Here is a 69609-nt window from a genome sequence, read left to right as displayed (position 1 = left end):
CAGGTTGCTCCAAGCTCCATCCAGCCTGGCCTTGGGCACTCCCAGGGATCCAGAGGCAGCCACAGCTGCTCTGGGCACCCTGGGCCAGGGCCTGCCCACCCTGCCAGCCAGCAATTCCTGCCCAAGATCCCAAAATCTGTGCCTGCCCTGTGGCAGTGGCAGCCATTGCCTGTGTGCTGTCCCTGCAGGCCTTGTCCCCAGTCCCTGTGCAGCTCTCCTGGAGCCCCTGGAGGCCCTGGCAGGGGCTCTGAGGTGTCCCTGGAGCCTTCTCTTGTGCAGGGGAACAGCCCCAGCTGGGCCAGGCTGGCTCCATAGAAGAGCATCTTATTGCTCAGCATCATGTTGGTTTTCTTAATTTACCTTTTCCTAGTGAACTCATCCTGTTACACCAAATTATTCCTTCATTTACACACCCATGAAAAATGGTACTGGAGTCACACTGAATGGGGTTCCCAGTGGAATCATTCTGCATGGGAACCTTATATATCAAAGACTTATTAAATAAAGAAGTGCTACTGAATTGTCAGAGGCACAGCTACAGGTTCCAGAGGTGTCACACAGATTGCCCTCACCAGAGCACCACCGTGCTGGTGAGTCACACAAAGATGTTTTAGGCATATCTAATACACCATTCAGGAAGTCCTTGATTGTCTCCCATGCAAAGCCCTGGTTATATGAGAACCTCAAGGCTGATTTAGCTTCTCTCAAATCTGCCAGGAAAGAAACATTAAATAATAGGGGCTGCAAGCAAAAAACATTATCTACCCACACCAGTATCCTACATTTTACTTCAAGTTATAATTTAATAAATTGCATTGTTTCAGTGCAAATAAAAAGACCAAGCTATTTATCTGATTGATAACTTGCACATTATCTACCCAAAACTACCTGGCGCAAATTCAAAGAAGTTTTCTTGGAGAGATCAATAGTTACATTTTTGTCTTCATTATTCACACTTTGCCTTTCACCTGAATTTTCCCTTGGAATACAACACAGAATAAAGATCTTTCAATTACCACATTCACTTACAGATGAATGGCATGGAACAAACCCTTTATAGCTTCAGAAGTACAGTAAATTATAAATTTATGGCATTTCAAAAAACAAAGTGTAGGCAAGAAAATGCAGCAGTGAGATCTTATCTGAAAAACTACATTTCTGCAGGGGTGGCCAATCAGCACTTGAGCACCCTGAGGAAGCATGGATGGTTCAGAGAGATTTTTCTGTACCCTGAGAATCCTTCTTTGGTTCCCTGATCCATCCCAAGCTGCCTGTAAGTATGTAACTGTACACATGTATGTAAGACACAATATAAGGGTACTTTCCTGCTTCTGAAAGGTGCTGTGCAAAGCTCAGCATTGTCCTGTGTGCCCTAACCCACTCTGAAACTTCATTTTTAGGGAATACTAAAATAGAGTTCATGCTTCCTTCAGGCTAATGAATAAACTGCTGTTTGGTGCAAGGAAATGATAAAAATACTCATGGGAGAGAAACACCAGCTAAGGAAAGAAAGGTTGGTTAATATCAGATATCACAAGAAAGATGGAGATGGCAAGACCAAGCCTGCTAAATATGAGGGGAAAAAAACCAAACCCAAAATCCCAAACAATAAACTCAGCATAGCCCTTCCAAAAACCAGAATAAAATGCATATTATGGAATAGAGGAACATGTGTATCAGGAAAAATATTTGTGCATACTTTCACTGAGTAACCCTCTTGAAAGCAACTTCAAAGACTTTCTGGAGACAGTAATTTCATGTAAGCAGTAAACATCATGTAGGAACAATTTATTTCCAAGGCTACAGCAGAGCACCAACAAACCCAAATGATGAATACACATGTTCTCAGACACAAATGCATGTCAGTAAAATCAATATTTGTACATAATTCACTCACAAATCTGTATTATCAAATAATTCTCCTATTATACAGGTAAGTAAAACACAGATTTGATGATGGAACAAGTGGAATTTGTATTGTACCTGCTAGTGCAGCTCCCAGCTTTCCTCTGACCACGCACTTTAAAATGAAAAATATCTTCTCTATGAGTTTTGAAATGTACACACAGAGAAAATATTGGTTGCTCAGACACAAACCAAAGAGTATTAGCTTGGCCAAATGAAATCATACTTAAATATTCATACTAATAACTGCAGAACAGTTTCTGCACTGTTCAACCTTTGAGCCTGGGGAGCACAAAGAACAGAGCTTGACACGAAGCTAAAGGGCAGCCAAAGTCAGCTGTAGACTTTCTTCCACAAATGTCCTATTTGGAAACATCACTTACCTCACAGCTCCCAAAGGGGCTGTAACAACACCTGCACTTGCCTTTCCATATCTCTGGTCTATCAGCCAGAAAAAAGTATGTTTCGTCTGCACATTGCCACCTTGCAAACAGCTCAATTAAATTATTTTATTGGATTTTTTAATATTAAGTGGAATCTTTAACTACTCCAACCACACTGGTTTTATCCCTCACACAGTGATTTTCAGTGGGCAGTAGAGGAGGGAATAGTAATTTCATGACACTGATGTGTTTCTGTGTACATAGAAAAGAAAACACATGTTCTGGGAAGGTTTGTACTCCACAGGTCCATTGAACTGGCTCTTTAGACATTAGACATCACCAATTCCTTTATATATAAATATTTTAAAAAAACCAAAAACAGAGCTTTGCCTTTTTCTCAGTGGGAAAAAAAATAATCCTACCATGACTCAAACAGACCTTGCTTCAGGGAAGAATACAGTCCATTTGGCAAAAAATATCTATGCCAAGGAAAGACTTGTCTCAAAGAAAGAAAAAAAGTCTGTATTTAGTTCTATCTGAAAAATGTACACAACAGCAAGAACAGACTTTATTGAAAAACTCCCACTCCTTTCTTGCCACTCACCTTTCTAGTAACAGAACTAGAAGAGGAAATCTCAAGGTGGTGCAAGTGAAAGACCATTTTTTCTACTGAAATGGGAACACAGCACTGAAAATAAGTTGTAATGCTTGCAGACACAGATGGATACTTAATTAGACGTTGATCAGAAATGGCATTCTCCTTTTACTGGTGAACAGATATTGCAATGAAAATTTTAAAAGGCAATTTTGTAAAAACTGCTGTGCTCGATTTTTCCAACAGAAAATGTTATTTTCCAAGTCACACATAAATCACACCAGCGTGGGGAAGCCATTAAATTATCCTAAGAAATATTTTCAAATCATGGACTCATTTGTAAAGACATATGATTTGTACACTAGGGAATCTGCACTTCAGGGAAGAAATCCAGAAGGATTTAGAAGGTCAGATTTCCAGAGACAGCCCAGCCTCTCTAGGTTTTGACCCCATTCTCTCCCCACCTAACTGAGACTGCACCATCATATTCCCTCCTGAGCACAGAACTGGCCCACACTTCTGTGAGTAGATTCCTTTCAATAAGCCAGTAGAAATCAAAATGAGAAAGTTAAATGACATTTTCTGCCAGAATTTGCAGGAAGGAGGGACAGGAGAGCAAGCACAAATCATCCCTGTAAAAAAAACCCCAAATCTGATTAAAAGCTGCTTGCTGTTTTGTATCATCACACCTTGAACTCACAGATTTTGCCTAGACACAAAAGGTCCTGAGCATTCCCTCTTGGCACCGCTTGCTCTGGGAAGAGACTTTTGTAAGTAAAATTTAAAAAAAAAAACTAAGAGCAAAAAGCCTCCTAGGTGATAGTAGGTTCCTAAAGAACAATTTCCATATAACATGTACTACAGCAAAAAGACTTATATTAAAGACAGCAGGTTTCCCAGAGCAGAGTTTCAGGCATCAGATTATAAAAATAAATAATTTAACAGAGTGTTAGAGCAGCAGATCAGCTGTGTGTCTCTGGAAAGGGACCCTGATTTCACAAAGAAATCCCCAGGGAATTACAGAACTTAGGCACCTGCCCCTCACCCATCCTGCCTGCACCTCTTAGTTCACTGCTGATTTCTGGGGCCTTATAGCACCTTACTGGGTCCTTCTCCATGTCCAGGCAGGCCATTCAACTCATGTGGAACTGCAGCTTGTGCTGGTGGTTGTTGCCTGCTGATCTCTGGTTTGAGCTCCTGGTGCATCTGCAGAGCACAGGGAACTACAAAAGCCCTCACCTAGGTAAGCAGTCCTCAGCAGCAATTAAAATATCCATTTCTTATCCATGTCCTTCCCACAACACAGATAAAACACAGATCTCTATCAGCTGTTAGGAAGATTAGCTAAATTCACAGCTTAAGGCTGAAGGCTTCATAAAATCCAGCTACTCAGGGCAAGCAATCAATATACTAAATCACGATCATATCTTAACAGCTAGAACGTAACTCATTCTACTCATAACTTACTCGCTTCAGCTGAACAAGGGAGTATGTCTAACAGCCTGAAATACTTAATAAACCCCATGACACCTTAACCTTAATTGTACATTGTAATTTCAGGTGTTATTGAGCAGAGTAATGATAAAGAATGCCTAGCTTGTATGCAGCAAGCCAGCTCTTCTTTTTCTGAACCTATGGACAGATTCTTGTCTTGCAGGCACTAGTGTTTTCACAGCAGCTTGCTGGAAAACTCACTTTAGCTTATTACTAACACATTTCCTCTTAATCACAGTCCAACAGACCACTTCTTTTCCCTGCTTATGGTCACATAACCTTTTTATGCCAATTCTACCAATTGTTGAAATGAAAAAGAATTATCTAGCAGAACACTTCCTTTTAATGCCCTTTCAGTTAGTGCTGAAAGAAAACAATTTGAACAACCCACCTCCTCTCACCACTTACCATTCAACTGAAAGCCATAATTTTTTTTTAGAAATGAGAAACTGTACCTATATTATTGAAGCAAATAACATCGTGTACATTCTTTAGGCTTTTGTGACTACATAAATGAAAAGTTAAACTGCAGTGCTGCATACAAGTTATTTGTTCAGAGTATAGAATTAACTAGAGATCCTTCCAACCTCATCGTTTCAGTGCTACAGAAGTCAGTTATTTTCATCTAAATATGAATGTTTTGATATTTATAAGGAACTGAACACTGTAATGGCTCATTTTTACACAAACAATTATTTCCATCTCCAGTGGATTACATTATCTCACATTTACCCAACAGAGATGGAATAAATCAGAGGTGTGAGAGAGGTAACGACAAACGCATAAAACAGAGGCTAATAAAAGTATGTTAAAGAGCTGACTATTTTTAAAAATGTAAACACATAGACAAGCTCATTAAGAGCTCTGACTCGAACACTTGATAGACTGTGTGTCTGAGGAGGCTGGGTTGGGAAAGGACAGAAGCTGCTAACAGCCTGGGTACTGAAGAGTTGACTGTAATGCATGTATGCTTCAAAATACAGGATGAATTGTTGGCAAAAAGCAAAGTTAGACCCTCTTCTGACAGAAAGACATGTAACTCTGAAGATGTGAAGTGCTAATGAACCTGTCCACTTCCAAAGCTTCACCAAAACCCTTTGTCAGTGCAGGTGTCTTGATCACGCTTTCTTTCTTCTCAAATCACCTTCCTTTCCATTGAAAATTAACACAATTAAGCCAGTGAACTCAGCAGTGACATTTTAGTACAAAAAACACATAGAGATATCAGAGAATCACAGAATGGTTTGGGTCGGAAGGGACCTTAAAGATGATCCAGCTCCAATCCCCTGCCAAGGGCAAGGACACCATCAACTGGATCAGGCTGTTCCAAGCTCCATCCACCCTTCCCTTGGACACTTCCTGGGACAGAGCACCCTGTGCCAGGGCCTCAACCCCCTCACAGCCACGAATTTCTTCCTAATACCTCATCTAAACCTACTCACTGCCAGTTTAAAGCCATTACCTTATGCCAGAGAGCAGAATGCTTAATTAACTAAAAATAATTTTTTAATAAATTCAAAAAATCAGACATCTATCAGGAAAGACCGATCTGCACCCAGACAAATGTAGAAATACTGACACTTTCTGGACTTCCCAGCTTGTTCAGCTCCTCCCGAAGATACCACACATTCCTTTTAATTTTCTTTTAAGACTCACACAAACCGGTGCACTTAAAACAACAGAACTGAGACCAGCACTCAGTCAATTTAAGTTAAGACAGTTGACTCAGCTCTGTGTGGATGTGTGTGCACGATGCTCCACGGCAGATTTTTCATAACACTGAGCCGCCCCCACAGGGATACTGTGTAATTTATATAGCGTTCCTTTGAAAATGCTGCCCTAAAGCTGACTCACTGGCATGCGATTCTACCTAAGGCACATTTCTGGGAGTGGAGCTGGATCTTTATCAGATGATTCACAAATCAGGCCTGGTAGCAACCCCAAAGAATAGGATCCTTGGAACAGACAGGGTAAGAGAATTGCAGTACAAAGCAAAAGAAGAAAGGATTAAACTAATTTTGTGTTTCAACTGGTTTTGCATAAATAAATGAAGGTTAAAAACAGGCTGCTCCTACTGAGTGCTCAACAGGCTGCATATACAAATTACTAAAGCCTGAATACAAATTACAAGTGTATGTGTTAATACAAAGCTTTGCTTGCAGAGCATCCTTTGCGATCTTGAAAAGCAACATTTTTTTATCCTACATAAGAAGTAAGACTGCACATTTAAATACAGGATTTTGCATTGTAATGCTTAATGCACATATTCTGCCTCTTTCAAAGGACAGGCAAGTACCAGCTATGGTTTATTTCACAACTCCACACACAGGCTTCCATAAACATTCACCAGCTGCACTTGGAACTCCACAATAAAAAAATCACAGTCCTTGCACACAGATAAAAGCACGCAGGGTCGGCTGCACTTAGCCTTCTAAGAATCTCCTTTCTTCCTCATAATGAAACCATTTTTCTCAAGAGTACAACAATTTAAAGTCTACAAAGCTCTCTACTCTAAAAATTAGAGAGGGCACATATCTTTATTACTACCTGCTCCTAAAACTTTAAATGACTCACTTTTACATTTTTTCTTTCAATAAAACAAGTGGCAGAAGTCAACACAACAAAAGTTCCCTTTTCTCTCTGCTACACATTAGTTTGCAGGAGATCACCCTACAGAGGATCATCAGAGGGATGAATAATCTTTTTCTAAGATACTGAGTTTAATAGGTTTTCCCACTTTACCTATCCATTTCTGTTTCTGGAACAAAATGGGTTCTGTGCTTCCCCACTACATACAAACAGATGTCCTAAAGAAACGTTGGCCTATTGTTTTACCATGATAAAAGTAATGCTTATGTAAAAGCCACATTTCCAATTGCTTGAACACCATGTAACAAATTAATCCTAACTTTCAGAGCAGAAGTTAGGAACATTTACCTGAGCTATACTGAAAGTAATCAACATTTGCCAACAGCTCCAGCTGGTAGATCAAGACAACTCCAATGTAGCTTCAAAGCAGTAAATACATCTCAGCAGTGCCATATTCACAGAATCATAAAGATAAAAAAATACCTCTAAAATCATCAAGTCCAATCTTCAACCCAACACCACCACCATGTTCACCACTAAACCACGTCCCCAGGTGTTACATTCCACAGTGATTTTCCAGCATCTCCACATCTCTCCAAAAGCTCAAGGCACTGAACTACACTTGCTGTGGGTTTAGGACAGCTATTTAACAAAGACAAGTTAAAAGATACTAAGTAACTCTACAGTTTGTAAATATTTTATGGTCAGATGTTTTTACACATCTTTGCCACGGTACAAACATGCCACAGACAAAACCGACCCTCAGGTGTTTTAAATGCTTTAATTCAACACCAATGAATGTTTTTTGCCATGAGGGTTAGGGCAGTAAGATACCCATTCTATGGGCTGACCCTCAGGTGACACATGCAGATTTTACAGAAGGGCTGAAAAGGAGCTGCAAGCCCAACAAGCCCTGATCTCAAACAATTTTCTTATCCACATAGCTACTCATAGTATTCACATGCTTCTTTAATTTCTGAGCTAGTGGTATCAAATCTAAGTACTGCAATAGAGATTTACAGGAGATATACCATAGAAAAATAAATTGTATCAGTACACTAAAATAAACTCATGTGGCATTCAAATGATGAAATTTAACAGCTGTTGGGATGTTCTTGACACCAAGAGGTGCCAGTTGATTTCAGCATCCACCAGATTGCTTACGATCACAGTGCAGTCTTTACATGTCCAAAGTGCTCCTAAAACAACAAAGGATTCACACCACTGGTCTCAGTATGAAGCAAACACAAGTTGGCTCTACAAATGAACAAAAACTACTTTGGGTATTTAGAAAAGAAGAACAGACTGGGTCAAAAGCCAGTCACAAGTGTGATAACCAAAAATGCCTCTAACATGGGCTTTACTCTCTTTCTACAGTATTTACTTCCAGTTGGGAGAGGAGAAATTTGAGCTCTACTTCAAGAGAACAGACAGACCAGGACGCAGACATTTCTTTCCCACAACACACAAAAGACTTTGCATGTATTTGACTGCAGAAATTAAATAACAGTATGTAAGAAGATACCAAGTTACCAGCTACATAAAGAGAAAAAGAAAATTAAAAGGCAGTTTTCAACAGAACCATGCAAGCAAGTACTGACAGAAGAAAAAAAAAAAAATTAAAAACCAAAACGTAACCCCCTCTCTCCCCCTCTCCCCAAAAACACCCGCAAACCAAACAATCCTTAAAATGCATCTTTTACCCCAAAACTACTTCTTACATTATTATTCCTGTTTAGGAAAAAGTGGCTCAGCTGGCAGAACTAATGGTTAGCAACAGGAGACAAACTATATAAACAGCTTTCCTAATAAAAGGGAAGATGGAAGAAAAAAAAACCAAAAGAGCATGGAGCCTGGATTCAACCAATCAACTCAACCTCGGTCCATTAATTCAACACAGCCTTATTGCTGCTGGAGCTTGGAGAGCTCCATATAGACAAACAGTGATATCCACTACAGGTGTTAAACAGTAAAAAAAACCTTTTTGATCTTGATTGACAAACAATGATATCCACTACAGGTGTTAAACAGTAAAAAAACCATTTTGATCTTGTAAAACACGGGAAATCAGGTGTCTGTTATCAAACTCACTTTAGGTTGAGGTGAGGTTTATAACTAATTATTGAGGGCTTATAAAGGTAACCCTGGCAAGATATTCAATGAACTTCCTTAGCTTAGTTTTAGTCAACAATTCCTGGATCTTCTTTATTACAGTGAGTGGATCCAAAGTCTGTATTTTGCATTTAAGATGACTTGCTAACAACAGTAAGTGGAACCATGAAAAACAGAACTTCACCTTGAAGGCTTTCAAAACACAACACTCAAAGAAATATGTGGTTTTTTGTAACTCCTCACAGATTCTGCACAGTGCTACCAAAAGGTGTTACCTGCTCTGGACGAACCTTAGTTATTGGCAACAGAAATTGCACTTATGGGCTCACAGCCACCACTACCCAGAAGACCATTCTTTCCTACAAGGGCAACTTCATTTCCAAAAAGCTTCTCATCAAACATGATGAGGACTCCACAAGCATTTCACCCAACTTCCTTCATTAGGAGGCAGCCTTTAAATCATTGTGTTTCCAACCACAAGCACATAGAATTAGTAGACAACTTTCCTGATCTATTCTTTACCAAGATTTTTTCCCGAAATTGCCAGATTGCTTTGAAATGTCTTTCTGGCAAGATCTGGCATTCCAAGAGAACATGAACCAGGAGAGCGAGCTGAGGAGCCAGGAGAATTACCAGCTGATGAGAAAGTCAAAGCACAAGAGAAGGGCACTGGTTCAGCCCCACCCTGCTATCAGGACAACCTGATTCCTTTTTTTTTTTCTTCAAGTGTTTGAGCACCAGCCTCACATTGCAACCACCTAAATGCAATAGTCCCAGTGGAAAACAAATTACTGAAGTGGTAATTGTTTCATCATGCAGACAACTGATATTATAAAGTCTGGCTCTTAGTTATTCCCAGCTCTCTTACTGTGAGTCACTTGGCCTCTACCCATGTTGGATGAATGGAACTGAAATCTGCCTCCTCTAAAATGAATTGTGAAATGCTAATCATCAAGCATCATGAAACAAGACACTAAAGCAGAGGTAGCAAGAAGAACAATCAAGGTCTGGGTCTTCCTGCTCATTTTCAGGAAATTTTGAAGCATCACACAGAAGAGCATCTTACAGGACACTGCAAAATCCTCACTATAATGCCAAATCCATGATCTACACACACTGAAACAAGAATGTTAGCCTAAAGGAGCCTTCAAAAACTTGCATTTATTTAAAAAGTGACCACCTGTTCCACTTATGATTCAAAAGTTGCCAGACTGAGTGTTAACAGCTTCCAAGCTGTTTTCTTGGAGACCAAATATCACAAGGTACAGTAAGGCTGAAGCCTGTACACTATTCTGCTACTTAGATAATTTCTAAGCATTGGAGAGACAGACTACATGGTCAAATTGATACAAAACCCCTGAACACCTTATAAACAATAAGGTGAATCACTCTGAACATAAAGCTGACATACCTCACGACCATGGGCAAGTCACTCGACCTCCTGGAGCAGCCAGTAATGCATCTGACACAGTGTCACTGCAACTCCTGCGCTGCTGAGCTGCACCTCGTTTCAGCCCTGCATGGTAACCCGTGTGTGCCCCAGCTGCAGGGAGCCACATCCAGGAGAAACTGCTACAGGCTCCATTCACGCTGATCAGACACGGAAAGAGGCAACACTAACAACTGGGAATGGGCAAACACAGATTAAATTTGAATCCTTGAACAGTAACACCGAGTAAGTGATGAGGTATCAGTCACTCAGCTCAGCGATGGACTATGGAGGCAACAGCACAGGCTAACGTTTGCACCATATGCACATTTTGATTTACAGTCCCTTTCATCCTGTTCTCTTTTTGCTATAAATTGCACATTTGTGGACGTTGTGTTCTAACTCTCAACTTGCAGACTCAGAATTGCATTTTGGATTAAAAACCTGGAACAAAGATGTGACAGAAAGTACTATTTCTGTGGTGATTTGTGTTGCCCAAGTTCCCTGCAATTAACATCTGCTACCACAGATTCCAGTCTCATAAGTTTGGCTGCTCCTGAGTTAAGAGTGATTAAGGCTGAACTCCTATTCACATGCTGAACATTTATTTTGGTTCTGGAAAACCAAAAGTTGTTTCCTTTCCACACAAGGTCATCTCAGAGCATCGACACACACTGTACCACACTTTATCTCAGAGCTCTTTCCCAGCACTGCGCCTGTCCCCTCTCCCAGTGCTGCTTCATTTCAGCTCCCATCACCACCAATAATGTTCAAGCCAGCAAAAATATTCAAGTTTTAGTAATTGTTTTCCAGAGTACAAGTTACATGCTGGCAATTATGATACTTAAATCTTTTTACTTTGATCTAGTAAACTTGTTATTAAATCTGCTGTTCAGTTTCTGTCAATGGTTGCAGTTTTCTAAGCCATTCTGTCAACTGCAGATAAAAACACAGAAACTGAGATTGACCACAGACCCAATTCTGTCAAAAAGTACAATGAACACAACAAGTTGGAAGTGTTATAGACAAGTACATGTAGGTTGCTTGAAACTATTTACTTGTTTGAAAAACTTTCCAAAGCTTTCATATCACTAGATAATTGGTGGTATTTTGGTCAGAGGGTAACCAGAGAGTTGGATCACTCAATGTGCAGCCCCTTCCTCGTGTGGTACACAGAGACCCCCCATCTCCTTAACAGATGTTTCAGTGAGATGTTGATGTACAGGCAGGTCAAAGATGGCACATACATCCTTGGTGCTGCAAGGAGTTGATGTGATAATATACAAGGGAAAGGGAAGAAAGCGAACAGGATCTAGGCAAAGAATCCTGCATTTTAAAAGTAAACATACAGCAAGGAGAAGGAGGTCAGGACAGCCAAGGCAATTATTTCTTGTTGCTCTGATTGAGTTACACCAACTTATCTCCCTAGTGTTTGATGTTCAAATCCCCTCATGATAATCCATATTTACTCTTTGTTCACTCAACCTTAACTTACCCCATTAATCCCACCCTCCCCACAGTGCCCATTTGTCAAAGGCACCCAAACATCCTTCCTACCTCCTCTTTATCAGCTAGAGCAGGGCAGCATTTTCTGTGTGCTGTGACTGTTCTCAACTGCCTTGTGGGTGGCTTTAGGTTCCTTCCCGTTTCCTGTCCCTCCACAGCACCCACTCCTGGTCTGTGCTCTGTGATTCCCTCCAAGCAGGCACAGATGGCCAGGCTGCACTGCCACACGCCTCACACGTCTGGCTGTGCGAGGCCACCACCGCCCTTCCTTCTCCCTGCACCTCTTCACCACGCCAACCAGCAACTGGGCTGGAGAGCAAACAGAAATAGTTGACACAGTGTAATTAAAAAATTCGAGTGTTTCAAAATGAGTCAGAACTGTTACCCTCACGTACTGGAGCAGAAACACCAGCTGCCCAGACTCACACACCGCCTTCCATCACCTGCTGTGTCCCTGCCCTTGATTCCCCAGACAGAGCACCAGTGTCCCTGGTAAGCCAGAACCACAGAAAACTGCTTTTATTGGCTTTCAGTAGCCACATAACCACCCCCTTCGGAGCTTGCCTGCACAGCACCAGCCTCCTCTAGATCACTGGAGGTGAGAAATACTCAGAAAGTGACTCCTAAGAACAACTGCTGTTGGACAGATGAGTTCCCCAGACTTCTTCTCACTGCCTTCCTACCATATATCTGTTTATATTTATCTACCTATCTATATGTATGTGTATGTATATATGGGGGGGTCTCTGCGTCCAGCAAACACGTGACAAGCACCTCATTGTTCCCCTGAGAGTTTGCTACAGACCTGTTTCCCGCACAGAGGCCAGGTTTCCCTCCCCCAGAGCAGCAGGGAGAGCTGTGCTGCCCTGACCGCCTGGCTCCCAGCACCTGTACCACAGGAACAGCAATTCCAGGTGGCAGCTGGGGCAGGAGAACTCCTGGGGAGCTCAAGAGAGCACCACGCTCAGTTTCCACCCCAAGGTCAAACGCTATGTCTTTAATAGACTTAAGCAAGTTGGTATGCTTTAAGAGAAACATTTTAAATGTAGCATTTGTTTCCTGTTCCAAGGGGAGAGGCGTAACTGTTTGTACTTAAGTTTTTAGCTTGAAGAGTGGAAATAGTACAGCCCTTGCCTGTAATTGAAACTATTATTTGGTCTGATGCTTGACAAGTACCAGAGGAGATCTAAAACCTAATAAAGGTCTTTGGGAGGGGGAATGAAAATAAATTTTACATTTTTAAAGGGATGCTCAAGGGTTCTAAGATTTACTTACTCATTCAGTTTTAAAAGCTAGAATTACTTGTCAGGGAAAAAAAAAGTCAAACAGGACTGACTTCTGCCATCTTGACACACAAGTTTTTTTCAGCTTTTGAAGTCTTGTTAGGTACTTTGTGCTGGTTTAAAGTGCACAACTAGTTACAACCACGACCTTGCTTAACTTAAGTTATTACAGTTATAGATTCACCAAGGGACCTACAAACTTTAAGGCAAGCTGCCTTGTTACACGGCTAATAAACTAAGACCTAAATACACTTTGATGCTACTTAACAAAGGTGGAAGCAATGTAACCCTAAAAATAAATTTTACTTTTTTTAAAAAACCAGACAAACAAAACAAAACAACAAGTCACTCAGAAAGTGGCCTTTGCTGTCCAATAACCTCCAGGCAAAGAAAGCTACAGTACTGGAACTGGGGAAATAGTTAAAATATTACAAGTCTGCTCAGTCCACTTTGTTTCGCTTTTAAAAAGGAACCAGTAGCACAGTTAAGTTTTATATTCCCCCTCGGATGGCTGTGTGGCTCGGAGCCACATCTGCAACCCATTAGACGTCAGGAGCCCAAGGGGAACCCGGGCTGGATAGGCAACGAGCAACCTGAGCGTCCTTCCCATACAAAACACATTTTCCCACCAGAGGAACACACCACCCAAGGTAAACAAAGACGCACAGAAACCCCTGGAGAAGCGCACAACTGCAGCCCTTGCACCCCTTGCTTCTCCAAGGGGAACCCCTCCAACAGCCCACACGACTTCAAAAGTCGTTGCAGGAAGATCAAAAAAAAAAAAAAAAAAAAAAAAAAAAAAAAAAAAAAAAAAAAAAAAAAAAAAAAAAAAAAAAAAAAAAAAAAAAAAAAAAAAAAAAAAAGAGGCACGTTACAAAAGTCCCGGGAAAGACAAAGCGGCCGCCGAGCTGCTGCAGGGATCTGTGGGGAGTTTCGCCCCCGCGGGGTCAGGGCAGAGGAGGGCGGAGGGGCTGGGGCAGGAGGAGAAGCAGCGGCAGGACCAGCCCTGAGGGGCGCAGCCCCCGCCCGCGCTCCGGGGCGGCCGGGCCGGTACCGCCCCTCCCCGCGGCGCCGGGCCGACCCCCGCCCGCACGGCACCGCGCTCGTCCCTGTGTCCCTGTGTCACTGTGTGCCCAAGAAGATGTGCTGCCATCTTGACACACAAGCCTGTCCCCATGTGCCTGTGTCATTGTCTGTCCGTGTGCCTGTGTCCCTGTCTCACTGTGTCACTGTGTGTCCATGTCCCCATGTGCCTGTGTCATTGTCTGTCCGTGTGCCTGTGTCCCCCTGTGTCACTGTGTCACTGTCCCCATGTGCCTGTGTCCCTGTGTGACTGTGTGTCCGTGTCCCCGTGTGCCTGTGTCCCTGTGTCCCCCTGTGCTTGTGTGCCTGTGTCACTGTGTCCCTGTCTCCCTGTGTCTCTAATGTCCCTGTGTGCCTGTGTCTCTTTGTCCCTGTCCCCGTGTGCCTGTGTCCCCCTGTCCCTGTGTCCCTGTCCCCCTGTACCTGTGTCTCTGTGTACCTGTGTGCCTGTGTCTCTGTGTCCCCATGTCCCCGTGTCTCCCTGTACCTGTGTCTCTATGTCCCCATGTGCTTGTGTCCCTGTGTCCCTATATCCCTGTCCCCATGTCCCTGTATGCCAGTATTCCTGTGTCTCTATGTCCATGGGTCCCTGTCCCCATGTGCTTGTGTCCCTGTGTCCCTATATCCCTGTCCCCATGTCCCTGTATGCCAGTATTCCTGTGTCTCTATGTCCATGGGTCCCTGTCCCCATGTGCCTGTATCCCTGTCTTTATGTCCCTGTATCTGTGTCCCCATATCCATGTCCCCATGTCCCTGTGTCCCTGTATCCCTATGTCCCTGTGTCCCTGTGCCCCTGCCCCCATGTCCATGCCCCTGTCCCTCTGTCCCTGCATCCCTGTCCCCTTGTTCCCTTTTCCCCTTGTCCCTGTGTCCCTGTCTCCATGTGCCAGTGTCTCTGTGTCCCTGGGTGTCTGTCCCTGTGTGCCTGTATTCCTGTGTCTTTATGTCCCTGTATCCCTGTCCCCATGTCCCTGCATCCCTATGTCCCTGTGTCCCTGGGTCCCTGTTTCCCTGTGTCCCAGTGCCCCTGCCCCCATATCTGTGTCCCTGTCCCCTTGTCCCTGTCCCTGTGTCCCTGCCCCCATGTCCCCGTGTGCCTGTATCCCTGTGTCTCTATGTCCCTGTGTCTCTATATCCCTATGCCCCCATGTCCCTGTTCCTATGCCCATGTGCCTGTGTCCCTGTCCCTGTGTGACTGTCTCTGCATCCCTGTGTCTTTGTGTCCCCTTCCCCATGTATCCATGTCCCTGTGTCTCTATGTTCCTGCGTCCCTGTGTCCCCGTGTCCCTATGTCATGTCCCTTTGTCCCTGTGTCCCTGTGTGCCTGTATCCCCTTGCTACAGTGTCTGTAATTATGTCCCTGTGTGTCCCTGTCCCTGTCATTGTGTCCCTGTCACTGTGCCACTCTCACTGTCACCGTGTCCCTGCTTGCCTGTGTCCCTGTGTCACTGGGCCACTATCACCATCCCTGTGTCACTGGGTCACTGTCACTGTGTGCCTGTGTGCCTGTGTCCCTAATCATTGTCCCTGTGTCCCTGTCCACCTGTGTCTGTGTGCCTGTGTCCCTAATCATTGTCCCTATGTCCCTGTGTCCCTGTCCACCTGTGTCTGTGTGCCTGTGTCCCTAATCATTGTCCCTATGTCCCTGTGTCCCTGTCCACCTGTGTCTGTGTGCCTGTGTCCCTAATCATTGTCCCTGTGTCCCTGTCCACCTGTGTCTGTGTGCCTGTGCCCCTGAGTCCGTAATCACTGTCCGTGTGTCCCTGTGTCACCAGCCCTGTGTCACTGCCCCTGTCACTGTGCCACTCTCAGTGTCCCTGTCACTATCACTGTCCCTGTCACTGTAACCATCACTGTGTTCTTGTCCCTATCACTGTCCCTTGTCACTGACTCTGTCCCTGTCACACACATCCCCCAGTACCTCTCACACTCTGCGAGCACGTTCTCCCTTCAGCACCGATCCTGGCGATCCTGCGCTCCCTGAGACCCCAGAATCCCGGGATCTTTGGGTTTGGGAGGCACCTCTGGAGACCCGAGCCCCGGGGGCTGCGTGGGGGGAAGCCTGCGGGCGATGAGCGACATTGTAATGCCCTCTTTAAACATTGTAATGCGCATTTTAATCATGTAATGCACACTTTAAACATTGTAATGCACACTTTAATCGCTGTAATGCACACTTTAAACATTGTCATGCCCTCGTTAAACACCGGCCGGGTGTTTCTGCTCCCCGGGGGTTGTCCTGCACACCTGCAGGTGTTTCCTGAGACTCGGAAAAGTGGAAGGAAATAATTTCAGCATAGTCCGTAAGTCCTGATCAAGGTTAGGATCACTTGGGAAATTCAGGAGTTAAGCAGAGAGCTGCTCGTGGCACAGCTCAGTCCCAGGACTGGTAGCAGGGAAATGTGTGGGAAGTCTACCTGCACCACCACCCAAATCGTGTGCATGGACTTGGGAAAAATGGACATCACCTCAGAAGCATTTATCATCTTAGGAGAGATGAAGAGATTCAGCTGGAAGCAGAACCACGCATTCAGGGATCCACAATTATTTTTTAAACCGGTACTTTGCGAGGTACTTCTCACCAAACGTGTAAAAAAAAAAAAAATTGTCTCGTCAAGGAAGGTGACGAGAAATGCATCATTTGTGGTGTCAGCACGAAGGGAAGCACTAACAAAATCTGTACTTGAGCAAAGACAAAACCTTCCCCGTGATGGGCTGCAGGCAGAACCCATCACCCACTCTGATTTCCTGCACGGCTGGAACCATCAATCTTCACCACCCAGCTGGCTGCTTCTGGGCAGGAATAACATCCAGAACCTTCATTTCCAGGGGGAACATCCAGAACCTGCATTTCTGGGGGGGAATAACATCCAGAACCTGTATTTCCAGGGGGGAAAAACATCCAGAACCTGTGTTTCTGGGAGCAGGGGGGAACATCCAGAACCTGTATTTCCAAGGGGAAAAGACATCCAGGACCTGTATTTCCAGGGGGGGAATAACATCCAGAAACTGTATTTCCGGGAGTAGGGGAAACATCCAGAACCTGCATTTCCAGGGGTGGAAAAACTTCCATAACCTGTTTTCCATTTCCCAGGTGGAATAACATCCAGAACCTGCATTTCCAGGGGGGAAAAACATCCAGAACCTGTGTTTCTGGAGCAGGGGGGAACCTCCAGAACCTGTATTTCCAGGGGGGAAAACATCCAGAACCTGCATTTCCAGGGAGGGAACAACATCCAGAATCTGTATTTCCAAGGGGAAAAGACATCCAGAACCTGTATTTCCGGGGGGGAATAACATCCAGAAACTGTATTTCCAGGAGCAGGGGGAATAACATCCAGAACCTGCATTTCCAGGGGGGAAAAACATCCAGAACCTGTGTTTCTGGGAGCAGGGGGGAACATCCAGAACCTGTATTTCAAAGGGGAAAAACCATCCAGAACCTGCATTTCTGGGGGGAGGGGGGGGGGCATCCAGAATCTGTGTTTCTGGGAGCAGGGGGGAACATCCAGAACCTGCATTTCCGGGGGGGAACAACATCCAGAACCTGTATTTCCAAGGGGAAAAGACATCCAGAACCTGCATTTCCAGGGGTGGGGGGGATAACATCCAGAACCTGTATTTCCAGGGGTGGGGAGGAATAACATCCAGAACCTGCATTTCCAGGGGAGGAAAACATCCAGAACCTGCATTTCCGGGAAACAACGTGCTTTGGCGGCACGGCTCCTGAAAGGCACCACACAGCTCACAGGCATCGGGACACGGCAGTCGGGAACAGGCAGAGCGGTTTTGGATGGAGTACAGGAAAACATAAGGATGCGGGCGAGGGTGGTGAGCATCTGCCTTGGATTTGCAGGAAGAGTGACACATGGGAAAGAGCTCCAAGACTCCATGGTTGAAGGAATCGGCAGGCTTTACAAAAGAGAGGAAAAGGAATTCCGACTGCCTTAAGTACCACGGAATTAGTAAACTGAGCAGGGAGACACCAGGCATGTGTAAATGTCTGGATGAAGCAAGTGGCATCAAGGGAGAAGGCTGGGAATACATTAATTATTTTAATGGGGTGAACTTACAGAAGGGCATGTCTAAGCTGAGATTCTGTGTGGAAAGCTTTTGAATGGAGAACCACAGGCTGGAAAAATCATCTCCCTAAGGGAAGTGGTGAAAGCTTTATTGCCTGAGATTTTAAATGACAGATTAGGAGAAATACCAAGAGACTCATTCTGAAACATCAGGGAGATTGCACTGAAAGATTAGGAAGGGAAGAGGAAAGGCTGGAGGTGGTGCTGGCTCCAGGAATTTTGGGAGTGCAGCCCAGCACATCTTCTAGGCTCCTCTGGCTCCATGTTATCATTCTTTGACTGTCTGCCAAGAGTGCAATGATTTCAGTGTTAGTAACCCCACAAGGATGTGATAAGGACTCCCCCCTCGCCAGGAAAAAACGTGGCTGAGCAAAGGGAATCTCAGTGCTTCCCCAAGGACAATGGGAGGAAATCAACTCAGTCCTGGAGCACAACCTTGAGCCACACTCTCTCATCAAAGTAAAAGTTGGTTGTGAGAACATTTTGGCTCATTAGGGCTCCCAGGCTGGCTTCCCTCAGCCAGCTCCTGGCAGGGGGACACTCCTCTGTCCCTGCTCCCTTCTCTTTCTCAGCCCCAGGCCACAAGTTTCCCTCCAGTTCCAGACTGAGGAATGACTTTCCAAGAGCTCATCTCAGAGGCATCCATAGGCACATTACTAGGCATTCTCTGCAAAGGAAGCTTCACCTTCCAAGCCACATTTAAACAAGACTGAAACCATAAATGTGCTGCTGAAACCCAGCCAAGACATCCCCCTGCTGCTCTTGAGGTCACCCAGGCTCTCCTGCAGCCATGGCAGCGGCCAAACAGGGCCCATGGAAAAGGTATCCAGAACACCACGGTGTTCATCCACCCCCAAGGTACAGCCAGAGTCTCCTTGGGAAGGAAAAGAAATAAAACATTTCCTTGCTGCTAGGTTTTATCAGCCAACATAATCTAATTAACCGGCACAGCTGCTTCATTAGCATTAGAGGCATATTTATCAAGGGGCTAGAGGAAGCATTAGATTAGTTTGTAATTTTGGAATTGCTGGATGTTTTTTTACTAGAGTTTACACAGTTCAGGACAGTGCAATGCTGAAGGACTTCAAGGCAGAGGGAAGCAGCTCCGTGTCCTCCCATGTAGGGGGTACCTGGCAAAGACAGAAGGAATCACAAGCCTTACTTTAAACACACTCTCATTGGTAAAAGCCTCTGCTTACTCACATGTGGTGTTCTGTGGGAGGAATATTTGTGAATTGGAGAAGCAGAAACACAGTCCAGTGCTGAAATTATTTAGAGAAGTGAGCATTTAACAAAATAAGAAATGTTTCTAAAGTTGATTGAAGTTACTAACAGCGACTGCCTGCTTGAGGCAAAGTGAAGGATTTCCTGCAAGGTCACAGAGACCAGGATCACTATTGTTTCACTGCTGACACTGTACTTTAAAAATTCAAAGAATAGCTTAGAAATACGAAACATTTCCCAGACCTCTAAGACCCATTCAGTTCTAAATGTAATTTGAAAGATCTTTTACATGCTTACCATTTTACACATAAACTTTTGCTTATAAGTACCCAAAACAGCATTGAGTATCAAGATATTTGGAATGTTTTACTGGAGGTGGTACCAAATGCAACCAACTTTTAAAATAAATATTGAAACTTTTAATATTTTTAGTTAAGATATTTGGAATGTTTTACTGGAGGTGGTACCAAATGCAGCCAACTTACTTTTAAAATAAATATTGAAACTTTTAATATTTTTAATTAAGGTCCCATCTTAATATTCTACATTTACCAAGGGATTTATATAAATGAAAGGAGATTTTTGAATACTTTCAGTCAAAAGAAGACTGGAAAAGAACCACAATGAAATGTTTGCAACAGATGGAGTATTTCTACAGCAATAGCCAAAAGAGATTCCAGCTACACCTTTTGATTCAATGCATTTTAAGTAAAAAGATACCTATGTCAGCTTAGAAGACTAAATTTGCTCTGATGGATTCTGAATTTCTCTAGCATTTTACTTTAATTATTCTGGGTTTAGTATCTGAATGTTTTCTTTTAAATAGATTCACAATACTAGGATAGTCTGCAGATGGTTGTTTATTTTTTTTTTCCTAAAGGAGTTATTATTTTGCATATTGGCCTGATAAGAACATTATGCCAATTTGTGGTAAAATGTATGAGTTTTTGCTTGAGACTGATCCCCATTTTCCACACCTAGTTCATAATTTTTTTTTTTTTTTTTTTGGTTAGTTTGTTGTTGTTGTTGTTGTTTTTTGGTGGAATTCCTCATGCTTTCCAGGAGGAGGAATTGAGCACACAGCAATAAAACACAAACACCTCTTGCACATGGTTGGGAAAATGGAACGTCTGCAGCTCAGCCTGGCCCTGCACCTGCTCTCATCTTGCAGGTGCTAACACAGGTGTCTCCAAAACTCAGTCTGGGAGCTCAGAGTGGAGCAGCTGACGTGCCCTGCAGGGACAGGGAAGCAGTGGAGGCCTCCCCAGCCTCTCGTCCCCTCTCAGTTGGGTGATTGTTCCATAACAGCCGAGGTCCAGCTGGCAGCCAGCCGCAGGGAATCCTGTGGAAACACTCAACAGCTGCCAGGGCAGAGAGGGAAGCCCAGACTCAGAGGTTTTCTCAGCCAGCCTGGTGTGCTCCTGTCTCAGCAGGACTTCAGCGAACTCTTCCTCCTCCAGCATCCCATCCCCACGTGGGAAAAGCTGGTCTGTCCCAAAACACTAGAAGGAAAGGGTTCCCTCAAGGCACTCAGCCCATGCAAAACCAAAGAGCTGAAAACCTTCCCAAAGGGCTGCACAAATCTCGTTTATTTGACTTTTCCCGATTTCCAACCAAGAGCTGAACAGTCAGACCTGACAGCTGCCTGCTGATTTACGCAGTGTGCGCCAGGGACGGCTCAGCTGTGACACACGGCTCAGATGCAGCTGCTGGGGATTTTTTCCTTTTCCTCCTTGAGTTTCCAGTGCTAGGAAGCAACACGTGGCTGTGTTTGGGCAGCTCTCCAGACAGTCTGGCCCTGCTGCTCTCTGGATTCAGGCTCTTCACGTGCTGTGAAACAGCAGCAGCCGGGGAGAGGTGCAGCTGCTCCGTGGGCATGGGGAGGGGAGAACAGCCCCAGGTTTCATAACTGGTGCAGCACTTCATTATGAGGTGGAGCTATGGACCTGCCACAGTCCCCTGGAAATCCTCCCAAGCCTGCAGTCATGGTTACACGTGTGAGATAAAAAGTCTTCTCCTAATCTTAGCCAAGTTTTGAGGCTCTCATTAAAAAGCAGAGCTGGCAGCACCCTCAAGCCCTCATCTGTCCCATCTTTGTATTTCAAAGAGTGATCAAAACTCCCTCACATTTTAAACACTTGAGCAAATAATTTCTAATTTGCTTTTAAGAGCTTCCAGTGATTAAGATTCCTTAATTGCAAGACTATGACCTCCAGTGCCTTAGACCGGCTTTCTTGCTAGATCATTCTTTTGATGTCTACCCAGCCATGTTCTGATGTCTGCCAAGACTACAATTTCTTTCCCCTACCATAACAGGAAAATCAGATTATATTCTCGTTCTTTCCAGGTTCAAACACCATTCCCATGGCTTTTGTGTGGGTTTTATTTGTAAGCAGTAGCTGTACCTGTAATCATCCCTGCATCTGTAATCATCCCTGCACTATGCTGCCTGCTCCAAATGTCACATCACTTACCTCTGAGGTAATTTCTCTTGAGCCAGTTTAGCCCATTAATTTTCCACTCGCTTTTGCCCTCATTTCCTATCCCAGGAAGAGTGAAGATAAATAGCCCCAAAACTAAGGCAACTCACCCTTTCCTCACAGCTTGATTTAAACACCTGGAACTAAACAGCGACTCCTTCTGCTGTATGAAAGAGGCTGGAGATTTCCCATGGGCAGTGGCTCTTTGGGCATCCCTCCGTTCTTCCCCATCACAGCAAAAAAAAAGGAGAGGACAGAGGTCACACTTGTGGTGTTTTATTGACACCAGTGTAATTTTGAATCTCTCTTCCTGCAGATCAGTGGAAAATCAACTTTTGCAGTGAAACAACAGCTCTCATGGCCTTGCATAATCTTTTGCAACTCCAATTGCAAAAAGATTCTCACTGAGACCACCACTATTTGCCTGGATGCTTGACACAACAGGCCCATGCTCAATGTCCTCATGTGCTACCACTATTTCTAGATTTTGCTTTTTCCCTGTACACAGGAGATTTTCTGATTTTTGGCTTTGGCATGAAATGGTTTCTAAAAGCTGGCATATGCAAAGCACTTCTGAAAGTGTGGAAGGTTGGTGTGGTGGTGGCATGGAAATAACAAGGTTCAAGGAACCCTCACGGAAGATGACATTTGAGGTAGAATTTTAAGGGCAATCTGATTTCAAAATCATGACATCCCACAGGGGTTCTGCAAAAATACTGTTTTCAGATCTAGAAAGGTGTTACTGTGTGGGATTTTTTTTTGTTTTAATCCCACAGGGGTTCTGCAAAAATACTGTTTTCAGATCTAGAAAGGTCTTACTGTGTGGGGTTTTTTTTGTTTTGTTTGAAACTATGCCTGCCTGCACTATAGCCTGCCTGCCTGCACTGCATCCATAGAGCTGCTTTACAGGTGTGCATCACAGAGGGAAAAATAACTCATAAAGACAACAGCAAGTTTGGATGTTATTTAATGAAAAACAGGTGAAGTTTACAAACACAAGGCCAACAGAGAGAAGAGCACAGCAGGAAGCTGCTAAAGTACAGGTAAGAATTCTGAAGTGCATTGCTAGTGCAAGTAAGTAGGCAACAGAAGGAAAATCATGTTCCATGTAGGCCCCTTCAGGTGAGCTGGGGTTTGCTGGGCTATGTCAGCTCGAAAGGCAGAGCCTCGATCTCCCTTGTGAGCTCTTCATCCAAGGCTTTCTACCGGGAAAGAAAACCAGGAGGAATCAGGGACCACGAGACAGCTTCCACAGACTGCTGGCAAACAAACACATCTGCAATGATCAAACCCTGGGAGGTTGTCAGCAGTGATGGATGAACCCTGGTGTTGAGCTGGAGGGACTCGTCACTGCAAAGGGCCATAGGGAAACCTCCAAACAGAGGGCGGGACAAGCTCCGCTGTCTTTACTCTGTGCCCCAATGTGATTTTGGACACATCCCAGCTCACTGGTCCTCCCCAGAGGCAAGCATTCTGACCTCAGAACAGCCTCAGGCTGGTAAGGGGAGCTTGTATCCCTGAATCAAAAACAAGTGGTGTACCAACCCAGGCAGTCTCACCTGAAAATGTAAAAAATGCTCTTACCTAGGTGTGATTTTTGATCACAGGTTTAAGGCTTACCACTCGTGCTTTACGAGCAAGCTGGCAGTAGCTCAAAGGAACAAAAACATGTTTTATGGCGCTCAAATGTAGCTCAGCTCACTCAGGAAAGCTACATATGAACTTCCCAAACAGCTTTATGGTGTTTGGCTCAACAGCCACACCTGCTGATTACACAAGCATGGAGGAAATGGGCACTCTGTTTTACAGGGGAAGGTCCCCATTGCAGTCTACAAAGCTGATGTTGACTAAAATAAGCCTGGAGCTCTCTGAGAGTTCAGGAGGAGCAAGGAAGCTTCTGAGACCTAAGTGAGTGAATAAACATTCCAATAGGCAAAATTAATGGGGATATAGCTACCTAATCTGCACTGATATCACTGTGCCCAACTGCCTTTGCAGCTCAGACATTACTCCACCAGTCCCCCTGATCAGCATCTACAACTTCTGCCTCACCAAATCTCCCCATGAGAACATTAAGACTACAGTCTAAGGTGGGTAGATCTGTAATCAATTAATACATGTAGCTCCTGGAAAGATAAAAAAATCCTTACAAGTTCTCTTTTCGCTTCTTCAACCTTCACTCGTGCCAGACGAATGCTCTAATGAGAGAAAATGGAATAAAAATCAGCATTTCACCAAGAAATAAGAGTCCCTTCACCTTTGAAACTAATGATGAACCTCAGGTGAATTAATGGACAATTAATTAAGTTTTGTGTACTGCACTTCACATGCAGAAGGTATTGCCATTAAAAGTCTAGTATTAGTTTGGATTGGTCAATCATGTATTTTTCAGAAGTCTGGTATGGCCTAAAGTCTAAAAAAACCCCTTCATCTTAAACAATTTTCCAAACCTAATAATCAAGGGACTTGATTTCAACAATATTTGTGCAAGAATTTTCCAAAGCACAGTAAGTTTGCAAGGATAAACCTCCTTCCCCTCCTCCTGCCTGCACCAGGGGCTCTCCCTTGTCTCCACTGACAGCAAGGCTGGAGGAGGGAACTGGAGAACCTAATCCCATTTGAATGTCCTGTTCCACTTCAAGGAAAGAAGAAGCTGCATCTTGGAGGAAGATGGATTAGACCTAGCAGTAATCCCACCTTTCTAGCCACAGCTTTTGTTTTTTTGGTTTTTTTTTCCCCCGCTAAGAGTAAGACATCAGTGCTTGTATGATGGAGAAGAGACACTTGCATTTTCTTGGGGGTGCTGAGTACCCAGCACCCCCAAGAGAAATCAAAGAAAATGATGGAGCAGCCAGTTTAGGGGACAAAACCTACATTTGGCTATTTCTTTGGGATCCTTAAAATCCTGTTCAGAGCTCCAAACTCTGCAACAATATGGTGCTGTGTCCACCATATTTACAGCCTGACAACAGTTACAGCTAAAATACTGGTAAATCTCAAAAAGCTGGTTATATTAGGGGATTCCTTTTCTTCAATATTTCTTTGTCCAATTCCTAGCTAATTCACCTGAATACTAATTTACCCAGAAAATCTGTCTACTCTGTTAGAACAAAGTTTGGCTGACAAGGAAACTTAATTTCTTAGCTTTGATTAATAAACAGAGATCAAGTCTTTGGTTTGCATCATTAACAGATCTGTAGGACGTCTACCTGTCCACCAAAGGCATCACAACATTACTGTGTTATCCCCTTACGTTCTGAAGTCCACTAAAGTTAACCTGATGGCAAATACAACATAACAGTGGAATAAATAATTACAGGAGGTAAATCAAGATAGGACGCCACTTCTCTCTTCAACGGCTCTATTTCTTTACGCAGTGCAGCCACTTTCTGCAGAGAGAGAAAGGCAGATCATATTCTAGAGAATTATTTGTAGAATTGATGGAAACAAGTGAGACAGATCCACAGTTACCTACATTTCAGAATTTGAGAGGCTTCACCCTTTATAAAACACATGGAAAACCAAAGTTTTGCACACGCAGCAGCAAAAAGACTCTCCCTTATCCTTATAAAGGCAAAGTAACTTTTTTTTGGGGCTGCAAACGGAGTACCTTCCACAGAGCTGAACACTTTTGAAATAATCAAAGTTAAATAAAAAAGGTAAAGTTATTTGTGCTGCCTGTTTTACTGATGTCTTGGCAAAGCAGTTCTATAAATGTCAAGGAGTCAAACCGTACCTTAAGCTTGGGCTCTAGAAGATGACAAGCCTAGAAAATTTGCCTGTGGCTTTTTGGATGCAAAATTCCAACAAAAATTAGTTCTGGTCAGTACCCTGGTTTAACACTGGGCAATGTGAGCACTGCCACCAAGTGCTGGCAGGTGAAAAGCACAACAGAGAAACCAGGAAACCTATTTTCACTGCTCCACTCGAAAACATAAAAGAAAAGATAGCAAAAATAATAAGGAGAAAGACTGAGTTCCCACTACAATAACAGCAAAAAATATGAAGATATGTTGAGTGCACAGGACAAAGCTGTAAAACCTGTAGTTGCTAACTCAAGAAATGTGCTTTTTCTTTAAGATGTTCCACTAGGCTTACAATAAAGCTGAAAAATGTTATGTTTAAAGACAGAACAACAAAAAAAAATATAGACCACAGTGATTCTGAGTTTGGGTTTCATTTGACCTTATCCCCATTTTTTTAAGTGTTTGGAAGATATTTACTTCACACAAAGCCGCAAGAATCACATTGGTCATTCTGTCAAGAAACTGCAATACACAGGTAGCCATGTAATGGGATAGATATATCCCACAGAATATCCACTCTGTTTATAACATGGACCAGAAATAAGGGAGGCAGATCTGTTTTCAGTGGCAGGGAATTTATTCTGTTGAAATTCTCCAGCAGACGCCTCTAGGAGAGACAAGCCCAGCCAAAAGAGCCCAGTTCACAGGACACGACCTACAGGACTTTTATTTGTGCTTCCTTTGGCCATTAAGATTTGTTCAGGCAACCAAAGAGCAAACTACAATTCCTGAAAGCACCCAACAAGCAAGCCTGGCCTGTCCCACTGTAGCCACATCCCTCTTGTATGCAAAAACTTACCTCAGATGATTTCATGAGTGCCTCATGTGTCAGGGATTTGTTCAACCCCCTGGCAATAAGCTCACCCTGCAAACAGGAGAGAGCACAAAATGTAACAAGAAGGAGAAAGATTTCGCCATTTCCTTCTGTTTATATCTGAACAGGCAGAGAAGAACACAGGTTGTCCACAGCAGAAATGTGTGCTATTTGGAGCCACAGCTATAGCTGGTGTACAAAATGCTGCTAAAATTTGTAGTAAGAATAGTAAGTCTTTCCAGAAAAGCAGTGGGAGAAGGGCACATGGCAAGGCTGAAGAAAGGCTGCTCAGGAAAATGTCAATTGCAATACAACATTTTCCATCTCGTGTTTGTCAAGGAATCAGGTATGGCTTTACTTTAGCCATAAAGTAACCTGTCAAGAGTTTTTCAGGGAACAAGGAGGCAGCACTGTGCTGTACTGATCACAGGATGCACTGAGGAGACATAAACAGGGACAACTGAACTATATTCACATGTTGTCCTGTCAGCTCAAGAGTCCCCAGTACTGGAGTTTAGGAAGCTTATGGAATGTCTCTGTAGCTACAAATTTGGGCTCAACCAAACACTGCTGTGTCATCCCATTACAGTGTCATATAAGAAAATTCCTTCAACCTACCTCAGCACCCCTGATCCTTATTCTCAGATCCTTAGATTTATCTTGCAGGAACTTCAAGGTCTTGGAGTGAATCTCATCTTTGGCCTGTTCTGCTTTCTGAGATGTCTTCAGTTTTTCAACATCCCTTAAAAAAATAACACAAAAAGAAAAAACTGTTACATTCAAACATGCATCAGTATACAAATACTTTTTCTTATCTATGCTCAAGCTAAACCTTGCAATACAACACAAGAAGGAAGAAAATTGAGGAAGCCCCCTATTTCCCTGTGAGATTTTCCAATGAAAACATATACAGCTGTTACCTCCAGAACCCCACAGACCAGAGAAAATAGAGGCAAAGAAGAAATGCATATGCCTAAAAGCAAAGGGTAATAGTCTTGTGCATAATTCCCTAACTCACTCAGAGACCTGTCACATGAGCTAAACCTCAGATCAAAAGGAGGCAAACCTGCAGAAAGCGCATGGGAATCTCTTTTACAGGCCCAATTACCACTTTAAAAGACAAAAAAGAAAACCCCACTCCACAAGTAATTAGACTGGAAGGGAGCTGTGGAGAGCATCTGGGCCAACCCCTACTCAAGGCTGGGGTTGATCACGCTGTGCTTGGCAAAGCACTTCAGATTACATCCTCCAGGGAAAGGACTTGATACCGATTTTTTTTAGAGTTATTACGATTATTACGTCCTCTACGCACTGGTTAAGGGAACTTCTTACCTGAGAATGGTTTTTGTTTTCCCTCCCTTAGTCTGACTACAGAGGCCATGCTAAATGTGCTAAGAAAATCAGATTTGTCTTCAGCCTCAGACAAAAGCAACTGGAAGAAGATGGAAACTTGTACCTAAAAACAGCTTGTAGATCTCTTTTGCTTTAAAATAATTGGTTTGATGCTTTCCCAGATCTCTTTTGACTACTGAAAGTATCCATAACACACAGGTTTTGATAGATACTTCCAAATACTTTGAATTGGAGATGTGCCAAACCCCTAAAAATTCAGTTATCCTTGTTAGTTACCGCAATCAACATTGCCCAAGACAGAAATCACCAGTATTACTTTAATCTTTCCCTCTTCCTCATCCATTACTCACTCCTCTAAATGCTTTTCCACCATCAGTGCTGAAGTTAGTTTTTTCGTGAGGATCTTCAATTTCCATTCCATTTCATCGTTTTTAGATTTTGTTTTATACAGTTCTGAGGTCATGTCATTTAAGGCACTGTAGAAGCTGGTGAAGAGAGAGTCAGTGGGAATGCTTAGGAGTCAGCTTTTCTGAAAGTCAAAACTTGTTGTTATTCTTTTTTCCACACTTTAAACAAGTGACTTAGTTTCCTGTTAATGTTATGGCAGGAGTAAATTTAAATAAGACGCTAAGGGAATGTGCTTTCTATAACTAACACAGATTTCTACATGGAAGGGAAATTAACCCTGAGTAAGTGAACAACAACTGGCACTCTGGTGAATAAAACCACCACGTGCTCCACTCCTGGCTTGCCTCACTGCCTTTGAGAGAAACTGTATTCAGACCCTGAAAATGCACAGTCACAAGATGTGCCCAGCAGTATCTGAGTATCTTCCTCTTCCCAAGTGGCCCAAAGCTCCTCCCCCTCCAGCCCAGGAAGAGAGATGCAAGAGCCAAGATCCTAAATATCACATAAAAATTGCATTCCAAGGCAGACTGCGCCCCTTCTTTGCTGCAAGTGCTGCAGTGCCACAGGCCAAAGCTGTGCTAAAGAGAGCAGCCCAAGGAGACCAGACTAACAGATGCCATTTCTCCATGGCAAAAGGAATCTCCTTATCATAGAAACAGGGTGTCCCCCACATTGCTAATAATAGGCATCTGACTCCATTGATTCAGAAGGCTGAACAATTGCTTTATTAAAACTATATTATATTACATTTTACTACACTATATTAAAGACATACTATACTAAAGAAAAACTCGTGGCTGTCTGAGACAGCCAGGACACAGCTTTGACCCAACTGGCCAAGGAATCAAAACAGCAGAATCCAACTGAAAAATCACTTCAGATAAACACTCTTCCTAACACATTCCACTTGTGCAAAAACAACAGGAGGAGAGAATAGAGATAAGAATTGTTTTCTCTTCTTCTCTCTGTGCTTCTCCAGGAAAAAAACTGTGAGAGAGAATTATGTCTCTCTGTTTAGAGAATGTGAATTCCACATCTCCTTGCATGAACTGAGGCCAGATGAGACAGACAAGGATGAGGAGCTGAGGCTGGAAGACCAGTCACAGTTCCCCAGTCTTTGCCTAAGCCGTGTGAGCACTGCTGTAGCCTGGGACACCTGGCACAACAGTCCAACTGGCAGAAGCTTGCAGCCACTGACCGCAAAAGCATGAGAAAAAGAAGGGACTTAACTCCATCCCAGGCCCTTCTCAGGCTTCAGAGCCTTCTTGTGCTGGGATAACCTAGAGCTAGCATTTTGTGCTCAGTTCCCATGCACTCCAAAGCTGACCAAGGGGTGAAAAATAAGCCTGACAAATAAGATTCCTAGTGCCAAGTTTGAAGCTGCTGATGTGAAAAAAACAGAGAAAAGCAGCATAGGCCCTCACCACGAATGAAGAGTGTGAAGAAATACCTGGTAAGAGATGTGTTCTCCACTTCGAGTTCTACTGCACTTCCTACCAGGTCAAAGAGGTCGTTGGTGGCCTCTTCGGACAGACTGCTTTCAAAAAAACCCAGGGTTTGTTGAAGAATATTGTACCAGTAGTCAGCTGGAAAATATATACAACCCAAAAAAGTGATTTTTTTTTAATATTACTGCTCTTTTGTTGAGCTCTTTAAAGCTAGAACCCAATCCCACAGTGGGAACTTGGCTACCTGCCTGTGGTTGGGGGGAAAAAGACGCTTTTAAAAAAGGCTTAAACATGCCAAACCTGCTGCCACATCTCCATTTGTCGAACAAATTCAGTGCATAAAGGGAGAAAGCACTGCTCCACTCCCTCCCTGGCCAGTCTGACTGACATCAGACAAACAAGAGCTCACCCTCATGCTACAGCAATGAGCACATGCAGGTCACCTCCCCACAACGCTCAGCCTGAGCCTTGCTCATGGCAGACTCAGGAAGTCTGTCTCTATAATTTTTTGGTTGGCAAGGCACTTGAAGGAACAAAAACCAAACATGTCTTCTTACAAAAACATCTTCATGTGTACTATGCCAGCAGTTGCACAGAAAAGTGAAATTCCTTCATGTGAAAAGCCTGTGAAGTGGCAGTCTTTTATCATGTGTGTTGAAAACATACTATGGTCTCCTGAACCACTCACTTGCTCAAAAAAACCCTAACAAATTAAAAAATAGTCACTCTAGGCAGCTTCAGCACAACTTAATCATCTCAAAGTTGTTTCAGGCTCCTCCTAACAGTAGCTTAGCACCATCTCAGACCCTTGAATAGCTGCAGGGATACTTCCCTCTCTATCCAGGCAATATTTCCATGCTTTGCTATCCAGCCCAGCAGACTAGGAGGTTTTAGCAATTAACCTGCTTGTCCACATTTATGGCCTGCTCAAGATGGCTTAAAAAATTGTCCTTGAACAATCTTATGTCACTGTAAATTGTAGTAAAAACTGCATCAAAAAAAAGCTGAGTCTATTTCAACTACATATATTTATATATATTCCGAAGTTTTCAACAGATACAATCTTCAAGATCACTCAGAACAGCCTGACTCAGGTGGAACTGAGAAACGGAGCTTCAAACTCACCTTCTTCTTCATACTTGCTTGCCCTGTCCTTCATGTCCTCTATCAGCAACATAACATCCTTATCCCTCTCTTCATTGCACTTCATAACTTCATGCAAAATATCCACTGTCCTTTCATTCACCTCATATACTGGAATAGGCACACCGTTATATAATTTCTTTAGCCACAAAGTAACCTGCCAGAGAAGGGAAACAAAAGAGCAAGCAATCATGTGAAATGACAGAAAATAGCTGATAGACAGGAAGAATGTAAACCACTGCAAACTCTGCATTCCTGAAGAGCAACTCCTACATCAGTCCAGGAGGCGTGGGTGGAAAAAGGGGAGAAAAATTCCTTTCCCTCTTCTTTAAACACCCTTTGTGGTCTAGAAGACTATATTATATCCTTTTTTATCTCACTCATATCTTTGGACACCTGCATGTAATGACCTCCATGTGATAAAATTTTACATTTTTCACGTGACCTGATGGCTACAGACACAGTAACGACCCAAGAGATGTTAAATGGGTGTTTGGAAAAATGGTGAACACTGTGTTAAAACGTGGGATAAAAGTGCCCAAGCCATCACTGGGAACAGTCTCTCTGCAGGAGAGCGGGAAAGAGTCCCCACAATGTGCCTGCACAAGCCCTGCAAAGCAGTCGTACCATTGGAAACAAGGTCAGAAATAAGAGATCAAAACAGTGCTCTCTGGTAGGGCTGTGATCGTGGAATCATAGAATCATTTGAGCTGGAAAAGCCTTCCAGGATCATCAAATCCAAGCATTCCCCCAGCACTGCCCAGCCCAACACTGACCCACGTCCCCAAGTGCCACATCCATACGGTTTTTAAATCCCTCCAGGGATGGGGACTCCATCACTGCCCTGGGCAGCTGTGCCAGGCCTGGACAACCCTTGGAGCGAAAAAATTTTCCTTAATATCCAACCTAAGTAGATTAGAAAGGTTAGATTATGACCAGCAACAACTGAAGAACATGGAAGTTCTACAGCACGTAAGGAACATAAACTCTTGCATAAGCCTGCCTAATAAACCTGACAGAGAATGGACGCAGCCGTATAACTTTAAGTGTCTTTTTTCCCCCTAGCACCTCCTCCCTCACCCTGCTGCCGTCCCCGCGCCTCAGCGACCTACACAAGCAGCAATGGAGAAAAGCACCGCACAAGGCGCAAACAGCACGAACGATGTGTGTGTGTGTGTTTGTGTGTAAAACTGTGATGAAAAGAGAAAGCGAGCCCCGCCGGCCTCCGTTACCCGTGTAAGCTTCTCCAGGAAGGAATCGCCGTCCGGGGTTCCCGCCGCCGCCGCCATCCCGCCCGGAGCCTGACGGGAGTGGGCGGCTGAGGGGCGGCGCCGCCGCGGCGCGGGGCAGGGACCCGGCGCGGGGGAAATAGTGATGAAAAAAGTGTTCAACACTTAATCGGAGCGTTAAAGGCTCTGAAACGAGCCGTCTGTCAGTAAAGGGAAGATGTTAAAAAACGCCACACCAACCCAAACAACAGAAAACCAGAAGATATGCAGGAGGAAGACATCAATACGTACAGCGGAAAGATGTCTGGGGGGTGCTGATGGCGGCAGCTGGATATGAGCCCAGGGTGCCCCGGTGGGCAGTGGCCCCTGGGCTGTCGCAGCCAGGGTGTGACACACCCCCAGTGTTAAAAATAGGTTACAAACTGTTGTAAAATAGTTGATAGATCGTTAAGCATGTACTGTTAGTTTGGTTATTGTAAAAGGGGTTAAAAGGGTAGTTACAGGAAATACGGTACTCATACCGTATTACACCTAAGTAAAGTGCATCACGCCCAAGCGAAATGAGCCCGCCTGGACAGAACTGTAATGGGCCAATCAAGCAACTTAAACCTTCATGCAAATGAAGTATCCAAAAGGAAACCAAACCAAAGGAACAAAAAACAGGTCAAAAAGGGGCTTTTGACGCACTGAATCTGTGCGGCTCCATCTGGGACGTCGGAGACATGGCTGCTGAGAAGCCCCAGCGCCGGCGTTGCAGCATCCTCGACGGGACTGCTCCTGCTCGGCCCGCGGGCCCCTTTGCTTTAGGCCTTCCTTTTTCTTATAATAAATGCTGAAATCACTCTAGTACCGGGAACTTGCTCTCGTTTTTAACACCAGGGCAGGGCCCGTCTGGAAAAATCCTAGGAAAGGATTTTTAATAAAATATCATAGCTACAAGTGTGTAGGGTCCTAGGGTGCCTGCACATAAGGTCTTGGTGGGGGCACCTTTTATAGATGACTTTCCCTGCCCTGGAGGTTACTTTCCTACTTGCTATGCAATTTTATCAGCTGCAGTTCATTCTTCTAGACCTTTCTGAGAATTAGTTGGAGGGCTTCAAGTGTCTCTGGTGGTCTTGATTTCCTGTACAGTCCTAGACTGCTTCTTGGCTTCATTGCTGTGCTGTGTTTGTCTCCAGGAACTAGAATAAGGATGTTTGTCCCAGAAAAATGCTGTGCTGTCTCTGAATGGCCCTTTCTCCAGCCACATCCTGTTCTTCCTCACAGCTGTGTTTTTACCAGCAAACCTCGATTCTTGTTATCAACAGTCCGTGGTTGGCTCTATAGTATCCAGCTATTGGTGTTTGAGGCACACAACCTCTTATCTTCTGGGCTTCTATACTCAGGGCAACCAGATTTAATCCATGAAACAGCAGCTAACAAGCAAGCTCTGAGAAATGTCCATGTGTTAGAGAAAACAAATTACTAGTTGGTGGAATTGCCTTGTCAAGCTTGATATGCTTCAATGATCTCAGACCTAGGGGGAGGTTAACAAAGCTTGGGAAGGAAGGATGTGCCACTGATAGTGGGCACAGAGCATGCAGAGTTTACAGTCCACAAGGACATCTGCTTGAAGTCCCAATAATAAAGTGAACCCAGCATCTGTGCTGAAATCAGCTCTGACTGGGTCAACTAATTCTGGCGGGGGAATCTGCGACAACTGACCCAAGAAACCCACCGACCCAAAAGAAGAGAAACACTGGGCATGAGAAACAGTAGAATCATTAACCAATACTAATTAATAACAGAACTATGTAACACGTAGCCAGTGAACACTAGTTCCTTTGTATGCTAAAATCTGTAAATTGTGAAGCATTTTGATTGTTCTGGAATGCCACTGAGCACCCAGTCTTGCACAACCCTGCAATAAATAATCAATGTCTCTCTCATGTGTCTAATTATTGGCCCATTGCACAACAGGGAAGGAATCAAATTTTTGCATACAACATTGTCACTGTCCCATCCCTTTTCCTACACGTGATACTCAGCCCCACCAGATTTTCACCCGTCAAGATTTAATCAGTAGCTGTAGCAGGACAGCTATGATTAAGCAGCTGCATATTGTGAGCATTGCGTGCTTGGCTTTTTTAAAGAATTCAAGATGATTCCAAGAGGAATGGCTGTTTGGATGAGAGCCATGAGGATTGAAGTCAGCAGGACTGAGGAGTCAGTACCTGGGAGAAGAGTAATTCTGGCAGTGGGAGATTGTGGCCAGCATTTCATTTACCACCAACTGAAAAGAGCTCCATTTCTCTAAAATGAAAAGCAAGATTTAACTAGCAAAGAAAGGTCTGAGTGGTAATTAATTGAAGTGGTAGCAAACAGAATGGTACTAACTAACAGAGAAGTTATGTAACTTGTAAGCAATGAATGCTGACACCTTTTGTTGTTGAAGTGTAGAAACAGAGTAACGTTTTGATGATGGAGAACCTAGACACCCAACTACCTGCTTTGTGCTAACTAGGAAAAGAGACAGAAATACCTCGCCTCGGAGTGTGAAATGGTGCTGCACACCGGGGAACGAGCCCGCGGGGTAACGCTTCTGTCCCTGTCTGTGTCTCTGCCCCTGTCCTTATCTCCGTTCTCTTCCGTGCCCTTGTCCCTGTTCCTTTCCGTGCTCCTGCCCTTGTTACTACCCGCGTCCCCGGCCCTTGTCCCTGTCTCAGTTCCTGTCCCTATTCCTTCCCGTGTCCCTGCCCTTGTCCATACTTCTTCCCGTGTCCCTATTCCTTCTCGTGTCCCCATTCCTTCCCGTATCCCTGCCCTTGTCCCTATTCCTGCCCGCGTCCCATCTCCGGTCGTTCCTCACTCTCCGCCCCTTCCGCCCGCTCAGGGCCAGTTCAAGGACACCTCCCGCAGCGGGCTTTTTTCTAAAAGGCTCATTTAATGTTTGTTTTTTTTTTTTTTTCTTTTTTTTTGTTTTAATTACATTTATTACACATGCTACATAGTCGTGTGTAGACAGAAGATACACACACACATGCACGTATCCAAATCGGGGGCACGGGAAGCAGTTCCCTCGCGCTCCCCGCCCCCTGGGCGCGGCCTCGGCGCCAAAAGGGGCGTGAGGCGCCGCCGCCATTTTGTGTGCAGAGCGCGCGGCCGGCTGTCCTCAGAGTCCGCCAGCCTCAGCCTCCCCCGGGACCCGCCGCCGCCGCGATGCTCTCCGCCCGCGTGGCCGCCGCCCTCGCCCGCTCCCTGCCGCGGCAGGCCGGCCTGGTGAGCGCCATGCCCGCCCCGCAGTCGGCGGGGCCGGGGGGACGCGGCGCCGCCGCCATCTTGGGGGCCGCGGTGACATTGAGGGGGTGAGGGGGTGACATCGGAGTGTGGGGAGGGAAGCACGGGGTGTACTGTCAGCGCTGTGGGACAGATCCCGCTGAGGAACGGGGTGTCCTTGCCCGGGCTCGGCGTAGTGGTTTAAAGCTGCCAGGGCAAGGTCAAGGTTGTGGGTGTGAGGGGGAGAGGGGTTTATCCCCTGTTTGTGAGGAGACGGAGGGTGAGAAGAACGGTGGGGAAACACTCCTGCCAGTGCTTCCAGTGAATATGAACGGGGGAGAGGCCTGCTCGGGGTGCAGGATATTAAATGGCATCACCGTTGCTGCATGGTGTTACAGTGTGTTTTGCACCTTGCTTGAAGTGCAGAAGCGTGGTCTTATAATGCATTCATTATCACAGATTTTTTTTCTTCCCTGGTGTCCAAAGCTGGCCATGAGAAGAATATCTTTACAGGAAGGGTGATACGACATTGCAAGGGGCTGCCCGGGGGGGTGGTGGAGTTACCACGCTTAGAGGTGTTTAAGGATATAATGCACTTAGTGCCGTGTTCTAGTTGGCGAGGTGGTGTTTGGTCATAGGTTGGATTCAGTGACCGCAGGGCTCTTTTCCAAAGTAATTGTGATTCTGAGGTATTTTTGTTATAGTGCTTTGTGGGGTTTTTTTTCTTATGTGTTTTAACAATACCAAAATTATTGCAGTTGGATTTGTGCTAGAAGACACAACCTTTTCTCTGTGCAGAGCTCTAAAATGGTGCAGCGATTTCTTTGTGCCCCAAGGTTCTCATGTTCGGCAGTGCTTTGTGGGGTTTTTTTTCTTATGTGTTTTAACAATACCAAAATCACTGCAGTTAGATTTGTACTAGAAGACACAACCTTCTCTCTGCAGAGCTCTAAATGGTGCAGTGATTTCTTTGTGCCCCAAGGTTCTCCTGTTCGGTACAGAAATTACAAATGGTTTCTCTTTGGGAGCTGCTGCAGCGATTGACGGTGACATCAGCGCACTGCAGAAAAATGCAGCAAGGGATTTGGAGCAATCTCCTTCATTATTTGTCCTTTCTTAGTTGTCCTGGACTTGGTTCCATAGCTGTGCATGTGGTGCTGTGGAGCTTAGCTCAAAGCTGAGATGCACGTAAGCAGGTCAAGATCAAAGATGTGTTGATCTCTCAGTCTTGGTTTTTTGGGTTTTTTGTTTTTTGCATTATTAAATAAATTTTACTGATACAATTACTTATTTTAGGTTTCCAGAAACACCCTTGCTGCAGCATTTGTTGCTACAAGAAACCTCCATGCCTCCAAAGCATGCTTTCAGAAAACTGGTGAGTCGGAGGAAGGTCTTGAATGTGGTTTAAGAATTTGTTCTGTCAGACAAAAAGGAATTTGATTGTGGTGAGCGTTAGTTGAATACACTTCAGGACATTTATGTCTGAGCATATTTAGGTGAACTGTTACCTGGTCACATGCAGCAAGCTGCACTTTAATACCTTGACAATGCCCCCAGATCAGGGAGTGGCCGTGTGTCAGCTGGCTTACACAGAGTACCTGCTTCACTAGGATTCCAGTCACCTGCAGCATTATTTGAAAATTATTTGAAAAAACATAGCCCCAGACTGGAGTTGCCCGTAAGAGAAGGGAGGAGTGGATGACTTACCCAGGCATGCCTGGGTTTGACCTTGTGTCCTTGAGCACAGCTTTATTTTGCTGCCAGCAGTCTGGTGTTTAGAGAAGACAGCTGCACTGTGTGGCAGTGTATTTGGCAGTGCTTCATGCAGATTTCTTAAAGTGGTTTAAGGTAATTAAGGACGTTACTAGTAAATAAGTTTTACAGTGTTATGTACAGTTTCTTAGCTGAGGAGACAACAAGTAGTTGGAAGGCAAATTGAAGTATGGAGAATATATTTTTATGTCTTATATCAAACAACTTGCTCCTGAAACATAATGAAATTCATTTTTATATGTGTGAGTCTTGGATCACAAATCGTTTGGCAGGGTGTTCTGGTGTGTCCGAGGCTAAGTAACTGCTCTGCAAGCAGGCCTGTTCTGCCTGGGCTCGGGCTGATTAATTAATCTAATTGCTTTCTAGGGAGAGCATAGGATGTAATCAGGAAAGTGGGTAACTACACAGCCAGGAGTGTTTTGATTGGAGCTGGCTGGTGGTGATGAGTTGGAGCTGCTTTTATTAGCTGGGAATACAGAGGATGATATTTATCTTAGCCTAAGTAAAGGTGTTGCTAGCTAGAGCTTGGAGCACAGCTGAGAAAGGGCACCTTGTGAATTAGAGGCAAGCTTACTGAGTGCTCATTGTACCTTCAGATGCTAATCTGATTTCAAACACCTCTCCAGGTACTGCCGAGGTATCCTCTATTCTGGAGGAGCGCATCCTGGGAGCCGACACCTCGGCTGAGCTGGAGGAGACGGGCCGTGTGCTCTCGATCGGTGACGGGATTGCCCGCGTGTACGGCCTGAGAAATGTCCAGGCTGAAGAGATGGTTGAGTTCTCCTCTGGGCTGAAGGTAAGCTGCCACTCAGCACACTGTCTCTCTTTAGCACAGAGATACTGAAAAGACAGTTTTTCAAGAAGAACCTTAGACCATGCTTGGAGGTACCACTATCAGCATTGCATTAGCTTCATTGCAACTTCAATATGTAGTAACTGGTGATTTTTTTTTTTTTTAAATTTGTAACACTACTTTGAATATCAGCATTTGATTCTCATCCAGCATTTGAACATTTGAGCTGTCTTTGTGTTCATTTAGAAAGTAAAAGGACTAACCTGGCATTGGATTTTTTCTTTGGTTGCAGGGTGTCTTTACTGTTTGCTGTTTAATAATGACCTCTCTGCTTCAATACATTATGCAGCTTGCAGGCTTTTTGTATTTGTCACAGTGGGTTAGAGTTAAACCTATTTCTTCGAGCATGAAGAAATGCTTTTTAATGACTATTTCACCTTCGGCAGAGAAGAAGCCAGTCTTTTTCTCTTGTCCAGCTTCTAGGCAAGGGAGTAATGACCTCTCTGCTTCAATACATTATGCAGCTTGCAGGCTTTTTGTACTTGTCACAGTTGGTTAGAGTTAAACCTATTTCAGGAGTACTGAAACAGCTCTTCGAGCATTTTTAATGACTGTTTCACCTTGGGCAAAGAAGAAGCCAGTCCTTTTCTCTCGTCCAGCTTCTAGGCAAGGGAGTAATTTTGTACTTGAACACTGCTTACCCTTTCTGTTCTTTTTAGAGAAGTGCTAGGCTGGAGTGCTAGGCTGCTGGGGTATAACTACCTGGTAAGCTGAAAACTTAGGCAGGTTCTCTAGCCAGTGTGGAAGGAAATAGAGACTTGTACATAAAAGCAGAACCTTGACTATTGCCACAAGATTGAGGTAGATCATGTTGGATTTTGTACACAGTGAAATAATCCTGTCAGTATGAAAGTTTTTATGCATATCAGTATGGATTTTCTCAGGGTGATGTGATCTCTCTCCCAGGGCATGTCCTTGAATTTGGAGCCTGACAACGTTGGTGTTGTCGTGTTTGGTAACGACAGACTGATCAAGGAGGGGGATGTTGTGAAGCGGACTGGTGCCATTGTGGATGTTCCAGTGGGGGAGGAGCTGCTGGGTCGTGTTGTGGATGCCCTGGGCAATCCAATTGATGGGAAGGTAAGTCTTGCTGGGTGCTGAGTACCTCTGCTTGTATCTGTGTGACACAGACCTCAGCAGTTTTTTTCTCTCTTTTAGGGTGCTATTGCATCTAAGACACGTAGGAGAGTTGGCTTGAAGGCCCCTGGGATCATTCCCAGGATCTCTGTGCGTGAGCCCATGCAGACTGGGATTAAGGCTGTGGACAGCTTGGTGCCCATTGGTCGTGGCCAGCGTGAGCTGATCATTGGTGACAGGCAGACTGGGTAAGTTAAATACTCAAGCCTAAAATGTTTCTTAAAGAGAGACTCAGGTACAGCCAAGCTGGACACAGGGTTGGGTAAGGGCTGGGAGAACCATGGGCAGCTTAACTTAACAGCCTCTGTGTTACACAGGAAAACTTCAATTGCAATTGACACAATAATCAACCAGAAACGATTCAACGATGGCACGGATGAGAAGAAGAAGCTGTATTGTATCTATGTTGCAATTGGCCAGAAGAGATCCACTGTTGCTCAGCTGGTAAAGAGGCTCACAGATGCAGGTATGGATTTTGGGAGATGATAGAGCCTGGCACCTATTGACGTCCTGTTCTCATTGTAATGCTGCGTAGGCAGAATTGTCTCCTGGCTGCAAGTGTAGACAGAATTCCTATTACATGAGTGAATAACTTAATTTTATGAATAAGAAATCTATACCTGTTTGGGGGGGAAAACCCTCATTTTTGCTGTATCACAATTAGGAGGACTATTTTGAGGCCCCCAAACTGCTGACTTGCTTCTGGAAAAGTCACCCTGTGGTTTTAGGTTTTTTTCAGCAGAGTTGAAAGCTTCATCTTGGCACTCAGGCAGGCCTGGTGACAAGCTGTGGCCTTCAAGTTGTCATTGACTTGGCATTTGTCCCGTGTGTTTCATGTGCCAGTCAGTGTGAATGGCATCTGGAAACGTAAAGAGCTTTAACTGCCCAAACACAAGGCATTAAATAATAGTATCTTGTCAGAGTCAGTGATTTCTGTGACCAAGGCTCCACATTTATCAGAGCTTGCAGGACATCAGGCACTTTGACCTCATGCCTGACCTGGCAGCTGTCATGGAAGAACCGACGTGTTAAGGACTGTAATTTGTTTAAGATTGTCACAGAGGGTTGTACTGTCTTAGAGCAGCCAGGAAACCATGGGCTTTCAGTGTGAGTTTTTTTTAGAAGAATAACTTGTCTTCATCTTAAGCTTTGTTTTAAATGGGAAAGAAGTTAGTAAGTGTTAGATGTTAGCTGCTGCAAAGCTGCTCTGGGAGACTTCCTCATTGGATTTTGCTAGCAGATGTGTTCAGCTGGTGTGCTGGGCTTTCCTGTAGCAGCATAGTGATGCTGCCTGGACGTGCTTCAGCTCTGGTCCTTCATGTGCTTGTTGTGTTTGCTGATTTTGGGCATAATGACATAACGCACTCATGAGGTGTCTCCAATCCTTTCCAGATGCCATGAAGTACACTATTGTGGTGTCTGCCACAGCATCCGATGCAGCACCCCTGCAGTATCTGGCTCCCTATTCAGGCTGCTCCATGGGGGAATACTTCAGAGACAACGGGAAGCACGCACTGATCATCTATGATGACTTGTCCAAACAGGTCAGGAAACTTTGGTTTTAGGCCTTGTGGTGTGGCATTGGTGTTTGTAGCTGTGAGAACACCTCAGGTTTAAAAATGCAAAATGTTAGGTGGGGTGCAGAGCTCTGAAGCTGTCTTTGCTCCACACAGGCCGTTGCCTACCGCCAGATGTCTCTGCTGCTGCGCCGCCCCCCAGGCCGTGAGGCCTACCCGGGTGATGTGTTCTACCTGCACTCTCGGCTGCTGGAGAGGGCAGCCAAAATGAACGACTCCTTCGGCGGCGGCTCTCTGACCGCCTTGCCTGTCATCGAGACTCAGGCTGGGGACGTGTCTGCTTACATTCCAACCAATGTCATCTCCATCACCGATGGACAGGTAGGGCTTCCTCACAGCCCAGCATCTCTGGAGCTTAGTGGCTGGTCTCTGAGAAGGCCTCCAGGCTTCTGAACAAGATAATGATACAATTCTATCCTGCAGATTTTCTTGGAAACTGAGTTGTTCTACAAAGGTATCCGTCCAGCCATCAACGTTGGTCTGTCTGTGTCCCGTGTGGGTTCTGCTGCTCAGACCAGGGCTATGAAGCAGGTAATTGGGAAATTGCTGCTCCTCCTCATGCTAGAGATGGATGGTGTGTAGGTGTGAACAGAGAGGGCGTAAAGCTTTGGATCTCTTAGTGTTACTAAATTATAAAAGAAAAAACTTCAGATATCTCTTTAATGCTTCCATCGCCTGCTGTTTTAGAAAGGCATGGGAGAAAGGGAAGTAGTGTCTGCATAAAGATGTAGGATTAAGTGTTGAACTGGGTACTCATCACTTAGAAATAGAGAATGCTCTCTTAACAGCAGTCTTTTAGTCCAGACATAGATTTAATATCAACAGTAGCTGTTTCAGCAGAGAAACAGCGTGCTTATGGTAAAGTATGGGATTTCTGTAATGTTTATAATCAACTGTCAGTTTTTAGATTGACTTGTGTGGAGTGCAAGGCAGTGCTGACAAATGTCAGCTGCTAGATAACCTTCAAACTGCTGGACACCCTTAGAGGTGATGTCAGTGGCTGTGGCTGTACCCTGCAGGTGGCTGGTACCATGAAGCTGGAGCTGGCTCAGTACCGGGAGGTCGCTGCCTTCGCCCAGTTCGGCTCTGACCTGGACGCTGCCACGCAGCAGCTGCTGAACCGCGGCGTGCGCCTGACAGAGCTGCTCAAGCAGGGCCAGTACGGTGAGTGCCCTGGGCTTGGCACGTCTGGGTGCCGTTAGTGCCTTGTGCTAACGAGGTTGGGCTTGGTTAGCATTTGTGTCTGTTCTGTGCACGTGGTAAATGCAGATTTGCTTGAAATGAGCTGTCCATGTGCGCTTGGTCTTCCAAGGACTCTGTTGTGTCCTGGTGGAAGAGTTCCGGTGGTGTGAGTGCTGTCTTTTCCTGCAGTTCCCATGGCTATTGAGGAGCAGGTGGCAGTCATCTATGCTGGTGTAAGAGGTCACTTGGACAAGCTGGAGCCCAGCAAGATTACAAAGTTTGAGAGTGCTTTCCTAGCTCATGTACTGAGCCAGCACCAGGACCTCCTCTCCACAATCAGGTATGGTGGTTTACCTTGTTTTATCCCAAGGGTACTCATTTCTGGCATGCAGATAATGGTCACTGAACTGTTAGTTTATTGTATCCCAGAACATCAGGCATTCAGCTGGCTGTATCAAAACTGGGGGTTAAATCAGCCTTCCTACCATCTACTGTCCTCAGCTTCAGCTGTTAGGAAAAGTAGCTGACGCTTAAAGTAAACTTCCTTGCAATATGTCTCTTCTAACCTGTTCCTTGATTGATTCAGTTCCCATATTCTGGACAGCTTTGAGCTGTTGGAGTGCTGCGGGTTAAATGCTGCTGGGTGAACTGTTGGAGATTGAGTATTTCCATAGTCCTGTCCTGGAAACTGGTCCTGCCTTTTTTTGTCATGAAGAAAATCATATGCTTTCTGTCTCTGGGGACCAGCTCTGTAGGTTGGGCCTTGTGGCACAACATACGGCTGTTCTGAAAGAATTTGTGAACAAACTTCAGTTATTAAACAGGACTGGCTCTTTCAGGAGAAGGGATATTCTATGAGTGGGATGGTTTTGTGCACCAAAAAAATGCGTTCATTTTTCTACTGAATTTGTTAGAAATGGGAAGGTTTGTTGTAAAGCTTCTATGTTTGTCTTGGTGTTGACCCTGTTTTGATTTGCTGTGTCAGAATTTAACTGAACTCTTCCCACAGGACCGAAGGGAAGATCTCTGACCAGACAGAAGCAAAGTTGAAGGAAATAGTCACAAAATTCCTGTCTACTTTTGAGGCATAAACTCTTAAAACTGTTCTAACAGACCAGGCTGTTGTGATCCAGTGTTCCAGCTCCGTCAAAGACGAAAGCATGTGCGACTTGAATGTACAGATCTCGGTGAGAATAAAGGTTCCCATGTAAAAAGGCTCTGTTCTGAATGTAAAAAATACTGTGTTCTGAGTGATTGCTTTTTGTCTGTACTTCTGGCTCACTCTTGCGCCTGTAGAACCACAGATCTGAACTCCCCTGGACACAGCCCTGCTAGAGGAACTCTGGAAATCAGGAGTGGGAAAACTCCCCTTACATGAAACAGCAGAGTGACAGAGCTGAGGCACCTTCTCAGTGTTCATCTTTTGTGCCAGGCAGCTTGTCCTGCACAAGGGCAGTGCAGCTGGAGGTCACAGGGATAACCCCCTGGACTTCACAGGAATCTCTTAACTGTCTGACACTGACAGAGCATTTCTTGCAATTGCTGTCTGACCCATCCTGGTGCCTGGCCTTTGGAATACTGGTCGTTGTGGCTCGGGACTGCTGCAGGTGTAGCTGTCACAGCAGTAATAGCTAGAGATTTAAATCTGAAAATCCCAGAATGGTTTTGGAGAAGACCTTAAAGATTGTCTCGCTCCACCCTTCTGCCCTGGGAAGGGACACCTTCCACTATCCCAGGTCACTCCAAGTCCTGTCCAGCTTGGCTGTGAACACTTCCAGGGATTGGGCAGCCACAGCTGCTCTGAGCACCCTGTGCCAGGGTCTCACCAGCCTCACAGCCAAGAATTTCTTTTCAATATCCCACCTAACCTTGGCTTCTTCAATGGTCACTTAAGCCATTGCTCCTTCTCACTCCAGGCCCATGTAAATCTCCATCTTGTCAGCTCTCATCAGGTATGGGAAGGCTGCAGTTAGGTCACCCCAAAGCTGCCTTTTCTGCAGGCTGAGCAGTCCTAGTTCGCTCAGCAGAGCTGCTCCATCCCTCTGATCACCTTGCTGCCTGCTCTGCACTGGCTGCAGCAGCTCCACGTCCTTGTGCTGCTGGAGCCAGGGCTGGGGCAGCTCTGCAGGTGGGCTCTCACCTGAGCCCAGGGCACAGGGGCAGAATCCCCCCTGCCCTGCTGCCCACGCTGGGGATCAGCCCAGGGCAGGGGGGTTCAGGCTGGGGCAGGACTGCTCTTGATGTGTGTGCTGTCCCCAGTTAACTTCCTGTACAGCAGTGTCCTGCCTCCCAGTCCAAACCTGTGGAGTTACTGGCAGCTGGGAACATTCTCATGTGGTTCAGGCTAACAAGCTGCTCTTGTTCAGGGCCTGAGTGCTTTGAGAGAGTGGGCTCTGCAGTACTGGGCAAAATTAAACACACACTTGAAATCCAGAGATGGCAGATACCTTTCTGGGAACAGTTAGTGCTGTGCTTCAGGGGGAGGATCCTGTGGTCTTTCACCATCTTGGTTCTTTTACCCCCCAGCCCCAGAAGAGGTGGCTGGGGGGCCTCTCAGGTGTGAGGGAATACTGCTCTGGAACATTTCCACTCTGATCTGCCCAACATCACGTTCCTTCCAGGACAGCTTTTACAGCTTGTGACTCTGCCTAGTGACTAAACCTTGGTTACTACTTGATCTTCCTGTGCCATGTTTCACTCATGTGCTGCACTAGTTGGAAGGTCCTGAGCTCAAAAGTATCTTAGCCCAAAACAGAGATGTATTTTTTTCTAGTAACATGATAAATGTTCCTGAGTGGTGCCATGGGCTGCCCTGGCCAAGGATTGGGCTGGGAAGCTGGGAAATAGTGAGTGGATCACAGGACCACAGTGGTTTGGTTTGAAAGGGACTTTAAAGATCTATGACCACCTGCTGCTGTGGGCAGGGCACCTTGTCCCAGGCTGCTCCAAGCCCCATCCAGCCTGGCCTTGGACACTGCCAGGGGTGGGGAGCCACAGCTGCTCTGGGAAACCTGTGCTCTGGTCTCACCATCCTCTCTGGGAAGAGTCTCTTCCCAAAATCCCATCTATCCCTGCCCTCTCTCAATTGTCTTGTGGGAAGACAATTCTCCCCTGCTCTGTTCATGCCCATGTCCAAAGTCCCTCTCCAGCTCCTTTGGAGCCCATTTAGGTACTTGTTGGTATGGATTCATGGTGATGGTTTGTGCTCTTGTGTCAGGTGGCTACACACAGGGTTAATCTGCCTAAATCAGCCTCAGGTTACAATTGAGCAGACTTATTTCTGTAAGTTGAAAATGCCTTTTTTACACTACTGGAGTGTTTTAGCTGTCCCTGTGTTCAAGCAGAGACAGAATTGAGTGTGGTGGGTGTGACTGAGGCATTTCAGTACATAGTGTCAGATCTTTGCTTTCATATTTTCCAAGTGTTGCTCAGAGGTCCCTCATGGAGTGCCTTGTGTCAGGCAATGGCCCCTAATAAACTGTGTGACACAGAATGTGTGTGTGGTGAAGAAGGGTTGTGTGTGTTCCGGAGTCGCTGGGAAGGGGCTGAGCCTGGAGAAAAGGAGGCTCAGGGGGGACCTTGTGGCTCTGCACAACTCCTGACAGGAGGGGACAGGCAGGGGGAGAGTAGGGCTCTGCTCCCAGGCGACAGGACAGGCACCAGCCTGTGTCAGGATAGTTTTAGATTGGATATTACATAAGTTTCTTGACCTGGAGAGTTTTCCTGTCCTAGGACAGGCTTCACAGTGGTGAAGTCCTCATCCTTGGATTAAAACGTCCTGTGGATGTGGATGTGTGGGACATGGGTGGCCTTGGTAGTGCTGGGTGAATGGTTGGACTCGATGACCTTGGAGGGCTTTTTTAACAATTCTGTGATTCCGTGAAACCTTCCCAAATTATTCCTGAAGCTCAGAGCCGGGCGGGCAGGGTGCTGCATGTGCCGTGGGCCCGGCTGTGCAGCCGCCGGCCGAGCTGCTCCCGCTGCGCTCCGTCCGGCCTTGGGGCAGCCGCGGCTCGGCGGCATCGGCCCTCACGGCTGGCTCTGTCCCGCGGCTGGTGCCGAGCCCCCTTCCCGCCGGTCCCACCCGCCCGCCGCAGCACGTCCCGCTCCTCCACCCGCGGGCATCCCGGGGCGGGAGCGGCCGTGCGTGGGAGGAGACTCCGCGGGGCGGGCCGGGCCGGGCCGGGCCGGGCAGGGAGCGGCGGAGCGCGGCGGCGGCGGCAGCAGGATGCGGGAGGCGCGGTTCAGGGACAACTTCTGGGTGAGTGGGAGCACGGCGGGACCGGGACAGCGGGGACAGAGCCAGACGGAGCCGGTGGGCGCAGCTGAGGGTGGAGGGATCACTGCTCTGGTTAGAGTTGGCTCTAAAGCCAACGATCGTGGTCGTGGGGTGACTTGGCTGCATGCTTTGGGTCGGTAGAACACTGGCACAGGTTGCCCAGAGATACTGTGGCTGCCCCTGGATCCCTGGCAGTGTCTAAGGCCAGGTTGGATGGGACTTGGAGCAACCTGGGATAGTGGAAGGTGTCCCTGCCCATGGCATGAAATGTGCTTTAAGGTCCTTTCCAACCCAAACCATTCTGGGATTCTGTGATCCCCAGCAGGCCCACCATGCATGTCTTGAGAGTTGTGGCTTTACAGCTGCCTCCATGCAGCCAAAATAATCCCAGCAAGTGGCTGCCACCTTTCTGGAGGAAATCAGTGCCAGGCTGAAGGGTTTGATATCACTAATTTGCCATTGGTGAATTACTTGAAGACACCATGGCGAAAAATGTTCTCTTGTGGAGCTAATCCTGGACTAGGAGCAAGCCACTTGGTGTGGTGCTGCTGCCAGCTGTTGAGGCATGGAGGAAAACCCACATTTCAGGGAAAACCACAATTTATTCTTTTCAGTCTGAATTATGCTTTTATAAAAGGAGAAGTGCAGGAAACCCACATATCTGCTGCAAACCTTAAACTCTGTGGCTACTCTGTTCCTCTTGTGGTGGACCTTCATTCTAAGTATTGGTGACCAGGAAGTAAATTACCAAATTTGGTCTTTTGGGGCTGAAAAATCTTCATCTGTGAATGGGGCTTGGGGTTTCCCAGATGTTGCCTGGGAGCATCTCCCATCTTGTAGGACATGAGAGAAGAGCTGGCATCAGGTTTGGGGCTCCTGAGTGTTGAGGAGTAAGTGCAGAGTCTCGCCCAGCATCATTAACTGGCATAGCCTTGTCAAATACGTAAATCCCACACAGGTGTCAAACCTGTTGTGAAGAACAAAGCCAACTTTGCATCTGGCAGCTGCTTCCCAGCTATTTGTTGCACACAAGTTTTCCACAGTGCTCCCTGTGCTTTGCAGACATGCAGAAGGAAGGTTTTGAGGGTGGTGGTGGCAGCACCCCCTGGGCAGGAGGAACAACTGTGATGCCAGACAGGCTGAGTAGGCAGGGTTTGTTGTGCCTCTGTGGGATTGAAGAAGAGCTTCTCACCGCAGGGCTGACTTCGGCTGTTTCTGCCCGGTTTGTTCCTCTCCAGCAGTGGTGTGGTCCTTTTTGAAGGAGGATCTTGGAGGAGCAGGCTCAGTGGTAGAAAACACCAGAACAGGAGCATCCTCCGGCTCCCAGGATCTGGGGTGTTGCATGGGGCACTCACCCCTGCTTGATCACTTCTACTGCAAACATGGCTACTTTCTGAATAATCCCTGGTTCTTGCTGAGCCCCAAACCACTGGTGCTGCCAGGGATTTTTCCTGGGTTTTGTCATTTTTGAAGCCTGTGTCCTCCAAGCCCCCTGACTGAGGTTGGATGGGAGCGTGATGGATATGACTCAGTGGAGAGACTGAGGCCCTTCTGTGGTCATTGGGCCCATGGAAAAGGCAGGTACCACCCCAGGCAGCTGCCACACCATGTACTGGTGACTGTGCATCAGCTGTGAGGGCTGGGGAGGAGGAGTGAGTAAGGATAGGAAGGGAAAAAACCAAATCAAGATGAAGTGTGAAGGGCTGCACTTCCATCTTCCACCTGCTGCTGAGTGCTCTGAGTGGGCAAGCACTTCCTCCTGCAATTTTCCTCTTAGATTGCTTTGTGTAAGGCAAAAATAGAAGGAGAAGTCTTTGCTGAAGCAAGTGATTTCTTAGAATCATAGAAGCATTGAGCAGTTTGGGTTGGGAAAGACCTTAGAAACTATCTAGTCCACCACCCTGCTATGGTCAGGGGCATTTTCCATGAGACCAGGTTGTTCTATGCCCTGTCCAGCCTGGCCTGGAATGCTTCTAGGGATGGTGTGGCTTGTGTAGGTAAGCTGTGCCAGTGTTTTAATTTCCTCAGTCATAAACAATCCAAACAATTCCTTCCCTGTATTTCATATGAATCTCCCATCTTTTCGTTTAAAATCATAATTCCTTGTCCTATCATTACATAGAGCTTGGTGAGGCACAGCTTTTGTCTTCTGTAGGTTCTTCACCTGTCAGACAAGGTGAGACCAAGAGGGCCATTGCTGCACGATCATGGGCAGGTGGCAGATGCTGCCACAAACTGTTCTTTAGTGGTGATGATGGCTCAGCTTCAGATCTGCTGGTCTGACAAAATGTACATGTCATTTTTTCCCCCCTCAAATTAACTCATCATCCCATTCTACCTGCAGAATCCCTAAATACTATGAAAAATGTATGTTACTCTTGTTGGAGCAAATTTCTCAGTGGTTAGGACAGCCTGATGAGAAGGAGGAGACTTTGGGAGTGCTCCAGGGGAAGTATGCTCCAGCTGATTGGACAAAATCTAAAAAATGTGCAAACTCTCAAAACCTAGGCCAGTTTTGGTGTTGGATCTTCCAGCTTAAAACATGACTGGTTGTGATTGATGACCTCCAAATTTCTTTGTGGGGAGAGGATGGTAAGGATGAGGGTGGTGAAGCCCCGGCACAGGGTACCCAGAGCAGCTGTGGCTGCCCCTGCATCTCTGGCAGTGTCCCAGGCCAGGTTGGACGGGGCTTGGAGCAGCCTGGGACAGTGGAAGGTGTCCTTGCCCATGGCAGGGGGTGGAATGGGACGAGGTTTAAGGTCCCTGCCAACCCAAACCATTCTTGGATTCTGTGATGGGAGGCTAAGCTGCAGCTCTGTCGGGATAGCAGGGCTGTGCTTCCAGCCTCCCCTGGGGGTTGATTTAGGTTTAAACCCCAGCAGTTCTGGTTCCTTCGGTGGGTGCTGTGTCTTCTTCTGCGCTGGCTCCTGTTCCCTGCTGGAGCTAATGGTGTGATACTCCTCATGAGCTCTGTCAGGAAAACACAGGCCCACTTGGCTCTCTGCACTGAAGTTTGCTCGTGCTCCTGGGTCTCAATACAAGATGATGAATTTTCTTGAATAAGGATGTTTGCTCCCTGGCACTCCTCTGCAGCTCATGCTTGCTCAGGGACTGAAGTCCAGACATGCCTGAAGCTGAATGTTTTTTGCCCTGCATGCTCTGACTCCCATGTCACTCACTCCACAGGCCTGTGAGGGAGCTGTGCAAAAACAAAAATACCCCAAAACTCGTATTTGTTTGCCCTTGTCCCGCCTGTAGTCATTGCCACGAATTGGGCAAGCCTGACATTTTGTTTTCATTTGTTTTTGCAATCTGCTCTTCTTCTTTCACTATGTGAGGTCTTTTCTTTCACTTTTTTCACTGTCTTCGTACATGCCTTGTTTTGCACAAGCCTGTTCTCACGCACATTTCGGGTAACCCAACAGCCTTGGGTCTCATCAGTGCACTTTGGTGCTGTAAAACCATATGGTAAAAATAGAAACTACAATAATGCTAAGAACCCCTTTAATTCTGATCTGTGGGCTAAACAGGTTGCAGCTTGGAGAGTGAAATTTTGGTAATTTTGCCTTCAGTGAGGCAGTACTCTGCTCCCTGCAGTGTTTTTAGCAATGCTGCTAAAATAATCCATGGCTGGGGGGATGCAGCCCTGCATTCCTGGGTTTCTTCTTCCCTGGCTGGTAACTGATGGTGGCTGTTTCACTTCCCCTTCCCCCTGCTTGTCCTTCTCGAAATGGGTACTGGCTTGGTGGAACTTAGCAGAGGCATTGTGAAATCCCCAGGTCGTTGTTTCAAAGGAACAAGGTGGGATTTGTGGGAAGAAGAAATTGCATCAAGGCGGAACCATCCATTGCTTTTGGTGTCTCTGGAACAAGCAGGGAAGGTGCTGGTGTAGGGGAAGGAAACTTCAAATGGAAAATTACTAATCAAAAAGCTGCTTTTTTGCAGGATGCTGGTCCCAGGTGGGTGGATTTGCAGCGAGGCCTTTTCCTCTCTGCAGTGAGTTTTGTCTGTCCTGTTGTACGCTCCTGGCTGTGGGGTGGGTGGGGAGGAGCTGCAGCCTCTCCTCGCCCTGCTCCCTGCAGGACCAGCATAAAGCACTTCTCTTTGTCTCAGTAACTTCTGCTGGACTTTTGAGGCTGCACAGATTGAGCAAGGACAGCACAGCCAGCTACAGTTGCGCAGTGTTTCTGGCTACTAAAATAGTACCAGCTTCTGGTGCGTTTTTCTAAGCGCACAAGGCTGAGGAAAGATACTGAGAGCTTGGAATAATATAGATCCTTCAAGAGGTGGTCCATGAACAAGTGCAGTGCCCCAAACCCTTTGGTTTGGGAAGGTTGGGACAGACAGATGGAGAGAAGGAGGGCTCTGCAGAGGGATCTGGACAGGCTGGATACAGAGGCTGAGGCCAATGGTGTGAGGGGCAACAAGAACAAGTGCCAGATCTTGCCCTTGGGTCACCCAATCCCGGCAGCTCCAGGCTCGACAGAGGGGCTGGAAAGGGCCTTTGGGAAAGGCCCTGGGAGTGCTTTTGCCAGGGGCTGGCACGAGCCCAGGGTGCCAGGGGGGCAAGAGGCCGATGGCCCCTGGGCTGTCCCAGCCAGGCCGTGACACAGCCTGTGCTGGCCCTGCTGAGGCACCTCCAGGGCTGGGACAGCTCTGGGCCCTCAGGACAAGAGAGACACTGAGGGGCTGGAGCGTGTCCAGGGCAGGGAACGGGGCTGGGAAGGGGCTGGAGCCCCAGGAGGGGCTGAGGGAGCTGGGAAGGGGCTGAGCCTGGAGAAGAGGAGGCTCGGGGGGGACCTTGTGGCTCTGCACAGCTCCTGACAGGAGGGGACAGCCGGGGGAGTCCGGCTGTGCTCCCAGGGAACAGGGACAGGAGGAGAGGGAACGGCCTCAGGTTGCATAAAGTGATGTTTGGATTGGATATTAGGAAAATGTCTTCATGGCAAAACTTATTCATCCTAGAAACAGGCTGCCCAGGGCAGTGGTGGAGTCCCCATCCCTGGAGGGGTTTAAAAGCCATGTGGATGTGGGACTTGGGGAGATGGATCAGTGGTGGGGTGAGCATTGCTGGGGAGTGGTTGGACTTAATGGTCTTAGAGGATTTTTCTAATTGAAACGTTTCTCCACTGTCATTTTCTTCATAGTGTGTGTGTCTGCAGGGGTTATCTGTGTAAATTGGGGTAGGAGCTGGAAGTGTCAAGCTCAACAGCTGCCTGTGACTCAGGCAGGATCATGACATGCTTTCACATCCCTGGCAGAACATTTTAGCCCTGCTTTTGGCTGAAAGTGCAACTAAACCCCAAAACATCACAAGCAGGACACCAATTCCTTCTCATTATTGAGCCCATTGGGTGCAAATCCAGACAACAGATCAGGCAGGGGACACCTTCCACTATCCCAGGTTGCTCCAAGCTCCATCCAGCCTGGCCTTGGGCACTGCCAGGGATCCAGGGGCAGCCACAGCTGCTCTGGGCACCCTGTGCCAGGGCCTCCCCCCCCTCCCAGCCAGCAATTCCTGCCCAAGACCCCCAAATCTGTGCCTGCCCTGTGGCAGTGGCAGCCATTGCCTGTGTGCTGTCCCTGCAGGCCTTGTCCCCAGTCCCTGTGCAGCTCTCCTGGAGCCCCTGGAGGCCCTGGCAGGGGCTCTGAGGTGTCCCTGGAGCCTTCTCAGGCTGAACACCCCCAGCCATGCTGATCTTTTTGACTCTTTCTCTGCTAAACCTGCCCAGAAGGTTTCTGCAAAGCCTGATTTGACCATACAACTCTGCCTAGCTCCATCGGGGCCAGGAGTTCCTCCTGTGGAAAACTCACATGGAGGAATTTAAAAGCTATATAAATGTGGCACTCAGGGATGTGGGTAGGTGAATGGTTTGGCAGTGCTGGGTAACATTTAGACTCGATGATCTCAGAGGGTTTTTCCAACTTAAACAGTTGTATGATTCTGTGTTTCATGTAACACCTTGCTCTCTGAGGTCTGGTCCTGCCTTGGGTGCTTAGGAAACACACACGTGCTGGAATTAAATCCTTCCACTGTAGGAGGAAGAGTGATAAACAAGGAGCTTATTGATGGGTACTCCCAGTTTTCCCCTTGACCCTTCTGCGTGGCACAGAGAGCCCAAGTGTTCCAGGAACCTCTGGGTGCCCCTGGATGTGCAGTGATGGGGCTCTGACCCTCCCTCCTGCCTGGGCTTGCAGTGGCCAGCAGCTGTGCTTTGCATCCATTTTGTTTCCTTTGAAAGTGGGGATAGGAATTCAAGAGACGCTGTTCCTGTGTTTTGCAAATGTGATGGAGCCTGACTCAGTGCAGTGTTTCCTTTTCACAGACCTGGTTGGAGCAACCTGAGTGCTCGTTGTGGGTTTATCAGTACTAACCTCATTTTGGAGGGACATTTGTACTTTGTAAAGGAAGTTTGGTTTCTGTTTAGGTCCTGCTCCACAGGCCTGTCTTCCCATGCAAAGCTGATCTGGGATACCTGTGGATTTTCTGCCAGTCCCACTCCACCACATCTCCCCTTCACTTCTTGCTTTCTGGTCACTGACAGTCATGTACCTGAATAGGGAATTCCACTTAATTAAACTGTTCCTTTATCACAAATACCAGCCCTGTTCCTTCTCCTTTATTGCACCAGGAATAAATTCTTGAGAAATCCCCTCTTCTGCTGCCCACATTGTTATGCCAGATCTCTGCATACTCTTGTCCTGCCTTTGAACCATTTCCTGAATCTCTCCATCCTGCCACTATCCTCTTCAGGTTTCTTGATAACCTTTTGTGGCTTTTGTTTCCTGTTGCTGAGTTTCATACCTGCTTCTACTATTGCTCCCTTTTCTGCAGCCATGCATAGGAATGGGGAAAGAATGGGGTAGAGTAAGTCAGCCTACATCTTTTTCTTTCTTTTTTTTCTTTTTCTTTTTCTCATTCTCTTTTTCTCTTTTCTTTTTTCTCTTTTCTTTTTGGTTTTAATCTTTTCCTTTTCCTTTTCCTTTTCTTTTCCTTTTTCCTTTTTTCTTTTTCTTATTTTTCCCTTTTCCTTTTTCTTTACTTTTTTTTTTTTCTTTTCTGCATGCATCCGTGCAATATATGTTTTTAAGGAATAATTTGGAAAAAAAATGACCCTTCAGAATCTATGTACCTTGTCCCAAATTGCCACCATTGTTCTCATTCTGGAGTCTCTCCCACCCCTAAAATGAAATATTTTATTTCATAAAGCAGCACTTGCACGCTTGCTCCCGCTGAGCCATGGTGTGTGCAAATGCCTCGGGAGGTGGCGGCAGCCATGGATTGCACTGGCAAGGACATGACTCCTGTTCTGTGTTTTCAGAGCACGGATCTGACCAGCACAGTTGGCTATGACAGCATCATTCAGCATCTGAATGATGGCAGGAAGAACTGCAAAGAGTTTGAAGACTTTCTGAAGGAAAGGTAGGGAGCTGCCTCTGACAGCTTCGGGTTGGGTTGAGCCTGGGAGTGGTGCTGTGGCACTGCTCCCACTCCTGGTATTCCCAGTTTGACTTCTGCCGTGCTGAACTGATGTTAAAAGGCTGTCCCATGAAGTTCACCTTGCTGTTTGCCTTGCAGAAGGTCAGGTTAGAAGATCTTGGCCTAGGAGAGCCATGGCTTTGTCCTGTCTTTGTCTCTCTACACCCCACAGAGCAGTGTTAAGAAGTGGTAGGGTTAGGTACTGCCATTATAAATCAGAGCAGATGACATAAGCAGAGGTTCTGTGGCTGGTGATGGTCTGGCCATGTATTTTACCTTTACCTTCATCTGTTATCAGTGGCTGAATATGAAGAGCATTGTAGAACACTGTACATTGAATTAATGTCATTTTGGTAATGACAGCTGGAGAAAACCAACCTCTGCACAACTCAGTACAGAGCATCCTGGAACAAACAAAATGGGGATGAACAGGAGGAGAGCTGCACTTGAAAGTGTCTAATGCACCTACATCTGTTCAGGCTGTAATCCCACATTCCAGGAAAATTTGGACCTTCTACATGAGGAAGTGACCCTGAGAACCAAGTCACACTCATCAGTGACAATGCAGAGTGCCAAAAGCCTCCTCTACACCCTGTGCCCTCTTTGGTCTTGAAGGAGAAGTAGGTTGCCACTGAAGTGTCAGGCCAGGAGGAGATCAGAGGCTGGGCCTGGGTTTTCCACTCTCTGGGCTTGGCCCAGTTGTCCAGCATGGCTGTTACACAGTTCCAGCTATGGAAAATGTGCCTGCTGGATGTTTCGTCTCAAACAAAGTTCATGGGAATGTTGCTAGGTATATTAAAAAAAAAAAATCAGTCTATAATACATTTTTTTTTTCAATTTCCCTATTTGCTTTTGGAGTTTTTAGAGTTAAGGTAGGTGAATTTCATTGCCAAGCTCCAGAAATCAACCACACAGGGGCCTCCATCTGTGTTAGTAGTTAAGACATTTTAGAAAGTTATTTGTTTTATCCAGTAGATGTTCTAATGGCAGCCTCTAGCAGTATTTGTTCCTTTCTGCTGGCCACATGGAGAGAACTACATTTGACCAAGCAATTCCAGCCCTGGTTGTCTGCAATGGTTTCAAAGCAGCTGCAAAGAACTGATTATTCTTACACCTACACAAGAGCAGGACATAATATTGTCTCTCAAAGATGTTATTTATGTCACCTCATGAGATTTGGTCTCTTTTTCAGGTGCTCTCCCTAAGGATTAGTGCCAGGTACAGAGAGTACTTATTGCCACGCATTGAGGGCAGGGCTAGATGGGATATTGGGAAGGAATTCCTGGCTGGGAGGGTGGTGGGACCCTCTCTGGCACAGGTTTTCCAGAGCAGCTGTGGCTGCCCCATACTGGAAGTGTCCAAGGCCAGGCTGGAGTACCCTGGGATAGTGGAAGGTGTCCCTGCCCATGGCAGAGGGAGAACTGGATGAGCTTTAAGGGCCCTTCCAACCCAAACCAATCGATTATTTCTCTCTTTGATGTCTCTCTTTTCTCAACAGAGCAGTTATAGAAGAGAAATATGGCAAGGAGCTCATTAACTTGTCAAAGAAGAAGCCCTGTGGGCAGACAGAGCTGAAGTAAGTTCAAGTTGCTTTTATGGGTGTCCCTGAAGCAGTGAAGGAGGAAGAGAAGGACGGAAGCTGTGAGACAAAACAGAACTGAAACGTGATTGAGACATTCAGGAGATGAGCTGAATTGTTCTCATGAATGAGCAGTGCCCAGCTGGGTTCTAATTGGCTTTGAGCTGGAGCCCACCAAGTTCCCCTTAGCCACAGATTAACCAAAGCACTGTTAGATGCTCAGGGGCGTGTGGGCTGGTGGGTGAGCAGAAAGCTGGGGATCATGAGACCTTGGGTTACCTCTGGACAGGTTTTGTAGCCAGAGGGAAGTACAGGTACTTCCTTGACTCAAACCATGCACATCTTTAGAGCCCAGCATGCTGTGGCCACCACAGCTTGCTCCATTTCCCAAGTGACCCTCAGTGCCTTCTACTTCCTCCTTTATTTCTGCACTTTATACATGCCCTGGTCATTTACTTACAGTTGCATATTAAGGTGTCACTTAAAACATTTCTGCCGTCTTTGCTCCCTATTAATACTTTGCAGTATTAATAGGGAGAAAAGCTCCCTATTTTTCCAGCCACTGGCAAATGCACCATGTTGAAATTGTTCATCTGTTCCAAATGATGGTTTCAGGAGGTTGCTGGAAATGTTTGTTGTGAAACTCTGAATTTTTAGTAGCATCCAGTGTTAAGAAAGATGTAAAGTGGGTGTCAAACCAAGTGAACTGTGTTCTCTCTCTGCTGAGAGAGAAAAAGCTGGAGATGCTAAAAGGGTAAACAAATGTGTTTTGAGGTTCTTTGGCCATTGTTGGGTGAGCTCTGTTTTGGAAGAGGTGCTCTGCTGATGCCTGTTGCCTGGCTGTGCTTCTCCACCCCTTTTAATGCCCTGCCTGTGTTTTTCAGCACACTGAAGAGATCCCTTGATGTTTTCAAGCAACGTAAGTAATTATTTGTGTTTGCCAGGACACTAAAGCCTGAAGGGAACTGCTTGGGAAGAAAATAGCAGAGAAATCTCTAAAGCTGTGCAGTGCTGAGGCCAGGCAAAGGCTGTACTGCTGGCCTGGTACATCCCAGTATGTGGGGGGCTTGGGACAAAGTGAGTCAGGACATGTGTGGGACAGGAGACCCACAGGGCGTCATTTTGGGATCTCTTGGGCTTTCAGGTCTGGCTGCAGCTCAGAGGTCATGTTTATGTTGTGCGTAGGAGGCTGTGCACTGGAAGCTCATCTGGACTTTGTTGGACAGGCTTGTCCTTTTCACAGACACGCTGTAACTCATACCTCGAACCTGGGGGCAGCTCTGGGCCCTCAGGACAAGAGACATTGAGGGACTGGAGTGTGTCCATGGCAGGGAATGGAGCTGGGAAGGGGCTGAGTCTGGAGAAAAGGAGGCTCAGGGGGGACCTTGTGGGTCTGCACAGCTCCTGACAGGAGGGGACAGCCAGGGGGGCCTGGCTGTGCTCCCAGAGAACAGGGACAGGAGGAGAGGGAGCGGCCTCAAGCTGGGCCAGGGGAAGTTTAAATTGGATATTATGGAAATTTTCCCATGGACAGAGTTGTCCAGCCCTGGCAGAGGTTTCCCAGGGCAGTGGGGGAGTATTCATCCCTGGATAGATTTAAAAGACATGTGGATGTGGCACTTGGGGAGATGGGTTAGTGGTGGCCTTGGCAGTGCTGGGGGAATGGTTGAACTTGAGGATCTTAAGAGGGCTTTTCCAGCCTAAATGATTGTGTGATTTTAACTGGAGCATCTAAAAGATGGTGCTTTGACCACTGTACATTGTCATGTGTCACATCCTGCTGTGGTACCATCAGACAGCACCTGGAGGGTGAGCACTCTGCTGTCCTGTGCCCAGTCCATCCCTTGCCTGATCCAGGTTCCTTTGCTGCCCCTGTGGACCTCTCTAACAGGGCTCTGCCCTCGCCACAGGTGACAGTTCACAGCTGTGGGTTTGGAGCAGCCTTGGGGGTTGAATCAGGAGCTGCCATGTGGCTCCGCTCCTTGGTGGATCCTGGGGTGGTGTTTCACAGTGTGGCTACTTGCCTTCAGCAAGAGGACCCTGAAATTGTTTCAGCCTTCATTTTGCTCCAGGTTGCTGCTGCCTGCTGGCCTGGGGCAATGCAAAGTGTTGAAACAAGATTTACCTAGATTTACCTGTATGGTTGGGAGAGTTTTCTCAAAGTGGGGAGCAGGTCCCAGCAGGACTGATGAGCACTGCTTGAAGCACTGCTTGGAGGCTGCTTCAAACAATCTGGAGCTTTTTCACATTTGTGAAAGGGGACGTGTGCTGTGCTCTAAGTTGACTTGAGAAACAGCCTCTTTAGGGATATATATATAAAAATAATGAATTTGTTTTCTCTTTGCAGAGATAGACAATGTGGGACAAGGTCACATCCAGCTGGCGCAAACCCTTCGGGAGGAAGCAAAGAAGATGGAGGATTTCAGGGAAAAGCAAAAGCTGCATCGGAAGAAGGTCAGGCACCATGGAAAGACGTGCCTTCCTGCAGGGTGTTGATCCTTCCCCAGCAAGAGGCAGATCCTGGTGCTGTCTCATGCCATGTCCCAGCCCCTGCCACGCCCCCAGTGCCCGTGCTGCTGGGAAGTACTGAACTCTTTCCTATGTGTTGTAACTGTGCTGAGTTGTGTAGTAACCTCCAACTTCCTTCTTCTCACTTCCATGTCTTCTTTGTCTGTGTTTTGGGGCCAGCCACAACACTGGAATGTTTTTAAAACATTTGTTTATGATGCTGTATGATCTCCGTAGGGGCTGCTAAAATGGCCACGCCTTTTAACTTCTTCTGGCTTGAGATTCCTTTGTCTGGAAAACCAGGGAAAACTGCTTGAAGCAGGAACTGGTTTGGACCTAGCAGAGTGGAGTGGGCTTCCCAGTTTTGCCAGAGTCTGTGGAGATGTTACAGTACTATATATTGCTAGGATTTAGTTTGTAGAGCTCCTTTGCATACACAAAGGCTACAGTTGCCTACAATTCAAGGCTAAGGCAGAGGCACAGAGGCTGAGTTTTGTGAAGATGATTTGGGTGGATGAAGGATTTTAAACACATCTCAGTGTGGTTTGTGGCTCTTCCTCTTGTAAGCCACACAGTGTGTCCTGGAGCCTTGATGGTCAGTGATGTGCTGATCCCAGGTCTGTTGTCTTCACAGATAGAGCTGATAATGGAGGCCATTCACAAAAATAGGAATCTTCAGTACAAGAAGACCATGGAGGTAAAGCAAATGTTCTGCTGTTTCTTGCCATTTGGATCAATGCTGCTCCACACACACAGAGCACTGGGACAGGCTTAAATGATAGGGTTTCCTGCTCTGCTGTGACTGTTGATGCCATGTGTGTGTGAATGGTGTGCAGGGTATGCTCAGAAACAGTGAAGAGCAGGCCAAAGACATGGCTAATGGTAGCCTTGCAGGGTTGGTTACAAATGGTTTAGTCTCAGAGAATTATTCAGGTTGGAAAAGCCTCTGAGATGCTTGAGTCCAACCATTTGCCCAGCACTGCCAAGCCCCCCACTAACCCAGCTCCCAAGTGCCACATGCCAACTTTTTTGAACACTTCCATGCATGGTGACTGTACCACTGCTCTGGGCATCCCGTTCCAGGGCATGTAAATCCTTTCTGTGAAGAAGTTTCTCTGAATATCTACTCTAAACCTCCTCTGATGCAACTTGAGGCCACTTCCTCTTCTCCTGTCCCTGTTCCCTGGGAGCAGAGCCCAGCCCCCATCTGGCTGTCCCCTCCTGTCAGGAGTTGTGCGGAGGCACAAGGTCCCCCCTGAGCCTCCTTTTCTCCAGGCCCAGCCCCTTCCCAGCTCCCTCAGCTGCTTCTTATCATGGCAGGTTCCAGCCTGGCTGTGCCCGGTGGGGTGCTCTGGCCAGGATAACTCAGTGGAGGCTCAGACCAGGTCCGATCTCCCAAGCCATTCCCAGCTGCAGGCAGCCAAGCAAGCTTAAGCGATTTCAGCTCTTAGTGATTATCAGCTCTCTGTGATTTCAGCTCTTTTGGCTTGCTTGTGGCCGTACCAGCAGACACAGGGAGAGAGAGGAGAAGCGCTGTGTGAGGTTCCTCAGGATTCTTTATTAGGGTCTTCCACGAAGGTTCTCAGTGACAGCTCTTCTGCCAAATCAGGCAGAATTAGGGGTTTTTATACCCTACAGGGGTTTTGGAAATTGTCCAATAGTAAGAGTCAGGGGAAAGTGACCTATAGGCTTACAGAGAGATAAGCAGGGTCCGAAAGGCGGAATAGAGAGGGGCTTCTAAGGCCCGAGTCATTGTGACTTGGCATTTCCTGGCTCAGGCTTCTGACCTCCTGGGCCTGCTACAGCTTCTCATCAAACCTGTGCTCCTGCCTGCTCCCCAGCCCTTCCCTGGACATGCCCGTGATTGCCAGAACCTTTTCACCCCCAGTCCAAGAGCAGCCTGCCTTGCAAGGCTTTTCCCAAGCTGCAAGGCACCTTTTGTGCCACTCCCTGCTCTGCAGGCAGCCTGCTCCCTCGCAAGCTGAGCTTTTCCCTGAGGTGTGTCTGCCTCTGGCTGTTGGGTGTCTGTCCTAGGCCAAGCGTCTGTACGAGCAGCGCTGCCGGGACAAGGACGAGGCGGAGCAGGCCGTGCACCGCAACGCCAACCTGGTCACGCAGAAGCAGCAGGAGAAGGTATGGGGAGGTGGTCACCCAGGGAAGTGGGTGGCCACCGTGTAAGGGGGGGCAAGGGATGTCTTTTCTTGCAGCTCTCGTGCCCCATGGCTCTTGTCCCAGCTCTGGGTTTTGGGGTGAGATGGGGAGGCTGGTGATGTGGGGATGCAGTGCCATTGGTGATGCACACAGCCTCTTCACCTTCCTTATTGTCTCCTGTTTTTGGCAGCTGTTCCTGAAGCTGGCTCAGACGAAATCAGCACTGGAGGACACTGGTGAGTGTGGAAATGACGTGTTGGGAGGGTGAGGAGAGTGTTTCCAGGGTCAGGGTGATGTGAAGCCGTGGTGTGGCTCGTGGATGAGCTCCAGCTCTTGCATCAGGCATGACTCCTCAGAAACACATGCCCAAGATAGCAGCAGTGGGCAACATCCCTGGAGCAGCCTGTATGGTCCTACCAAAGCCATGTCCTTCTGCTTTATCCCTGATCCCCCACCCTTTTCAAGCCTTTTTCCCAGCCCTAGAATTACCTTCTAGTGAAAGGATTTTTTAAAATGAATGTTAATCATGGAATCACAGAATCATAAAATTATTTGGGTTGGAAGGGACCTTAAAGGTCATCTCATTCCAACCCCACTGCCTTGGGCAGAGACACCTTCAGCCAAAATATGATTTTTCTCACAGACAGGAGTTACCAGCAGAGTGTGACCACAATGGAGAAGATCCGGGACGAGTGGCAGAACGAGCACATCAAAGCTTGTGAGGTAAATGCCCCTAAACACCTCCCCATGGCAGCGTGGTTCTCTGGTTTGCAATCCTGGCTGCAGGGCTCAGGGACAGTGCAGATTTCCTGGCTTTGTATTCCCCTGGCAGTGAAGCAGCAGGATGTATTACAGCTAACCCTGTGTGTGTCTCAAGCATGGCTTCTGGGTTCAAGGCCCCACTGCTTCAAGGTTTCTGCTCTTATTTTATTGTTTTTATTTTTCCACCACCTTCTAAAATTGACAGAGTCAAGGTAGTGACATTTTTGCCCACTACCTGCTCGTAAGTGTGGCATGGCTGTCATCTTGAGCAGCTGTGGTCGCCTCTGTATACTCAGGGACCCCAGCCTAGTATGTCCTGGGGCTTCAACAACACCTTTGTTGCTCAGAAGACTGTCTGAAACTCTGCATGACTTTTCAGCAGAGGCTGGTGGTGGCAGGGGATGCAGGTGAAGCCATCTGCACATGCACACTGTGCCAAGAGCTTTTCGCCTTGTGTCCCACAGACCATGCAGTGGTGTGGGAACCCCTCTGAGTGCTTGTATCAGCCTGAAGCAGACTGCCTCACAGGGAAGTGGTCCAGCAGGGATTTCCAGCACACACTGGGGAATTCCAGACTGGTAGCAAGAGGGTTGAGCTGCTGCTCTGCTGCTGGCCTGTGATCTGTGACCGAGGGGTGGACAGAGACTGCAAAGACAGATTTTATCCCAGATCTGCTTCAGGCTTGCAACCAGCTTTCCCATTCCCAGCTGTGCTGATTTCTTCCAAGTTACCTCTCTTCAGGCTGCTATTCCAATTTTCCCTTTTGAACTGAATTTTCTCTTTGTTTTGTGTGTGTGCATGGGTGTCTCTGTGCTGATGTGCTTTTGGTGTCTTCTCTGGAAGTCTCTAGGATGGGGACACAGTTTAGTGGTGGCTTGGCAGTGCTGGCTTAGTGGTTGAACTCAATGCTCTTAGACAGCTTTTCCAACCCTAGTGATTCTGTGTTGGAGAGTGGAAAGCAGCAGTTTCATTTTTGCAGATGGATGATGTGGAAGTTTTCCTCTCTGTGTGTTGCAAAGGTCATAAGTGGAAACAAGTGTGGGTGTTCACAGAAACGTGTAAAAACATGTGAAATTGAGGTGTACCAGACAGCAGATTTCAAAAGGGTTTAAACCTGCTTGGAAAAGGACTGGGTAGGAAAGAGCAAGAAGACTAACCAGTCAATACACCTCTGTTTGCATACATCCCCAGTGTTTTTTTTTTTATTGCTCTACATCTGGAACATACGGAAATGTTAAAAAAAACCCAAAAAAACATGTACATGTGGCATGTGGGGAAGTGGTGGCCTTGGCAGTGCAGGAGTAATGATGAGATATGATGATCTTAGAGGGCTTTTCCAATCTAAATGATTCTGGTATTTAAGGGTACCTTGGTAAGGGAAGTAGGCTGGGACTGCAGGAGCACAGGATACCTTGGGAACTTGTACTGCCTTTAGGAAGCTGGCTTGGTCTCCCCAGAGGTAGAAATGTGGTCCCCTCCCCATTAGTCTTGCAGATTTTCCAAGCTTAGTACTCACCTTTGAATTACCTGGCTGCATAGAGGGATTATTTGTCCTCTGGACAAGCCGGAGGACTCACGGCTTCCTTGCTTCCTACAGAAGATCAACACCAGCTGCTCCTGGCAGTTAATTTTGTTGTGGCACATGGGGGTGAGAAGCAATCACGACAAAACAGATTTTCCCTTCGTTTTGAAGATGTTATGGACAGTTTTGTCTGTGTTGTTTCAGTTCTTTGAGACTCAGGAGTGCGAGAGGATCAACTATTTCCGTAATGCCCTCTGGCTCCACGTCAACCAGCTCTCCCTGGGCTGTGTCCAGAATGATGAGGTACCTCAACTGAAAACCTTCATTTTTCTGTGTAGAAAGCAAAGCCCAGTTTGTTTTCCTGTGCACTAAGCTGTGTTACATCTGAGTTGCCCTTTGATGTGCCACAGACACCAGCACGAGTGGGCAAGCAGAAGGATTGGCCAAAACTCTTGCAAATGAGGTTTCCTCTGGGGTTTCCATATTTTTGGAGGGTTGTGAGGCCCTGGCACAGGGTGCCCAGAGAAACTGTGGTTGCCCCTGGATCCCTGGAAATGTCCAAGGCCAGTTTGTACTGGGCTTGGAGCAATCTGATCTAGTGGAACTTGTCCCTGCCTGTGGCAGGGGGTGGAGTGGGATGGGCTTCAAATTTCCATTCCAATCCAAAGTATTCTGGGATTCTGTGATTTCCCTGACACTGAAGCTTGTGTGAGTACTGGGCTTTCACCCTATGTGTGGTAAGCAAAGGGGGAAAGCCTTGTTTTTTTGACCTGACGTATACAAATGCACTTTATTTCCCTTTTGCAGAAATATGAGGAAATCCGCAAGAGTTTAGAAATGTGCAGCATTGAGAAGGATGTTGATTTTTTCGTAAATTTACGCAAAACTGGAAGTTTGGCTCCAGGTAAGAGCTTAGTAGAATCTCAGAAAGTAGTGCTGACTGCTGTGTACTCCTCATGGAGCTGGCTGCTCTGGTCAGCATAATTTTGTGTGCAGAAAACACTCATTTTGCATTTCATTCACTGCCTTGCAACACTAGTCTCTGCCACTTTTGACAGCCCCTGGAGATCACAGTCCCATAGTTTCTTAGTTTCCTGATCAGCCATTTTCTCAGAGAGGCAAAAGACAGCTGAATGTTGGTATAGCAAGTATTTTATGTCTGTAAGAGGCTTGTACTTCACTACTGTCAACTTTTCCTAGCTCCTGTTGTTTATGAAAACTACTATAATGCCCAGAGAAATGTGACTCCTGCAAGAAGTCCAGCTCCTGTACCTATATCAAGGTAAGGTTTGTAACATGTACAACTGCAATTGTTACTGCAAATAATGCTTGCTCTCCCAAAACAGGCATATTTTGTTCCTTTCAGTCTATTGGAAGCTGGACTTAAGGGTATTAGAGGAAAGTATTTGCTTGCATGGCTCTTGGTTGTGATCTGTCACCATGACAGATCACAGGAGATCTGAGGAGAGTTAAAAGCATTTGTGGGTGGAGGGAGGAACTGCAGAGTTGGATTCACTCTCATGGGACAAAAGCTGGGCAAGGGGAACACGGTGAAGGTTTTTCTGTCAGGAGCAAGATAATGGCTGGGGCCAAGACTCGTGCTAAGGATGAATTGTCACTTTGGCTGCCACGCTGAGAGAGGAGTCATGTCCAATTACGGCTTCCTGATGTCTCACTCTGGGCAAAGGCATGTACAAAGACATGTCCTGAGGCTCACTTGTCAATTTTTCCCTGAGTCAGTGTTTTCTGGTTATTTTTCCCTCTTCCCCACTGCGTCAGGTTCAATTCCCATGTTTGCCAAGTGGGCTGTGGGTGGTGGGCCCACCATGACTTGCCTTGTCAGGTCTCCATAAAGCCCTGGCTGGCCAAACTTTCTTCCCTCCCACCAGCTCTGGGGGTGCAGAACAGGGCAAAGGGAGTCCTTTAGCCATGCAGATCCTCAGCTCTGTGTTTCCTTCTGTGCAGGAGGGGACCTCTGCCCACCCCGACCAGTGCACCAGGTAAGTTACTGCTCCATGGGCTTTCTGGCTGTCACTTCAGCCTTTGCCCAAAGTCCCTTTCCAGCTCCCTTGGACGCCCTTTGGGCACTGGAAGGAACTCTAAGGTCTCCTTGGAGCCTTCTCTTCTCCAAGTGCACCCTTCCCAGCTCTCCCAGCCTAGCTTGAGCCTCATTCACTCTTGCATCCCACCCCTTTAACATGGATGGCCAGTGTGTGGTGCTTCTGCTCTGTTTGAAGTCACACATAATGAGCATTTCTCATGGGAAGCCTGAGGGGATTTTTTGTGCTCTGTGTTTCAGGGGAGCCTGACTATGCCACAGTTGATGGCTACAGCTTGGTACATTTCTAACAGTCACAGTAAGTACCCACTTTTGATGAAATGAGGCTTAAAAGAAAGAGGGGGAGGAATTTTTTACCTGGGCAGATAGTAATATGACAAGGGGAAATGGTTTATACTGAAAGAGGGTAGATTTAGATCAGCTAGAAGGGAGAAATTCTTCCCTGTGAGGGTAGTGAGGCCCTGGCACAGGCTGCCCAGACAAGCTGTGACTGCCCCATCCATGGATGTGTTCCAGGCCAGGTTGCATGGGGCTTGGAGCAATCTGGAATAGTGGAGGGTCTCCCTTCCCATGGCAGGGGGGTTGGAATTAGATAGTCCTGATGGTCCATTCCAACCCAAACCATTCTGGAATTCTGTAAGAAAGGATTTAATATTAGATGAAGCTACACACAGGAGGGACAGTGGAGAAAGAAAGGCCATTGGTTAAGGAATGACATTTTGAGGTGACTAATTAGAAGAGATGCACCTAATAGCCCTCCCATCTCTTGTCTGAGCTGTAGCTGTGGTTTAGACACTGTTGATCATGTTCTCTAGGTTTTCCAGAAGGCAGAAGACACTGTTGGTCTGACCAGTGTGGCAGAGATGGTGTTTTCAGTTATTCCCAGACACACAGAGCTGAAGTGCTTCTGCTTTTCAAGAGCATATTTGAGGACTCTGATAATTATTTGTACATTCAGAAAGTGCTTGCTAAAAACCTGTGCCTTTGATCAGCAAACTCCTTGGATGGATCTTCACACTCAGAGGAGGAAAAGGACCAGACACAGGGGTGACCTGTGTCGGAAGAAGGTTTTGATTGGAAGTTGTTCTAAAGTGTAGCCATCTAGAAAGTCTGGGGCCTCCCACTCTCTGTATAGCTAAGAAGCTGTATGTGCTGAGAGGAGTGCTGCACGATGCTTTGGGCACGCTGGCTTGTGTCCAGGGTATGTGCATCCCCCTCGGATCTCAGGTTTTGCCTGTTCCTAAAGGCTCTTGCTTGTACCTGAAGTCTTTCATTAGAGGGGATTAAACTTGTCATTTAGGTCAAATTTTACTCAAATCTCTCAGAAATCTTACTTAGAGGGGCACCAGGAGTTGCACCACCTATCTGGCTTGGCTGTAGCTGTGCTCCAGGCTTCAGTGGAAGCTGGTTTGCTTCTACCCAGGGAGGGGCTGTGTCACATCCAGCCTGCTGGGAGGTCCCAGGAATGATCTGGAGGAATTTATTCAACTCTTCCAACCACCTCTCTGATGAGGGTCTTGTGGGCTTTTAGGTTTATCAGGCTGTCCCTGGTAAGCTCTGGAGATAGGGCTGGATGGCGCTTGGAGCCACCTGGTCTAGTGGAAGTTGTCCCTGCCCATAGCAGGGAGCTGGAACTGATGCCTTTTTGGGACTACCTAAAAAGAGAGGCCAAAATTAAGGAAATAAAAAGTAATATTTATTGAAGGGTCTTCAGGTACAAAAAGTACAAAGCCCCAGTAGGGTCTACACCCCAAAAAAATGGATCACAGGTTTTCATATTTTTGTAGGTTTGGTCTATTTGCATATTGGGGGATTTATCTTCCAATTACAGCTTCAGGTAATGAAGTAATTTACCCCAGGTTTGCTGCCCCTCAACTCATTTTTGTTTATGTTTCTCAGGGCTTGAGAGGTGAGGTGTCCTTGATTCCCAGGCCTAGAGAGGAATTGCTTTGTCTGACCAAAACGGGAAAGCTGTAGCTAACACTCCATATGAAGTTTAGGGCTATACACTAAAGAATTGCAGGATTACAAATATATAAAAAATATAAAAGCTAAAATCCTAAGGCATCAGAACTAGGTGGTCTTTAAGGTCCCTCCCAATCCAAACCATCCTGGGATTCTCTGATTCTATCATTTAATTAACTTCTGTGATTCTCTAAACTCTGGACTTGTTCTGACTATGCACCACTGGAAACAAACCTACCTACTACTGGAGCCATGAAACTTGTTTTTCTGACCTCTTCTCCTGAAAGTTCCTGCCCTTGTTTTACCACATATATAGATATGATTATGGTTTTGATTCAGAAGCTTACGTGCCTCGGGGCTGCTGGTCTCTCTGATGTCCCTGTGTGCAGTGCTGCTTCACTGCTCCTTGCTGCCTTATTTCACTGGATACAGGGACACAGGACATGGGGATAAACACACAGTTTACCTGTGTAAACCTGATGCCAGGTCACTGACCTGGAGCAGCAGGATTTGATGTTTTTATCACGTTTTTCAAGTTGAATCTGCATGGCTTCAGCATGTGCCTCAGCCCACCGGTCCTTGGGGTTTTCACTGGATTTATTTGTGTGGGGAAGATGACAATGAGCTCTAACACCTGCCCTGCTGCCTCACTGTGAGCTGTGCGGAGTGCACATGGCAAGGAATCAGCTGTCCTATTTATTTCTGAAAAACCAAGGATACAAATACTCTTCTGAAGGAGCCTGCTGTAGTCTTAGTTCTATAAATATATATTTTAAAAAATAAATTTTGAGTCTCATGTTCTGGATATGTGTTCTTTTTTAAACTTGTTTTGTTCACTGTCTGTGGGGATCCATGCAAAGCATCCTATCTCTCCTGGATGGAAACCTACAAGATCACATCCTTTATTTCAGTCCTTGCTCAATAGCAACACAGCAGTGGGAGAAAAAACCCCAAAAGAGAATGGCATGAGAAGTGCTTATCACTAGCCATGAGCTGCAGACCTTGCAGGGCTGTTTGCCCTGGCAGTGTCTGCTCTGCAAAAACTTGCATGGTTTCTTTTCTGGGATTTTTCCACTGACTGAGCACAATAGATGCTGTTTGGCTTTTCTGGTTGTAGAGGTGCCCAGTGAGGCTAAAACTTGACTTGCTCATTTACTGAAAGCACAGAAATAATCTCAAATTTGGGATGCTATGGAAGGTTTCCCCTTACACCCACAAACACTTTACCTTTCCCACAGATACTACAAATTCCAGGTTACACTAGTAACATAAAGAGTTCTCAAGCCCTAAGTACAAGGTCCCAGGGAGAGAGCATTAATGGGACTGTGAATTGTTCAGCACAGTGCCACGGAGCTCTGGGGGAACTCATCCTCCTGGGCATTGGGAGAAGTCACTCCTGCTCCAGCTGGGGATGGCTGGGTGCCAGGACAGGGTTCTGAGGGACAGCAGTTCCTGGTCTGGGACTGAGCCAGCATTCCTGCTGTGCTGGAGGTGTCTCACATCCTGGGGCAGACAGAAGTGACCTTACACTCCCCATCTACGCTAGTGGGGGCTTGGCTTCTCATCCCACATTCCCTGTGGCAGAAGCTTGGGCTGCCCCTATGGATGGTCTTTGAGTCCCTGCAGCAGTCTCTGGTTCGCTGTAGACTCTCTGTGAGTCCCTCTGGGCAGTCCATGTGTCCCCGTGGAGGGTCTTGTCCCTAGGTCAGTCCCCATGGATGGTCTGTATGTCCCTGTGGATGATCTCTGTGTCCCTACAGTGGAACCTGGCCATCCATGGAGTGTCTGTCAGTCCCTGTGGACAATCTGTGTGTCCATAAGGCTGGTTTCTGCATCCCTACAGCAGACCCCACTCATCTGGGGATAGCCTGTGGGGTCCCCACAGGTCTGTGTGCCCATGGACACTTTGTGAGTCCCTGAGGATGCTCTGTGTGTCCCCATGGATGCTCTGTGGGTCCCTGAGCTTTGTGTGACCCCATACCCATGCTCTAAGTGTCTCCATGGACGGTGTCAGTGTCCCCACGGAGTGTCTGTGTGTCCCCACGAGTGTCTGTGTGTGTCCCCATAGAGTGTCTGTTTGTCCCCATGAGTGTCTGTGTGTCCCTATGCAGTGTCTGTCCATCCCCATGAGTGTCTGTCTGTCCCTATGCAGTGCCTGTCTGTCCCCCTGAGTGTCTGTCTGTCCCATTGCAGTGTCTGTCTGTCCCTATGCAGTGTCTGTGTGTGTGTGTCTGTCCGAACATAAGCTGTGTCTGTGTGTCTTTCTGTCCCCCTGTCTGTCCCTATGCAGTGTCTGTCCGTCCCCATGAGTGTCTGTCTGTCCCCATGAGTGTGTGTCTGTCCCTATGCAGTGTCTGTCCGTCCCCATGAGTGTCTGTCCGTCCCTAAGCTGTGTCTGTGTGTCTGTCTGTCCCCCTGTCTGTCCCTATGCAGTGTCTGTCCGTCCCCATGAGTGTCTGTCTGTCCCCATGAGTGTCTGTCTGTCCCATTGCAGTGTCTGTGTGTGTGTGTGTGTCTGTCCGTCCCTATGCTGTGCCTGTGTGTCTGTCTGTCCCCAGGAGTGTTTGTCCGTCCCCCCGACGCGCCCCGGCTCCCTCAGCCCATTGCAGTGTCTGTCTGTCCCTATGCAGTGTCTGTGTGTGTGCCTGTGTGTGTGCCTGTCTGTCCGCATGAGTGTTTGTCCGTCCCCTCGACGCCCCCCGGCTCCCTCAGCCCCCCCCGCCCCTGCAGCCTCGCCCCGTCCCGCCCACACGGCCGCGGCCCCGCCCCACCTCAACAGCGCTCTATGATTGGTCGGTGTCGTGGGGGGCGTGCCCCACCGCCTATCTCTCTCCGCGATTGGCCGGTGCGGCGGGGGCGTGTCCCGCTGCCCGTCCGTGCGCGGCCCGGTGCCGCCTCAGCGCGGGGCAGCGGGGCCATGGCCGAGGCCGTGCGACCCCCGCGCCGCGCCCGCTCCCGCCCCAAGGTACCGGCAGCGAGGGGGGCTCGGGGCGACCTCCGCGGCCGCTGGGGCGGGGGAGCGACCCGCGGGTGGGGGTGGCCGCGCCAGGCCGTGTTTACATCCGTGTTTGTGCGGCCTCTAATGGTGGAGGGTGGGGAGCGGGGGAGCGTGTGTGGGTGATGTTGTTGTGTTTTTTTTTTTTTTTTTTTTGTTTCGTAAA

At 46.7% G+C, this 69609-nt stretch overlaps 4 protein-coding genes across 6 annotated transcripts in view; 3 read left to right on the top strand and 1 right to left on the bottom strand.

The window, feature by feature from the left end:
- Positions 1-23120: 23120 nt before the first annotated feature.
- HAUS1 (HAUS augmin like complex subunit 1) lies at positions 23121-32491 on the bottom strand. Its single transcript, XM_041423555.1, has 9 exons — positions 32370-32491; positions 31120-31294; positions 29997-30132; positions 28489-28623; positions 27404-27527; positions 26771-26836; positions 25483-25554; positions 24316-24363; positions 23121-23367 (listed from the first exon to the last, which is right to left on the bottom strand). The coding sequence occupies exons 1-9, from the start codon at positions 32424-32426 to the stop codon at positions 23308-23310; spliced, it is 873 nt and encodes a 290-aa protein (XP_041279489.1). The 5' UTR covers positions 32427-32491; the 3' UTR covers positions 23121-23307.
- A 2966-nt stretch (positions 32492-35457) lies between these two features.
- ATP5F1A (ATP synthase F1 subunit alpha) lies at positions 35458-43387 on the top strand. The gene is made up of 12 exons (XM_041423554.1): positions 35458-35624; positions 36918-36996; positions 38021-38190; positions 39154-39327; positions 39406-39572; positions 39702-39850; positions 40777-40928; positions 41058-41282; positions 41385-41492; positions 41981-42125; positions 42333-42483; positions 43153-43387. The coding sequence occupies exons 1-12, from the start codon at positions 35565-35567 to the stop codon at positions 43232-43234; spliced, it is 1662 nt and encodes a 553-aa protein (XP_041279488.1). The 5' UTR covers positions 35458-35564; the 3' UTR covers positions 43235-43387.
- A 2950-nt stretch (positions 43388-46337) lies between these two features.
- Positions 46338-67186, top strand: PSTPIP2 (proline-serine-threonine phosphatase interacting protein 2). The gene is made up of 15 exons (XM_041423602.1): positions 46338-46404; positions 53745-53845; positions 55401-55478; positions 56366-56400; positions 57829-57935; positions 58624-58686; positions 60024-60122; positions 60331-60376; positions 60784-60863; positions 62629-62727; positions 63232-63328; positions 63625-63706; positions 64390-64424; positions 64724-64781; positions 65299-67186. Exons 1-14 carry the CDS (start codon positions 46372-46374, stop codon positions 64771-64773), a joined length of 1005 nt encoding a protein of 334 aa, XP_041279536.1. The 5' UTR covers positions 46338-46371; the 3' UTR covers positions 64774-64781; positions 65299-67186.
- Positions 67187-69320: 2134 nt separating this feature from the next.
- EPG5 (ectopic P-granules autophagy protein 5 homolog) overlaps positions 69321-69609 on the top strand; it is a 55568-nt gene continuing 55279 nt past the window's right edge. For all 3 annotated transcript variants that reach the window (XM_041423546.1, XM_041423547.1, XM_041423545.1), the window contains exon 1: positions 69321-69413. In XM_041423546.1, the coding sequence (XP_041279480.1) occupies positions 69366-69413 (48 nt within the window). In that variant the 5' untranslated portion in view covers positions 69321-69365. The remainder of the gene's footprint in view (positions 69414-69609) is intronic.

Source organism: Onychostruthus taczanowskii, unplaced genomic scaffold, assembly GCF_017590055.1.
Source record: "Onychostruthus taczanowskii isolate IOZ18803 unplaced genomic scaffold, ASM1759005v1 scaffold79, whole genome shotgun sequence".
Classification (NCBI taxonomy): domain Eukaryota; kingdom Metazoa; phylum Chordata; class Aves; order Passeriformes; family Passeridae; genus Onychostruthus; species Onychostruthus taczanowskii.
Note: the sequence above shows the minus strand (reverse complement) of the source record. Positions and strands in the feature narration are given on the sequence as shown.

Excerpts from the sequence above, each read along its gene's own strand:
- PSTPIP2 (XM_041423602.1), top strand. The coding sequence starts at position 46,372 with ATGCGGGAGGCGCGGTTCAGGGACAACTTCTGG. Across the intron at positions 53,846-55,400 it reads GAAGACTTTCTGAAGGAAAG|AGCAGTTATAGAAGAGAAAT; the intron begins GTAGGGAGCTGC and ends TTTTCTCAACAG. Across the intron at positions 60,864-62,628 it reads AGCACATCAAAGCTTGTGAG|TTCTTTGAGACTCAGGAGTG; the intron begins GTAAATGCCCCT and ends GTGTTGTTTCAG.
- ATP5F1A (XM_041423554.1), top strand. The coding sequence starts at position 35,565 with ATGCTCTCCGCCCGCGTGGCCGCCGCCCTCGCCCGCTCCCTGCCGCGG. Across the intron at positions 39,328-39,405 it reads GCAATCCAATTGATGGGAAG|GGTGCTATTGCATCTAAGAC; the intron begins GTAAGTCTTGCT and ends TCTCTCTTTTAG. Across the intron at positions 42,126-42,332 it reads GCTCAAGCAGGGCCAGTACG|TTCCCATGGCTATTGAGGAG; the intron begins GTGAGTGCCCTG and ends CTTTTCCTGCAG.
- HAUS1 (XM_041423555.1), bottom strand. The coding sequence starts at position 32,426 with ATGGCGGCGGCGGCGGGAACCCCGGACGGCGATTCCTTCCTGGAGAAG. Across the intron at positions 27,528-28,488 it reads GTGGAAAAGCATTTAGAGGA|GGATGTTGAAAAACTGAAGA; the intron begins GTGAGTAATGGA and ends TATTTTTTTAAG. Across the intron at positions 23,368-24,315 it reads AAGAAGCGAAAAGAGAACTT|AAAGCCTTGGATGAAGAGCT; the intron begins GTAAGGATTTTT and ends CTTTCCCGGTAG.